Below are 70702 nucleotides of genomic sequence, written 5' to 3'. Positions count from 1 at the left end.
CTCCTCCTCTAGACCTCGCAGTTTCTTTTTTCTTTGCCGCCTGTGTCGGAATGTCACTGAAATTCACAACAGGGGCCTGTGTGGCCTTCTGCCTCAGCGATAGCAGAAAGTCCCGACTGTAGATCAGCATGAAGACAGCGCCACTCTAACACATGGAAGTGTGAAAGTCTGCCGTACAGGCACACACGCACAGAGTACACTGCTCAAAACACGATCATGGCAGATCTATCGCCGATTCAACTAGGTATTGGGATTGTAATAGATCTACCTGGTAGGGACGATACTCAGTCACTGAAGGGAGTGTTATCAGCCAGATAGTCCCGATTGGCCGCACCTGTAGTCCGTTTCAGTCCGTTTCTGACTATCTATAGATCTAACCAACGGTCACAAAATGGACGCGGTAGTGGTAAAAGAAATTTCTCCCGTACAGGGACACTCACACGCAGCAATACGGTGCTCCTCACAGTCAGACGTATTGAAGTAACACTTATAGCCATTCATGCACAAGCTTGAGTAAGCGAAATTCCCGTAGAATTCAAACACGTCAAAAAACGTAGAGAATGATTGTGAGCCGGGGTCAAGCCACAGAGTAGCGCCCCCTCATCTGCCATAGAGTATCCATACACCTAATCAACCCCCAACACCACTTTACTACTTACTCTAACACTTTCAAAACCTTCGATTTAAACCTTAATAGTAACCTCAATCCTAATTTTCTATCGTCTTAGTCCTTTGCCCGCACACCCACCACCACCACCACCACCACCACACAGTGAAACAATGATCCTCAACTTACTCGAAGGTGACACGGCTACTACCAGAGTCGCTGACATAAATGTAGACAGAAGCTGAGCTGCTGAGCGGTGCCCTCCCCCTGTCGGTGGCGATGACAGTGTAGGAGAAGTTGGTTGGCGTTGGGCGTCCAGTCCTGTTGACTCGCAGGACAAGGTTGCTCACAGTCAGCAGCCCCGCGCCGTTTGTACTCGGGTTGGTCAGTCTCAGGTCCACCTCACTGTTCTCCCCAGAGTCGCTAATAACCAAAAAACTTTTATGCGACATCGCTAGAAGTTTATAAATAGGTTCAAGCAATATTTGGTTCGTATGGATTGACGGATTTATTTTTCTGTACGTTAAGTAGTATGGAAGGCAAAAAGAAAAGATACACTATGTATTGCTATGGTTGCGCCATTTTTGTTACTGTATGCAATTAAAACTTTATGCTGTCATAAAACGTAATTGTAAAGTGATTAGACCTGCCTGTGTGTCTGTCTCTCCTTTATTATTGACATTGTACACGCGTACATACAAACACAAACGCGCTCACGCAAACACAGAGACTTACTTGTCTTGCACAGAAAACACGAAGATAGGGCTGTCCAAGGTATTAAACGTCTCCACACGCACGCTGATGTTGTAGGGAGAGTTGATGAAGACAGGGGGTTGTCGTTGACGTCTCGCACAGTTACCCGTATGACGGAGGTACTGGTTAGGGGCGGGGTGCCCTTGTCAGAGGCTCGCACCACAACGTCGAATGTACGTTGTGTTACGTTCTCGTAGTCTAAGCCTGCAGCTTTGCACGTCACCTGATAAACCAGGTGCACACACACACATAGAGAAAATACACAAACATATATATATATGTGCACACTGGCGTGAATACATAAACAGGCAAGGAGACAGATAATCATCATCATCATCGACAACAACAACAACAACAAAATCAATATCATTCTCATTTTAGCTGTTATTGTTATTTCTGACGACTCAGTGATCATTTACATCTGTTATAATGTCTTTATTTTATTTGTTTATATTGGCTGTAAAGTAGCATGCTTGTACACCATACTACATGTTAACATTAACAACTAGTCATATACGGGGATATTTTTTAATGGAAAATCTCTGGGCACAATAAACATCTTGAAACGATTTCAAACTACATCATGCGCAGCATCTATATTGTAATAAATATATTCATCCCAAAATTAAACTATGATAGTAAAAACTTTTGAACTGTCGTGTTTTCAAAATGGCATTTAGTAAGAATAACGCGTACAAAGAAGCTTCAGAAAAAAAATTTATTGGCTGATTTTGATGGTTCTAGTATCAATATTCTTGGGGTGTATTTAACTGTTTGTGAATCTACTTCAGCTGTTTAAGTGTAAATATCCTTTTGGATTATCCAGTTGTACTAAATTTGTCATACCTCGCCAGTGCTGGAGTTTATGACCAGCAGGTCACTCTCTATGGAATACACGATCTCACTGTTTAAACCAGAATCTTTGTCCTCTGCTGTCACAGTGACAAACGACTTGTTCCAGCAGCTGATCCCCTCGTCTATAGTGTTGGGTAGGTATACTGCTTTCTGCCAAACAGCAATCAATACGAATAATTTTACCCTTTGCCTTTCTCACTAGCCTGGTGCTTGATGTTGAGTTTACAACTGTACAAACAATTAATGCATCGATTTTATTCTTTACTTTGATGACTTTAATTCTAATCATATGCACTTGATGCATCATTGAATAAAAGGAGAAACCTTATTTACTATGGCATCTGAATATTCCAAATGAAGCACGAATGTATGAAATTGTAACAATGTGCAGGTAAGAGCTCCAGTCACCTCACCTGGAACTGTGGAATGTTGTCGTTGACATCCAGCACCTTGACCACAACGGTGGCTGAAGAACTACGAGGAGGACTTCCCAGGTCAGAAGCGATGACAGTGAAAGTGAATAATTCGTACTGTTCTCGGTCGAGTGCCATCCTGTTCCGCAGCTGGCCCGTCGTGTAGTCGATTGCGAATGATCCTATCCCTACTCCGTCACCAAGACTGTACCTGAAACATTGTGGCGGTAGATGCAGTGGGGAGACGATAAACAAGAATTCTAAGAATAATTTTACAGACTCAAGAATAACAAATATAATAAGGTGGTAATGCTAGTAATCGTAAAGATGAATGTACAATTTATGACTTGTAATCCTGGAGCTTAAAATGGCATCCTCTACGTTCTAAATATGAAACTACCGTTGCTATCAAACAGTAAGGGAAGCAGAAAGTTATGTACTGCTTTACATGTGAAAGTAGCTATCAAGTGAATTGATAATCTCCTCCTGATGCTCAAAATTAGCTTATCAGAAAAGGAAAATATGCTGATGCTTGGATTCCGTGCTTTAGGCATGGTGAACCACTCGCATTCACTGTCGCCACTGTCACTAACCCGACTCTCTACCTTTTCCTTCACTTTTTTTTTAGTATACTGCACTTATTGCCTGTTAACTTCTTCGTAACATTATTCTCTCTATTAATATCAAAACCTTTGGTTTTAATAGTAAACATTTGGAAGAAACCTTTACAAACTTACTTTAAACACCATTTCATTCAAATACTTTCCAAAATTCTGTTCTTACTAGTAGTATCTACATCTAGTAGTTGTGATAAAGACAAACATTCAGTCAAATGTTGACATGACTTAGCAAACCTGACTTGTCCGTTGAAGTTGATGTCCCTGTCTGTTGCTCGCACGACAGTCAAATTGGAGTTGACCGAGATGTTCTCGTAGACACTAACGGTGTAAACGCTTTGATTAAAGACAGGGTCATTGTCGTTCACATCCTCCAGGGTCACGGTCAAGTTGATGCTGGCTATAAAGACAAAAATAAATGCGCGAAACATTTAGGGTTTTGTCTTTGCGAAGATAATTAGACAGGAGTAGAAGGTTATACTAGTACTTTACCACTATTGGGCATATTAATGTATTAATGTATAAGCAATGAATATAAAACCTTAAATAAATAGCTTCAGTATGTGTTCTTTATGTATTTAGTAATTATATTCCACTTTTTCGCCAACTGTCATAACGTTTATGACGTCATTGGCACTTAAGTGTTTCCGCTTCTTCCTGTTTTCTATCTTAGATGAAGGAATAGAAAAAGAGCGTGTGTGTGTTTTGTGTGTGTGTCCACACCAGATTTCCTCAAATTTGGTGGAAGAGTAGTCCCTCCATCAACCACAGTGACGACCAAGCGAAGCGTGTCCAAGACTTCACGGTCCAGACGAGAAGAGTCAGCGACAGTGACATTACCAGTGGCACTGTCAATTCTGAAAGGACTGTTGCCGCTGGTTATGCTGTAGGTCAGGGTTGCGTTCTCCTTGTAATCTTTATCAGTCGCACTGAACTGCAAAAATAAATGATTTTGATTTAACACTTTTAACATTTTTATCTGATACACTTTAGCTTGCCGATTTCGACTCACCCTACTCCAAAAATAGCACAAAATGATATCTCTATCTTGCACGGATTAATTAACATTTTTATTTTTAACTTTCATTATTTTCATTTTTCTCAGTTCCTTTCTGTGGTTTGGTGACAAATTTGAACAATTTTATTCTGCTGTGGTCCGCGTTTCCAAGAAAAAAGAAAACGCACCTAAGAAGTGACAAGGTGAAAGCTGTAAATATGTATAAATATCTAGGAGTGAGGGTCTTTTTTCAACTGGTTTATATCATTCTTGAGAACTCGTCACTAGCCATACCTTAAAGACAAAGGTCCCATTTGGAGAATTTTCTGGAATCTTGACAGCATAAGTAAGTGATGTGTCAAAGACGGGTGGGTTGTCGTTCTCATCCAGGATTGTTAACGTGATATTGCTGACAGTCTGAGGAAATAAATGTGGTTAATGACTGCATTTTATTAATATATTTATATAATAGTGCTGCAAAGACATCCTTAAAAAGTTCTGAAATCCTGTACAATGGTAATGTCTTTGTCTCAGAGGTGACACTATCGCCAATGTCTACTATCATAATTCTGAAAGTGGTGTTGATACCATCTTATGAACAACTACCTCAGAGTCCCTCTGTGTGTGTGTGTGTTTGTTTGTTTGATTGTTTGTTTGTTTGTTTGTTTGTTTGTTTGCTTGCTTGTTTGCTTGTTTGTTTGTTTGTAAGAGAGAAAGAGTGTGTGTGTGTGTGTGTGTGCAGAAACCACCTTCAGCTTGCAGACGTCGTTTTGTTGGAAGGCCACGACGTTCATATTTTCTTGCGGCCCGGGCACCTCGCGGTCTATCTCGCTCCGCGTGCGAATGATGCCCTGAAGATGTAAACAACTTAATGTAAGCAGTGTAACCTTTAACAAGCGCCTGCTCCTGCTGTAAACTAAAAATATAAGACCACCATTATCATCGTCATCATCAATTTTATTACACTTGGGGCTTAACAACTTCCTCGGTGACGAATTCGGCAAACTAGAAATCAGTGCTGGTCATTCAATCAGGAACCATTTTAACATGCAAGTTTGTTAGACGACATTTCAAAAACTGTATAAAAATGTAGTTATATTTGACATTTTCAATACTTTGAGTCTAATTTATAATCAGTTCACTGAGTATAGACTTACCGTCGTTTGGTTAATGGTGAAATAGTACAAGACGCTGGCTGGAAGCAGCTGATACCCGGTGTAATTGGTCAGACTTGCGTTAAAGACTTCTGTTCCCACCGGTATATTCTCAACAATAGACAGACTGTAATTCCCTCCTACCAGCTCGAACTCCTGAACATATCTGGACACGTAGATGATTACTGTAGTGGGTGTCGGGCTTGTGTTGACGCCATCAGAGACAATCACGTTGATGACAATACCATTGGCACCCGCATCCTCCGGCAATTTCTTGGTGGCCTCCAGGATCCCTGCCGAGTCTCGAATCTGAAATCGCGTGAAAGCCCTTGTAAACTCGAGATTCTGCTTCGTTATGATTTTTATTAGGAAGTTTTTTAAGTAGTCTACTTCATAATCGTTCAGTATCCCAAAATGCCTTAGGTAAATCTTTTAATTCTCCTTATCATTCATTTTCTTGAGACTTGTTTTATTGCATTTTTAACTTAAAAGGGTTAACCCTCACGAAGTTTGAAACTTGCAGATATAATCTTTTATTTGACGATACTAAACATCTGCAAACATTTTTGCTAGTGAACACTTTTAAGAGAAATTACAGAGATTTAACGAATAGGATAGGATCTGTCATATTCTTACCCGGAACAAACTGCTATTTCGGCTAGGTACAATTTGGAAAGAAAACGTCTGAGTCAACGAGTCTTGATCCTCTACTGCCAGCTGTCCAAGGAGTGTGCCGTTCTCGGAGCAGTAGGGTGCAATGATGATATAAACACTTTGAAGAAACCTGGGGGGAGAGTCGTTAATGTCCGTGACATCCACTGTAATGGATACTGATGTCGACACCTGGGGGCTAGGTCGGAACTGCAGAGACACAGTAATCTGAAAGGACTTTGGATCTTTCTCGAAGTCCAGGCCCCGCGTCAGCTGAATGGCTGTGCGGTTTGGTGTCAGGATGAGAGGAAGATCAACAGGGCGGTGCTGTTCCGCGATGTCGAAACTTTCCCGTAAAGAAGAGAATGTCACAACGTTTTTATTCGGTAAATTGTTTTCTGGGATTGTGAGTCTGGTGCTCGCCACAATCACAGCCACCTTAACGACCAAGACCACCTGACCTGATGACGTCAGGGACAAAGTCACCACATGACCTATGGCGTCAGAGCTGATTCTGATGCTGTTAATGTCCACGTCTTTGACACACACAATCCTCCGGTTGGACTGTAGTTCAAACAGGGTGACAGCAGTATCTGTCTGTAATTTCAGGTCTGTGTTATCGATACTGCCGAGAGCGGAAGTTACGTCATATACAATGGTCCCTTTCCGGCTACCGTCCAGCAAGAAAACGCCCACCTCAGATGCTTTTAGAAAAGTATGTATGACCGTGATATTCAGTGTTGTCATGTCAGTAAGATGTAAGCTATAATTATAGGAATCAACATCGACACGAAGAACGAAAAAGTAGACAGCGTTAGCCTGTGGTAAACGTTTGTTTGTAATGACACTGAAGTTGAGACCATTCTTGGTGACAGAAAGCCAACTGTCTGAAGGATATAAACTGTACTTGAAATCTGCTAGGGTTATTTCCAAGTCGTTGAAGGTCAAGCTACCGCTGTAAACTGAGAAATACAATGAAATCATAATTTTGCATCCATTCAGTATAGAATTGTAAAAGTATTACTCTATAGATAAAGAAGAATAAGAAGAAGTAGAAGTAGCAGAGGTAGTAGAAGAAATAATAAATGTATATCCTTTTGCATAATGATCCAAAGCGGTAAATATTTAGTATTACGTTTTTGTCGAGTAAAATCTCACTTTGGCTTATGAAATAAGAAAATGATTACTACTAGCACATTCCACCCTACTAATTGTCTGAATTTTCATCGCCATCGTGGGCGTGGTTTTGCTGTGCAGGTGTTGGTGATCAACTTTATCACTGGAATACTAGCACGTCTCTGTAGCATAAAATTTTAAAGACTAGGCATGGACAGTAAACGTGCAATGATGCAAGCCAAATATAAATCCTTCAAGAAACAACATTTGTGTGCAAGGAAGAGCACTTATAGGAGGTAACACACCTTCCCTGTTGGGTTCAACGTCTGAAGCCAGTTGACGGCTGATGTTCTCACGGAACAGTTGATAAACTGTAAGAAAAAAAATCAGCACCAGTGGGTAAATACCTGAATGCTAAATGTGTCTTTATAAGGGTATTTGCATATGTGTGCACGAGTGCTTGTTGATATATGTTGTGTGATGTTTGATAGCTGATGGATTACTAGAATTATTCAATTTCAGCGCTGCAATGATCTTCCCGCCCGTTAATTTACTCCCTCATTCATTATAAACTGGTCTTCTCTCAAACTGCAAAACATTCAAATTTCTAAGAGACTTACTATCGACACAGGTGAAATTGCTGGCATCGTCCACAACCATGACGGTGCCATGAACGCACTGGCACGTCCGCTCGCCATAATCCCATCTTGTTTTCGGGTAGACACACGCGGTGTTTTCTTTGTAGCAGTACCCCCATGTTTTGCTATCATTTCCACACGACTCCTGCAGGTTCAGTCTCGGCATCTCACAGTTCTGAAGTGGCGTCGCAGTGGTAGTGGGACTCGTCATCTCTGGATATAAATAGAATACTCGACGTAAACAAATTATTGGGTACTATCATAAAATTAATTAACTTGCTACAAATGATTTTAGAGAAATGGAGTTTAAACAGCAGTGACCTTCACAACAGTTTGCTTACCTTCGAGACAAATTGAACAAATCAACATTGTCTTTACCTGGTTTTTACTCGGCACCTTTACATCGCTTTTAGCAACCACCATCGTCAGACGAGAAAACCACGAGATTTCAAGGCGCGTTTTTGCGTGTGACGTCACCGGCCGCGGATTTTGTGTGCGAGATTCTCGGATATGCGACAAGTCGGACTAAGTTTGTACGGTACGGATTCTCCTGTTTAGTAGACTAGACTACTTTAGCAAATTATGAACTTCAATTGATTCGTAAATTTTCGGTAACATTCAAGCGCTGAAAAAAAATCGACTTTCCTGTGCATTTCTATTTAATCAACTTTTTAATAATAAAAGTCCACTCTTTCCCTTTAATTAAACCAATCGATGGACTTACCTGTTGACAGGACTTTCTTCACGATACATACATGAACAGATGAAAGTTGACTATCATTCTCCATAATAAGACTGTCGATGAGGAGGATGCTGGCTTCATTGATGAGACTTGCTGAAAAGTTTCCGTCGCGACTGTCGAGGGAACTCTGCAAATACAGCCTACGGAAGGGAGGATGTCGTAGGGTAGAGAGATCTAACCTTTAACCCTAAACGGTTATTTTGAGTGTAAACAATAACACACCACTAATACTTACCCAACTTACCTCTACTTATCTCATACTTACAGCTCCCTTGTGTGATCCCGACAAGCGATCGTCTCATTATAAACTCACATTTCCAGAGGTTGGTGATGATGATCAAGGATGGTAAGGAAGAAGTGGATACTTTGGCGAAGATTTCACTGAAAGCAAATTACTTGCTGTGGTCACCAATACACTAATGTACCAAGCTGAACAATGAACGAGGTTTGAACCTAAAGAAAGTATTAATAACGGAAAACCAAGTGAGGCCAAGGTTTACCTTTCGCTCTCGTTTCAGAATAAAACAAATTGCTGTCCCATCTACTTGACATCCTATAGTGACATGGTAATTTTGCGTCGTCCCTGACTTTAGATATTTTCGTACTTACAGGAGCAAGATACTCTGTTGATATGACTTTCCTTTCTTCAGTCTCTTCATAGATACGCTTTTTTGCATAATATTTATATTCGTGGGATGCCGGTCGTGATGAATGAAATGATGAGATTTTACAATAGGACACCCGCGACATCGCACTCTACTCACCTGTTGTGTAACTACCGGCTGTAGTGTGTGGTTAGTAGTTGTAGAGTAGCAGTCTAGCAGCAGACATTCAAGACTAAAGAAGTCCTTTAGCAGCGTGGTATAAACTGTACATAACTGTATAAATTCCTCCATGTCGGACCAATAAAGAAAGCTGTATAGACACAAAAAGTGCGTTAGTCTAGAGTTTAGACGATAAATTACATACTTTATATTTTTCCTTTCGCAGTTTGTTCGCAGATACCTTTCACAGCAAAAGCATGGTCATAAATGTATGCACTTCTGTTAGAAAATCTTTGTAGACATCTTTTTGTCATTAAGATGTACTTGGGTAAAACAAAGAAAAATCAACTAACTCCATTGAGGTCTCTGAAACTCCGGAGTTGCATGGATAATAAAGGTTGTATAGTCGTCATGATACTAGGTCCTTCTCAGAGGAGCTATAAGTAATCAGTGGAGCGTTACCTATGTCTCGAATATTGAAAAGGAAAATGTGCTTTCACATTTTTACTTGACTGATCAAGAAAGCACACATACACAGTCCGAGCTCTCAATGAAATTTTGTGAGGGTAGACACAAAAGTAAAGCTGACATTAGCATTTTATCAGGAAAAGATAGAGTTCGCAAAGTTTAACGAAAGGGCCAGACATAAAAGGTCGGGATAATTTGGGGCGACTTCAAAGCAAAGTGGAGAAATTAAACTGGAAGATCATTACCACGTGAAAAGCCCATGGAATACATTATGTAAGGATTACTTTACTATGTGTAATCACTGAGATGGTAAGGAGATCCGACTCATAGGAAATGTAACTGCCAAAGCTTCAACATGAGAAAGTAATGGCTAGAGCTACTGATGTCTGTCATTGTTCATACCCTGAGAGATGAACCTCTTTACCTTCTGTCAACTCTGCTTTAAAATTGAAATCGCCGAATGTTTAAATGCGACCGGCTGTATACAGTTAGCTACACCTTAATGATGTATGATGTAGTCTCATGGTATCACACATTGATGGTCAATCTTCTACTTTTTTGGTGATTCACTTTTGCTAAACAGCGTTCACAGCTAAACAGTTAATGTTTAGTAAACACCTTTCATAAATATGAAAAAAACCTTTACTATAGCAAACCACTATTGTAATACTTTTTAAAGGCACATACAGAAATAATTATTCTTCAAGAAGAGAGAAGAAACACAAAACCGACGCAGATGACATTGTATTGTTTTCACAGACCACGGGTTCTTTCTCACTCGCAGCAGACGACACTCTCTCTCAATCTACTGCGCACTCAAACGTACAACGTACAACGTACAACGTACAACGTCCTCTCCACGTTTACGTCTCGAGTTACTGTTTACAGCCGGCCGCTGCTGGGCACCCTCCCTAGCCATGAAAAATCTTGGCACTCACAGTAGGAGCACTAAAAAACGAGGCCAGCAATCCCACCCGGGACACCAACAAACTATGCCGCAATTTTCTTCCTGTTGTATATCAACCAACCATGGGGTAGCAGACGACAGCCAAAGAGTTTTACACATGTTTTATGAGAACCTTAAAATCTTGAGTGTGTGCGTGTGTGTGTCCTTGCCGGGAGGTTGCGCGTTCGTTTATATAACAAATGTGCATATGCATGTAAGTGAATTCAACAAGCCAAATTCAATAAGCCATAAAATGCGAATACAAGCTCACAATAATTTTAATTTAATGAAATTCTACATCATTGCTGATGTCCTTCACTAAATCAATGCTTCATATTTTACACATCTCAAGGCAATTGTAATAATAACTGTTATTTAGTGTCAGTATCCTGTGGATGAATATATTTATCTGATCAAAGATAAATACCTACGTTGGTTTCTAGTCTAAGAAATCATCACTGGCGATGGACTGCATTACTTACCAGATCGAGGTGATGTTTAGTGTCCAATAGGAAACAGCAGCAAAACTGACTTCCGGGCCAGAAGACACCATGATGAAGACCTGATTATTGAACAATTTTCATCTGGTTGTGTGAGTCTTTTTTCAGCATGAACTCTCTTGAGACATTCTCTGGCTGGAAAGCCCTCGCATACAGGGTGACCGACTCGATTCATTCAACAAGGAAGTAAAACATAAGTACACGCTCCTCACGTGACCTTCTTTGTGACGCTTTTGGCAACAGCGTGAAACCCCAGTCACATTCACTGTGTCACTGTGTGCAAGAACCCAGCTCACCTTTTTGAAAACTGACTGGTGCCTGTATGTATGTAGCCGTAGACAATGGCGAGAGAAATCAAGAGGTTAAATTTGAATAAAGCCGCGTACACAGGGTCTGCTGCAGGAAGGGTCAATAGGGATGGCGGGAGGAGATGGGTGTATGTCGAGCCTGCAAATAAGGCTTTATCATGGCAAGGCAGCCCTGTAAACAGATGTCAAGGTGAACAGGACGAGATGACGGGGGATAAAGGGGTGGGAGAGGTGGGAAGGACAGGGATAGGCAAACAACTGACAGGGTGCAAGCCATAAGGGATTAGGCATAAAATGATATGGTATGCGAAAGGTGGTGAACAGGCTGGTTTTCCAGACTGTATTTTATAGTCTGTCCAACATACAATTGTACATTCTTTGTTGTAATAATAATAATGTTTATTTGTATAGTGCTTTCCCACCCGTTAAAGGTGGGCTTCACATCTACAGGTTGGAAAGCCAACGGAAAATCCGAAAGTCTCAGAAAAAACAAAAGTTAAGCAGACTGCACAGCAACGACGCAAAGGAAAAAAGCACCGGCCTACACAATGGGCACCAATCACAACAAATTCATAAAAATACAAAAAATTGCAGAGATCCGCCTCACTCAAGCCTGCTAGGAGAAGGGATACCACTCCAATCTAATGAAGGCAGCTTCCTACAGCTGTACCGAGGTATTCAGTGAGCCTAACCAAGTTTGCCATTAATGGAGTGCAAGAGTTTTTCAGACTCCACCTTCTCCCGTTAAAATCGTTGAGGATTATGTGAACGTTTTTGGCCAGAACAAAAGTTCGCCGCAGCTTTCATATTATTGTGACTTTGATCCCTGCTGTGTCGAATGTAAAAATATATCACTGACGTGTCATAACAAGTAATTGCAAAATGTCACCTTTTATTTATTCCATTCGTGTCTTCTCTTCCTTGTCAAACAAGTACACAACCACCTTATGGAGCTGAACAAAACACGAGTACCTTCTTATACGAAAACGTTTACGAAGGGGTTTCTAAGCGGAGAGAAAAGGTTGGACCACCGAGCTGCGATACAAAGCTTGCTTCTATGAAAATATCAAGTCACAGAGAAGCAATTAAAACATGCACCTAGAAGATTCTTCTTAGCGGTTCCAAGACCACCCCCTCAAAGAGTAACTAAAAAGAGAGATACTGCATACAAAGAAAACACTCGAATTAGAGAAGTAACAGAGATATCCTTCACCTTATGTTTATTTGACAAATAGGACAGCTAAGCACAGCAGGCATGTGTGAATTGGACATGTGATCTGTCATATTGTAATAAGGCTGTAGTGGTTAATTCTTTTTGTAATGAATTGTAACAGATCTTTCATTGTTTCTTGCATGAGTGGAGTCCTGCGTCCTCCGTCTTTGTGTGTGTCATTTGGACAGAATAGCAATATACAATCCATTAATAAAATGCTGGTAGCTTAAATTGTAGAAAATAAAAAACCAATGCTGGAAATTAACCATCAAATAAAAAAATTGCAGGAGTTTATCTGAGATAAACGGACATTTGAAATGTGTTTATATTCTATTGACAATGATATACATGGGAAAATCACTAATACAACGTAGAATGCAATGACCGCGACTGCTGTCCATTAAATGTTGATCGGGAGAAGATTTACTTTCCAGTCCTGTTGAATGAATTCGGTTTGGACCCTTTTTTCCAATTTCAGTTGAAGCTTGGGCTTGCTAATTTTCCCATTTCAAATTAAGTTCAAATCTGTATTCCAAAATCAGCTGCTTCGTGTTCTGAGCAAGAAATCGCTTCGCTTCTTGAATCTACGATCTCAGCGATCGATGTTTCTTCATCTAACTTAAATACATACATAAATTTGCTGAACTGAGCCACACTCGCTTTAAGAAATGCCGCTTACATGCAAACGGAGCTTTCCTGTGTGTACGGTTTTTTTCTTCTGCTTTCCTAGTGGCAGGTGAGAATGCCAAGAAAGTATAGGTACAGTATATAGAATGGTAGTATAAGATGGTATTTCAGTTTATTTGCAGAGGCAATTAAAGAACCTCGGTTTTGTCGTTATTTATATTCATTTTTTTACTGACATCCAGGCTTTCACAGAGTGACGGTGCAGACCTGCTGGAGATGGAAATTGAGGCCAGTTAGGTGTCGCCATCAAACATGTGATACTGCAGGGTCAAGTGGTGGAGAAGAGGCAAGGGGCTGGGCGTACACAGTGAATAAAATAAAAGATCGGGTAATGTGCATTGAGTGGAACTCAAAATATGTCAAGCTGTCGTTTAACACAATAACGTCGCGCATACACATATAGTTAAAATTATATTTGACGAAAGATACATAAAGACGCTTATATGCTGACTAATCCTTATACTGAAATGGCAATCTGAGAACAATAGTACAATACTGAGTACAATACAATATACTATATTGGGAAAAGTTCCCACACTGCATCACTGAATCAACTGTTGTAGGTGCATATACATAAATACAAACGCAAACATATGTAGTTAAACTATTAAACTGAATATATAAGTCAAGATTAAAATATAGAAAGAAATGTTTAGAAAATGAAAGTGTAGCTCATTGCAAAAATTATTTCTTCTTCTAATTATAACGGAACCAAAAAAAAAAAAAGAGATCAGGCATACAGCAGACTAGAGTCTTTCCTATGAAATACGGCCGCTGTCAAGAGAGAGACTATTTCCTTTGTTTGAATCCCGGTAAAGTCTCGGTTTAGTTGATAAACCCATAAAACAATTTTCCACTCGCAAAATAATGTGCCCTATGACCTTGTCACCCTTAACCATCAAGAAGCATGGAAGGGGATGCCTATTATGAGCCAGGGTCATCTGGAGCACTAGCTCACCAGGTTGCGGACGCTTGGTCATTATCGTTCTTATTGTCGTTATCCATTGCTGTTCTTAAGCATAAATTGCTATGCATGTATATGTCGCATGCAAACGTAGAGGCAGCTATTTGAAGTGCTATATATTTTGAGACAATTAAAAAGTCTGCAGGTTACGCCGCGTTTAAGTACTCTGAACTGTTTGACGTGAAGACCAACGTTACTTCTCCTCCTTTTTAATTCTTTTGAAGCAAGTAAGTGGCAGAGCTGGTTGTAATCACTCTGATGGTGATGGTGGAGTTTTTGTTGTTTTTTAAGTTATTATTTTGTTTCGATTTGTTTTTTGTTTTTGTTTTTTATTTGTAAAACATAACATAACTCTGAAATGTTCAAACTGCACACGACTATTGTATTATTCGTCGCCGTCAGATTCTGCTTCCTCCAACGTCTTCACTGCTGCGACCAAAAGGATCATGTGCATGCTGTGGCTCCACGTGCCCCGGGGAACGAACCACGAACCCTGGGCGACTTGAGCCGACAGGGTTGTTCCATGGCCTTCGAGGAAAACCAGAAGGTGTAGGGCGCCTGAAAGCTTCTGGTGGAATGTCGTCATTCCACTCCCCTCCTCTCCAAGAGAATTCAACGCCAGCCCTGTTGTTGTCCGGGTCAAAATCTGAAGGCGAGGAAGGAGGAAAGAAGGGAGAAGCCGTTGGGCGCTGACCTTCCTGTGACACTTGAACGGGGTTCAAGTAAGTGCCGCGAGACCTCTCATGAGATGTTGAGGGCTCCACGACGGCCTTTAGGTAGGTTCCGTGCTGCTGATTGTCCACTGATAGACCGGAGTCCATGCGAACGTTTCAGGGAGAATCAGCATCGTCGAATCGTGAAACAATTCAAGTCAAAATAAAAATAAATGAGTGAAGGCTAATGGAATGTTTGATACAAGAAGGATGCACTAAGGTATGTTTCTTAGAAGCTAAACCGAGCGAACATTATCTGAATGGATTAATTTTTTTATGAACTACTTTCCCTAGCATCTAAGAAAAATCCATTCCCCTCTTTCCTGGAAAGATGCCAAAACCTCAGTTTCCGCAACTTCCCAAAACTTGAATCAGTGACTGGGCAGAGCCTCAGTAACATTCCCTCGAAGCTCTGGTCTTCAGTAATGTCAGTTGTTAGTGTCCGGGTCACTTCAGAAATGCATATTAAAACTTAAACTCTACTCTTTACTCGGGTGAATTTTCACTGAAAGTACACATAAAAATACGCTTGTTTTGGTTTGCTGTTTGTTACTTTTTTTGACAGGAACCTGTTATTTACTTTTCCTACGCAGCCGACTTACCCTCACTACCCGAACTATGAAACGTATGGCGAGTAGGTTCGGGTATCGCAGAAAGGTAGCCTGCTCTCCTGTCTTGACCTTCGTCTTCCCAAGAATCGTACTGCCTATCGGAAGGAGTGAGGTAGCCAGCGCTGTCAAAGGACTGGCCAGAATCAAGCTGCTGGGTGGCGATGCCGGAATCCCCGCTGTCCATCTGGCCGGAACGTACTTCATTACTTCGTCTAGGAAGCTGTGGGGGAAACCTTCAAACAGCAAAATTGTTTAAAAGTTCACGTTATGCGTGCTCACGTTCATGTTGACAATACCACCCAGTTATCTATGCAACCACCAGGATCATTTAAAGTATTTATCTGTGATATGATATTTCAGTATATTTACTGGGGAGATGTATCTTGCTTTTGTCGTTATTCGACCATACCGGTAGCTAAACAAATATATCTTTTCTCACTTTTTGACAGTAGGAGTACTTCAGCCTATTTCACGTCTTAAAGACAACGTGAAATATCAAATAACGTTGTATTTGGTTTAAAATGTCGTCTATTTTTAATTAGGTCTGTTTAATTGGTCATTTCAAACAGGGTGGCACAAAGTTAGAACTAAGACAAAGTTGCTGATTGTAAATTTGGGAAAGTGGGGACAGTGTGGTGAGAATGGCTAAATCTTGTGGCTTAGGGATTAGAAACGAGGGGTTCAGTGGAAACTGGGCATCATGGTGACTTGCCTCCCATCACGCAGAGAACCAGAGAATTTGATGTGGAAAAACCATGAAAAACTTGCTTCCAAGTTGTAGACAAGCTTGCTTCAGAAATAAGGGATATTGGAAAATACTAAGGTAAGTAAACTTCCTAAAATATCTATTTATACATGCCTAGCACTGCGGTTTGATTACATATGCCACATGTTGATTCCTCGAAAAAGAGTGGTACCATCTGTAGGTTTCTCGGATGTATATACGGGCGGACCGATAGGCTAACAGACAGGAGGAAACTAGGAAGATAACCTAACAATACCTTGCAACGAACATTAATTTTTATTTTTATTTCCGACTTATATTTTTGTGACTAAAGCGCCTTCCCACGTTCAAATTGCCCAGTGGGATAAGTAAAATTGGTCATTGCCATTGTAAATACCATGTTTTGAAACAATAATTTGGTACCTAGAAAAAGCAGGGAGCTAAAAGTTATTACTTTCAGTACATTAGATACTTAAGTACCTTTCCTTGCTCTTACATGCAAAGCACACCTACACATATTTTATCTTTCTTTTTCTCTTTTCTATTTCTGTGTCATAAATTTATCTTTGTATTTTTTCATTCTGTTTCCCTTCTTCCTCTCTAACAAATTTTCTTACATTAATTTCACTATTGTTCACTATACTTACCCTGGGGTATTGACACTAGTCGTAGTCTTGCTCGTGTTCTGAAAGCATATCAGAAAGACAAGACCTTGAATGTAGAACTAGTGTAGAACTGACAGCTCTTCTAACAATACCGCAAGAAAAAAAAAAAAACGATGTTTGTGCAAGATGACTTCCAGATGACTCAAGGTATAGCACAAACAAATCCCTAAAGCTGCCTGTTCTTAGGTGGCCAGTCAGCTGCTTATTCAGCGCCTGCTCATAAGGAAGATTCAGCCAAAGGATGGCAAGTCTCAAAACATTACTGGCTTCTACCTGCGAGTAAGCTCTTGTTTGAGACCGGAGGCATGGACCTTTACTTCATCTCTCGACCCCACAAACTCTGCGCCGTTTATTGCCTTTGTACCTACACCTTTGCCTCCGATCCATGGCTACATCCCAAGTAATCTAGTCTTCGATAGGCTTCTACCTTCTATCCCTGACCACAAAAATGCATAGTGAATATACAATATTCAATACAACAGACATAAATATACAGTAAACCGACTCAAAGTAAACATACGGTAAGTTTAGGCTCCATGAGATAATGTGCAGATCGAGAGTTGCCTGGAGCTGTACGGGAAGCTGCCGCGGAGACTGCTGTCCTCCACCTGTTGACAGCATCAACAATCTATCAGCTATCAGGGATGCTCTTCCCATATTGTTACTGGGGAAGTTTGTATTTAACATAGGGTTTAGACTTTGACTGCAGGCTGCGCAGTTATTCAAATCAGACTAAAGTACACTCTTAACTGAACACCATTTATCTGTTATGTTTGGCCATCTTTCAACAGGAATGCTATGCAAAACTGTTTGTCAGACATGTGTTTACTTAATACAAAATGTGTTTAGTTAAGGTTATTAACAGCACGTGTCGTGTTTACATGGTTCTGTATAACCGTGTGTGTGTGCGCGCGCACGCATGCGTGTTTATTTGTCTGTATAAGAAAGAAAGATTGTGGGAAGAGTGTACAAAATAATAAGAGTTTCTCTTTGTAACAGATTGAAGTTTCATCTCTAGACGTGTGATAAAAGTCTGCTCAGAAACTTCGGACACTTACAATCTGTCATCTACTGGCAGTCTATAGGGGTCCTTTCAGGTGTGATCAATAACTTTCCAACCGAAGTAAATTTGCAGATGCCTTTAGCTATCCTACTCCATTGCATACAATTACCGACAAAAATGAAACCAAAACATCGCATTTTACTATAAAAAAAATAAAGAAATAATTCCTTACTTGTATATAAATATCACAGAGGTGATAATGGCGATAACAAGAAGAATGACGACTGCGATGAAGAGACTCTGGAACAGCTGGAACTTGTCTGCCTGGTTGCTCAGGGCCGAGACCTCTCCAGGTGTGTAGCATTGTTTACTTCTTTCGGTGATTTTTATTTGCACCTCTGCATACCTGATCGAACATTTAAGGTGCATTCACACAAAAAATTAACTCCGTTCCTCTACAGTAGCACCAGAGTAAACTTTTTCCGAAAGGCATGATCTAAAGGTAACAGAACAGCAAAGTTCTATTCACATAAAAAGGCTATGTGGTGAGTTTTGAAGAAAAAAGAAAAACATTTTAGGAGATTTATCGCCCATGGCCAGGAAAAGTGTGTCAAAGACATTGTCGAAGTACTTTATATGCAGATCTAGATATCTTTGTAATACTCATCCAGTACCATACTGATTGTACTGATTTCTTTCAACATAATTGTTGCTCTGCAGGAAATTATCACTTTTACAACTTCTGAAAAAAAAGTTTAGCCTTATTTTACAGTGTCAAACGGCGCTCGCATGTCGTGTCTGGTATATCGTAACCGCAGACATTTCAGCTTTAAATAATGAGTCGAGTTTTTTTCATCTCAAAGAGTAAGACTTCATTTCTGACTATATTGCGTTAGTCACTAGACAGTAATCCAAATATTCCAGCTCTCGCTGAATAGTAAACTTGGTTTTCATTAATATAATTCGTGTAATTCTTCGCAAGGTTTTGCAGCTGCTCTTGTGTTGTTAATACTGCTGTTCCTGGTGCTGTGTCCGACTGCTGACTACTATTGCTGCTGCTAAAAGCTCCAGCACTACAGCCCTCACGACCGTCAGATATGTCATTGAGAATGGCGTAGTCACTAGGAAAATGTAATTACCCAGTTTTGCTGTAGACAAGAGGGAAGTCTCCCGAGTCTGTAGCCTTAACAGTGATGTTCACAATGTTGGGCACAGTTACATCGATTGGATACTTGAGTCTGAACACACGTGTTTCGCTGTCGAACGTGAACAGTTCCTGCAACAGGTCAAAAACATGGCAGTCGCAGTTAATTCTGGATTCATTTATTGACTGTTCACTCCACGCAAGTAAGGTGCAACAAAATTTACGTCCTTTTTTAATGTTCTTTTTTCTTAAAGGCTAAGTGACTGAAGGTCGTGGGTTGGATAAATACAATCGACTCTCTCCTCTGACGTCCAAAATAAACAACAGAAAGTTACTAATAACCATCACGGGATTAAGGATGTAAACGCGAGGAAAATTTTATAAACCGATATATTGCCTGGGGTTCGACGTAACCTGAATGCTTTGATTTCTTATATATGTTCTCATACCTGTAGCATTTCATGTGTATCAATCCTATTATCGTTGCTGCCCTTTTTCAGTCTTACCCTAAAGTTTCCATTTACAATGGAGTAGGTGATGTTTTGAGATTCGTCTTTGTCTTTGGCTTCGAAGTCGATGATGGTGAGGGTGGAGTCCACGCTGGCGTCAAACGAAAGAACGCTCTGGTACTTGTCTGAGCGTTAAAAAGAAATGTCTTAAATATTTCGGAAGACATCTTTGCAGTTATAACCCGAGAGGAAGTGATACACATATGCACACAGATACCTAGATGGACATGGGCTCGCAAAGAGAAAGAAAACAACATAAACTGGAAACCAAAACAGTACACTCACATAAACACATTTTCTCTCTTTTTTCACACACACATAGGTCACCAATAATTAAAATGACCTAAGCATCTTTGATCATGAGGCACACACTCAGTACCTATACAAAATAATATATAGAATAAGCCAGAAAAAAAACACACGGTTTCTTACATTTTTAATAGGACACAACGTCATTTCGAAGAGGAGAAACAAATATATTGTGAGAAAACTAATACAATACATGTAGTAGATAAGGGATCACAAATTCTAGTCCATTAAAAATAAACATTTCATCAAAGATGACAAATGCGAAACAACGAAAATATATCGAAGTCATAATACGCTAATATTTTACTGACCTTTCAGGAAGGTTGGTGCGTTTGGGTTAGGATCTTTTCCATTGACCTTGATCCGAAGAGTTATGATGTTTTTCTTTTCCGGGTCCAGCATATCTGTTGCCTTCACTATTGCCTTGGCAACGGATGAAAAAAAATGCCAGCATAGGGTATCAATTGTTATATAAATCACATTGCACTTCATTTCGTCTTTCTTCTAGCGCTTCTGTGCACGCAGACATAAGTTAGGTCCTGGTTTATGCAGTCGGGACAACGTCTATGCTTAAGTGATGATAAGTAAAAAGCTGGTACAAGGATTGAACTTTACCAGCGGGCCACACTTTACCTTTCTTAAAATTGTTCTACAGGTAGAAACTTACCGTAATTGTTTCATTCTGGACACCGCACAGGGAAGCATTTAGGCTCAGCTGTCCACTCGAGTTATCAACCTTAAGCGGTGTGTCTGGAGACAACTGAAGGAGGCTGTACACGATAATGTTGTTGGGAGGTGCGTCAGCATCGTGTGCTGTGACATTGTACACGACTTGACCTGCGCTGCAAGAAGACTGCAAACAACACCATCCGATCAATCGCCTATTCTTTAACTTCTCTCATTTTTTTCACACTAGTTACTTTTCAGTTCATCTTTTTTATCTCTATGCCCTCTTTCTCTGCCAATCTCTATCCCCTTTTCTTTCACTTGTTCCGATACAGATGATGATGATGGATAGATGTAGGGAGAGAGAGACTCGTGGACGGATGTATCTCCTGAGGGATGGATCGTGGTAAGGATGGGGTGTCTGGTATTGGTGTTGGTGACAAAAGTAGCCCGCCTTTGTCGTTCTTTCTGGCCCAGTAATATAGGTTATTATGGAGTAATACAGCAGTATTATAAAAGAGAAGTCTACCTTTAAGTGGCCCACTCTATAGAGTACGAAGTAAATTAACACAGTAGTCGAAGATCATGACCACTATACAGTAAGCTCATGCGATGCCTACCTCATTTATATTCAGAGTTAGAGAGTCCGTGCTAAATTTGGGGCTGTTGTCGTTGACATCCAACACGTTGATAGTAAGAGTGGCAGTGCCAGTTTTGCGCGGGACTTCCCCAAAAGCAGCCAGTAGTGTGATGCGTATGAAGTTTCCAGTCACCTCTCGGTCGAGAAACGCCTTCAGGGTGATTTCCCCTGACACCGCGTTGATGTCGAAAATCTCCCTTAACGAGACATTTGGCTCTGTGCCACAATGTTAGATAGTAAAGATAAATCACTAGAGTTATTATAATTGTAATTTGTAATTATAAAAGGATATGACTATCTTCTAGAAAAACATAACTGTTCTGCGAAATAAAAAAATCTGTCTAAAGAGCAAGCTATGCCAGAATCATGAGTTTTGACAAAGCGGAAAGAAAACTGTAGTACAGCACTTATAAAAAAAATTCTGCTAAATTTTAGTTTCTTTTTTATCAAAACTCAAACATACATTTAACATGAAATTTGGGCGACATTTTTTATCGATATAAAAGTAACAGATTTTTGTAGTCGTTATGTTTTTACTTCAGCATAAACCAAGCAAAAGAACACTTTTGACCTGGAACAGTACATCACGTTTTTGTCAGTTCTTGACAAAAAACTTCATTTAGTCAAATCAAAAATTGTGTTGCAAACATCGTAGATACAAGAAGAATCCGATCAAAGATTGTTAAGTCAAAAGAAAACGCAATTATTACCTCAAGAATTAGGATTCAATAAATAAGTTATTAGCTCTATGGAAGCTGTTTATGTTAAATAACAGACAAATATACCTGAGGTAATGTTTTCAATGGTGTAGGAACAATTGCAAGGATCGATCTTGGCTTTGTTTTCGTAAACAAACGCACTGACTTGAGTAAGATCCAGTGGTAAAGTGAGAGGTCCTTCGGTGATGTTGACGTTGTAAATAGTATTGAACTGCGGCGTTGTGGTGTTATCCGATATGTTTACTTGGATCTACAGCCATTATGAAAAAAGGTATTATTTCACTGGCAGACAATTTTGCAGGAAAAGTAACATTTAAAATTGAAACCATACACCTGTGTTCGTGAGTGCGCGCAAACAAATACACATGCATACGTGTACGCTAAACCATTTATACACAAACCTGTTACATACCTAGTTGCTCATTATATCATAACGTACCTGTATTACATTCGACCAGAGGGTAGGTTGATTCGCAGGTCTATCTTCAGCAGCAATGCTCAGTGTGGCGACGTCTTGCGGAAAATCCTTGATCAAATTCTTTAAACTGATAGAACCAGTAGTAGGGTTTATGTTGAAGTATGAATAGGTTCCCGTATTTGTACCGGCCTGAGCAGTTGCTGTTGCACAAGCAAGTAAATCGAGATGACGAGGTTGGTGTAGATGAAGAGATGGCTCCAAGAATGCGAAGTAAACAATTACGTAGATACATAAAGAATTGCTGAATGCGTGGGTTTGGCAACATGCAAGTTGTCATGACGACTTATAAACATCTATAAGAAGTCTATCTCTCATAACTCTGTTTTTAAACCGGTTAAATATCGACTAATGTTTGACTAACTTTGGCAAACTCTTTGCATAACAATTGTATAAAACTTTGCACAATTTGATTAAACATTTCTCAACATCTGTTTGACTTAGAATGGTCTTTAGCAATCCTACTGATGCATATTTAAACTTTAAGTTACTCACGGTATGCAGGATCGACAAAATAGAAGGAGATCGCGCCCTTGGATACGGAGTCCGCGTCAGTGACGTTTATCGACTCCACAAGGACGTAGTCACGCCGATGTCGCGTGACACGCTGACGCTGCTGACAGCGCTGTGTATGACGGGGGCGTTGTCGTTGATGTCGGTGACGAGGATGGTGAAGCTGGCGGTGGAGGACAGCCTGATGTCACCTTGGTCTGAGGCCTCAATGATACATGTGTACTTGTTTACAGTCTCGTAGTCTAAATCTTCTATCAACAACAGGATCCCGACTTTCTCAGTTTGGGAAATCGCCACTGTTCCCACACACACAAGAAAAAAAGAATACTGTACAGATATCAGCAAAAGCACAAATTCGGATGGACTTTTCCCCATTTTACACTTTAGTAACGTCTTTTTTCTGAATATCATTTAGTGTTTGATTTTCGATAAATGTATGGATAATGATAAACTGGAGGAAGCGTGTAGACATGGGGATAACAATAACAGTAATAACATCGATTACAAAGGAGATGAAACACCATTGTGACTTACCTATTTGAATTTCGAATGGACAAGCAGTGCTGTTATCAATTAAATAGGTCACAGTACCATTTTTTCCTTTGTCGGGATCTGTAGCATTAACAATAGCCACCTAAACCACGAAACAAACAAACCTTTCAGTTCCGGTTTCAAACAATTGTTTGAAGAACTATTCCCCTTTTAATACCATGTAGTGTAAGAGTGTAAGAGCAAGTCGAGTAAAGAAAGTTTGGGAACAAGCAAAAAATATCTTATTAGTTACATTATAAAGAATATTTAAAATAAAGGGAATCAAATTGTAATTATAAGCAAAAGGAAAAGAGGAACGAGAAGGTAACGACAAGAACACATTCAAATGGGCTTTGACATTGACAAACATATAGAAGAACGATATGCAAGCACTTGAACTCATCTGTATTGTACAGCTTCGCATATAAAAAGATTCTGATTGTCTTTGACTTAACTATCCCTCAATGAAGGTTAAGTCTACATCTGTTACCTCCTCTCCCCTTTGTGTATTCTCTGGAACAATTACGGTAGCCACGTTGACAAAGGTGGGGGCATTGTCGTTGACGTCCTCGATCAGGATGGTGACTGAAGTGGACACACTCCTAGGTGCCATCGCATTATCCCGCACCTTACAAAATAAATTACCATCATTATCTTCATCTTCCTAGCCTTCATGTCTTTCGTCTTCTTAATTCTCATCATCGTCGTCGTTGTCATTGTAATCGTCATCCCTATTTGCCGGACACAATTTAAAGAGCGATGATATATATATATAAAGCTTACCAAGACCGTGAGAACATATTCTTCCTTTAGTTCTCTGTCCAACGAGCCGTTGACCAGGATTTTTCCTGTTGTGTTTTCGGTTTCAATCCTAAAAGCTGTCAAAGAGAAAAAAACGTCTAGTAACGAGTCAGGTTTTAAGCGTTAAGGAAAACAGTCATGAAAAGTCCCCTGTTCACTATGCCGATACAGGAACTATTCGACTGCTGGCCCAACACGAATGCACTAATGTGAAGATGGAGCCCACCATGGGATAGGTGTATCAATACTGTCATATCAGAAAAGCCTCCGCTGTAGATTAGGTCTGATAATGAAAAGGAAATTTTTTCCTGAAGTAAAATTAGCTTTAGTAAGGTTATAAATGTATTCTAAATGCCTTCATCTTATTCCACCCATTTCTAACCAAAGCAAAACAAAGCAACATGCACCAAAACTACTTGCGAAAAAACGGCATCACGATAGAACACCTGATCGAAAATAGTGAGTCATCCAAAATATCACATGACAGTGTACAAAACAATCTAAGCGATAATTATATCTACTGAGATTCAAGATTTTTATTCTGTCATCCTCTAGTCTAAGCAGTATTGAGATATTAAAATGTTCACACACATTCCTATCTTTACATACAGTATCTAACACAAAAAAAGAAAAAAATGATTATTATTTCGTCATCTCGACGGACAGTCCACAAAACAACCTTACGTGTTCCGCTCGTCAGCGAGAAGATGACGGTCCCGTTTCGTCCTTCGTCGGGGTCGGTAGCTTCTAAGGAAATGATGAACGTATCCTGTGCTGCATCTTCACCCACAGTGCCAAGCAGTGCCGAGGGATTAGTCAATATTGTGGGAGAGTTGTCGTTTATGTCCAGCAAGATGATTCTCACCTGTCACGTAACATTAAATAAACGGTAAATGGAAACATTGGATAACCCAACCGATCCAGTGTGTGTGTGTGCGCGCGCGCGCATGCGTGCGTGAGTGCGTGCGTGTAAATTGTATGAATATGTATGTGTACGCGTGCGTATGTACGATGCATATATTTGTCACACAAAGGCAAACATTTGTGTACAAACTTGGAAAATAAATTCTTATGTATCGTACAGTCCTGTTGAGTGGTCTTTGAATTTGTTTGTAGGTAAGTGAGAAGGTTGGGAGGACTGAGGTAGATATGATCAAATAGAAACAAAGAAAGCAGAAATACTAAAGACGCAAATAGGCGCACACGCATGCACCTCTGTAATCAAAATCGTGGTCAAGACAGGCGTACAGAGGTATCGAAAGATACGGTATGGTATGAAAGGTACGAACGTTTTAAGAAAGCTCACCAAGGCATAATCAACATGAAAAACAGCTGTCTTCAGCTGCTTGCATGAAACTGTAAACCCTGCGTAGCTGTGAGACCATATAGGTAAGATGCTTTTTTTCAAATTACTCTGATGCAAAAAATGCGTGTTATACACAGACAGACAGACAGACAGACAGACAGACAGACTACGTTGAGGGATGGACGAAGGGACTGGTAGGCAAATGAAAAAACGTTAACAAAAAGGTCTTTAACCTCACCAAGGCATAATCAACATCAGCCCCAACCGATGCCTTGGCCATGATGGTGAGTTCGGCGGAGTCTTTGTCTCGTTCTCTATCCCACACTTTGCTGCTAAACAGGTGACCGGTCGAACTGTTGACACTAAAACTGCTGGCACCGACTAGAGAGAAGACTGGGGGAAATGACTGTTTAGTAATTGTCAGCTGGTCGATGGGAGTACCACTGGACTCGTCATAAGACTTCTCTTCCACAATTTTAACTAAGAAGTCTTTCGGGCTGTTGTGAGACAAATATTAATAGTTAAAACTTGTAGCAAACGTCCGATTTTTATAAAGTTTACAATGTGTTTACAGCTGTAATCCTAATTTACTCACATGTACAGGCATGAACGCCGAAACTGTCCCTAAAACCCGAAAAATTCATTAAACTATTTCTGAAAAGTTCCTATTTTTGCAAACACCCTAAAGAGCAAATCAGTTTCATAGCTGATAGGATGTACATACCCATAGAGTTCAAAGAGTATTCCTTAGACTTGGAGTATTGAAACACCTAATCAACCTCCTACCCAACTCCTAATTTTCTTTCATCTTAGCCCTTTACATTAAATATATTAACTTGAATGCATGAATACGCATATGCACGCGCGCGCACACCCCCACCACCATCACACACACAGTGAAACAATGATCCGCAATTTACTCGAAGGTAACACGGCTAGTCCCATAGTCGCTGACATAAATGTAGACAGAAGCCGAGCTGCTGAGCGGCGGCCTCCCCCTGTCGGTGGCGATGACAGTGTAGGAGAAGGTCTTCAACGATGGGCGTCCAGTCCTGTTGACTCTCAGTACAAGGTTACTCACAGTCAGCAGCCCGGCGCCGTCTGGACTCGGGTTGGTCAGTCTAAAGTCCACCTCACGGTTCTCTCCGGAGTCCCTGATCAGCAACATACGTTTGTTTTGCAACATCGCTGAGGTTTATCACCAACATTTCAATCTGCTGCTAGGGGTATCATGAGATATCAGAGGCTGCATGATTTTATTTTCAGCTTTATTTAGTTATTTCCGTCTAGATTCCTTCTTTAAGCTTTAAGAAAGATACTTCTCGCTTATCCGCCAATCATGCTTCGTTACTTCTCACATCAAAGACCAACTACTTACTGACTACCGGCTACTTGAGCTTTCTACAGTTTCTGTTCTCTTGTTTTAATATTTTTACGGACACTAGTGTTTCAAAGTTAACGGTGTAGATATATATGCGGAAAAAGAAAATATTTACTACATTTGTCCTGTCATGTTAAAATGGTTCATGGCATGGATCATCCGCATTAGCCTTATTGTCTGCAATGACTCCCTCGCTCTCTTCTCTATCTCATTCTCTTACTTGTCTTGCACAGAAAACACGAAGATAGGGCTGTCCAAGGTATCAAACGTCTCCACACGCACGCTGATGTTGTAGGGAGCGTTGATGAAGACAGGGGCGTTGTCGTTGACGTCTCGCAGAGTTACCCGTATGACGGAGGTACTGTTTAGAGGAGGGGTGCCCTTGTCAGAAGCTCGTACCACCACTTCGAAGGTACGCTGTGTTTCGTTCTCGTAGTCTAAACCTGCAGCTTGGCAAGTTACCTGAAAGGCGGCACACACATTCACACGCGGGCGCGCGCGCACACACACGGGGATAGATACCGCTAAAGCTCTTTTCACATCATTATCATTATGATCGTTGTCGTAATCATTCACTTTATTGTGCTGTAGATCATAGGTGCGCAAAGTACATCCCGCGGACGTCTTTCAACCGGCCCGTCTCCCAAAATGTTAAAGGCACTTGTTTTTACTTTTTAGTTTCTTTTATTCATCCTAGGTCAGTTTGATTGAAAATTAATTGTTCGCATTTGCTGTCCATTCCATTATCTTTAGGTTTGTTTTGTAGTCACCTGACGTGGAATTCTTTTTTTTTTTTTTTAGGCATTTTAGCGGTCCGCCCATAGCTTAGAATTTTGAGATCGACCCGCAAAAAGAAAACTTTTCCCACCCCTGCTGTAGATACTAGTGAATTACAATAGGCAAAGTTTCATTTTTAGTATGGTACTCTCTTGCTTTTCACAACATACTTTGCTCATTCTAAGTGGCTAAATTATATTACAGCCAAACTGACCATAATCATCATCATTATCAATCATCAATAAAAATCATCATCGTGCTATAAAATGGGGCGTTTACGGGGAGATTAGGGCCAGTCATCACAAAAGCAGGTGACGTGGGTTCTGGTCTAGGCTCAAACATTTAATGCACCTTTGAACGGAGGTATTGTGTACGATTCCATTGAACATAGGGGAATGAAGATGACAGCACAAAAATCTTATTGGCGCTGTTTCTATTACTATTATTTTTTGCCTGATTTATTTAATTTTGTGTTTGTTTGACGTCTATTTCATTATCTTTGTATAAAAAACAACAATTTTAGTATTGTTTCAAAACGGAGAACCGCTTCAAATCTTCTCGTAATTGCACAACACCTGTCTGGGAACAAAAATCCTCTCAAAGTGTTATAATTATGGTAACTTTCAGATATTTTCAACGCTTTGAAAACTAAATTCTTCAGGTTCATTATTTCTGTTCAATTTCCCTGATATTAATTAATCAGAATAGTATAATGTTCTTATTTTTCAACACTTATATAGTTATACTAAGTTATGCCAGTGTGTAGCAGAAAAAATAGATTGTGTCGTCATACCTCGCCAGTACTGGAGTTTATGACCAGCAGGTCACTCTGTAAGTTATAGACGATCTCGCCGTTGGAACCAAAATCCTTGTCCTCTGCAGTCACTTTGACAAAAGATTTGTTCCAGCAGCTGATTCCTTCGTCTATAGTAGCTAGGTATATTGCCTGCTGCAAAACAAGAATTAGACCAGACAATTTTATCTTTTGCCTTTTAGTTCTTTCTATATCGTAGACTGATCAAATTTACAGTTATTTTTCATTTGAAGCACCTAGCGTAAAATTTAAGAGAAAGAAAGAGAGATGCATATATATTCAGTAATTCAGTCATTTAGTAAAAGCATGTACAGATCATTCACTACAGTTCCTAGATATCCAAAATGAACAATAGAAGGGGTGGGGAAAACTTTCGGTTCGTGGAGGTAAGCATTCCCATAAGCTCACTTTGAACTGTGGAATGTTGTCGTTGACATCCAGCACCTTGACCATAATGCTAGCCAGAGAGCTGCGAGGAGGACTTCCCAGGTCAGAAGCGATGACAGTGAAATTGAAGGATTCGTACTGTTCTCGGTCTAGTGCCACCCTGTTTCGCAGCTGGCCCGTTGTGATGTTGATGCTGAAGAATCCCATCCCTCCTCCGTCACCAAGACTGTACCTGAAAATAGAGCCGGTAGATGCAGTAGAAGTGAACTGAAAGCGAGAGAAGAGTTTTACAGACTCAAGATTGGCAAGAATAATTGGAGATGTCAAAACTTTTAGGGTGAATATAGGGAATGACGTCAGAGACTGATGACCCTTACAATATCAGTTATATCAATATCTTGAATTACATGAAAATTTTTTGGAAAATATCCTTCAAACCTGCTTACATTAAAGTCATTTCACGAAAATATTTTATTCAGATTTGTTCTCTCTAGCAGTGTCTACATATGTGTTCTGATAAAGAACATTTGACATGTCTTAGCAAACCTGATTTCCCCGTTCAAGTAAATGTCCCTGTCTGTTGCACGCACGACAATCAAATTCGAGTTGATCGAGATGTTCTCATAGACACTAATGGTGTAAACGCTTTGATTAAAGATAGGATCATTGTCGTTCTCATCCTCCAGGGTCACGGTCAAATCGATGCTGGCTGCATAGACAAATTAAAAGTGCAAAACAATATGTCATATTTGCACGCTCAACTTGCTGCAGTAATAAATCTCTGCTTAAAGTTTAAACGCAAGTGATCTTACTTGCTAGTTTGTATGCAATGAAGTACATCTGTATAAGAACTGCTTTAGGGTGTTTCTCTCTTACCTTCATTCTTCTTCCTTTGTGTCATAATGTCTGTGAAGTCACTTGCCAATTGTCAAGCGTCATAATGTCTATTAGTGACATTATATTAATTGTTTTCTCCTTAAAGTGAGAGAGCATAGAAGCAGGTGTGTGAGAGTGTCTGTGTGTGTGTAAGTGTGTGTGATTGTGTGAGTTGTGTGAGTGTCCACACCAGATTTCCTCAACTTCTGTGGAAGAATAGCCCCTCCATCAACCACGGTGACGTTCAAGCGAAGTGTGTCCAAAAATTCTCGATCCAGACGAGAAGAGTCAGCGACCGTGACATTGCCAGTGGCACTGTCAATTCTGAAGGGACTGTTGCCGCTGGTTATGCTGTAGGTCAGGGTTGCGTTCTCCTTGTAATCTTTATCGGTCGCACTGAACTGCAAAAGTAAAGGATTTCATGCTAACATTTTCCTCTGGTAGTCCTTCACTTTCCATCTAACCTCGAAAACTTTTAACAGCTACCCTAGTTTCTCTCACTCTCTCCCCCTGTTTCTGATTCTCTATTACCCTCTCCCTCGCTTTCTTCATCCGAGTCCCCTCAACCCTGGCCTTACCTTAAAGACAAAGGCCCCATTTGGAGAATTTTCTCGAATCTTGACAGCATAATTAACCGATGTGTCAAAGACGGGTGGGTTGTCGTTCTCGTCCAGGATTGTCAACGTGATATTGCTGACAGTCTGAGGAAGAAATTTAGCTAATGAGTTAATTCTTTCCTTTTAATGCATTTCATATATTTCAATATATTTATTATTACATGTCATTCTAATATTTGTTAATTAGTTTTTTTAATACAATTGTTTTATTATTGTTTTCCTCTTTTATTTATTTGAACACTAAAATGTTTCTTGGAAGCCATGATGACCATATGGTACAGTTTTGCCGTGCGTGTGTGCGTGCGTGCGTGCGTGTGAGAGAACCACGAGATTTTGAACACAGTATGAGGACACGAAAAAGGACATGTCTCCTTTGTTTTTCTCCTAAGCGTCTCATACAGGTTTTAGCGAACGAATCAGAATTCTCTCGAAACTATTGGTCTAGGGCCGAAATGTTCGAGCACTGTTCAGTTCGAGTGCTAAGCTACCATTGTATAACATTGCACAGCGTACGAGTGTCCAAAAAAATTTTATAATAAATCTGTCTCATAAGCGACAACACTGACAAATTCCCCATACTTCTAAAGCAGTGTTTCTTCATATAAAAAAGAGAAATAAATATTTATCTCTTCTGAAATAGACAAGACTATGCATAGTCTAAGTTAAGAGTCAAATTGGATTTCTCCCCCTCAGTCTTGTGTCGTCCGCATTCACGTATCTCATGATGAACAACGCTAAAGTAATTTTTGTATATGTGCAAGTGCGCTTGCGTGTACGTGCGTGTGTGAATCGGGAAAGAGACATAGGACTAACCTTCAACTTGCAGATTTCATTCCCTTGGAAGGCTACGACGTTCATATTTTCTTGAGGCACACGTCCCTCGCGGTCTATCTCCCTAAACGTGCGAATGATGCCCTGAAGACGTAAAGAACGTGACGGGACGTCAACAGAACAGCATTTTATAAATAGCGTCTCTGCCTGCTCTACAATTTGGTGGTCCTCTTTATAGATACAAAATCATGATTATTAGTAGCGTTATTAGTGTTGCTTTTTGTTGTTTTAGTTTCAAAGCAAAGCAAAAGCAGACGTACGGTGAAGAATCAAGCAAAGATTCTATACTTAAACTACTAGCTACCTTTCAATCAAGATTCCTTTTAACGTGTCTTCGTAAAAATGACGTTTCAAAAAGTATGCTGCAATGCCCTTATATTTGATATTTTCAATGACCTCTTATGCGTCGACAGAAAGAGGCTTACCGTCGTCTGGTTAATGGTGAAAAAGTACAAGACGCTGGCTGGAAGCAGTTGATACCCGGTGTAATTGGTCAGACTTGAGTTAAAGACTTCTGTTCCCACCGGTATATTCTCCACAATAGACAGACTGTAATTCCCTCCTACCAGCTCAAACTCCTGCGTATAACTGGACACGTAGATGATTACTTTAGTGGGTGTCGGGCTTGTGTTGACGCCATCAGAGACAGTCACGTTGATGACAATACCATTGGGACCCGCGTCCTCTGGCAATTTCTTCGTGGCCTCAATGATCCCTGCAGAGTCTCGAATCTGACATTGCATATCAACCAGCTTAAATTCAAGATTCTGATATGAAATACAATAGGAATACAGGAAGTCATTTTAATGTTTTCTATTTGATAATGTTTCACTACATGGATGTGACATGGGTAAAACGTTTACAGTTTCTTCCATTCATTGTGTTTCTCCAAACTATTACTTCAAAACATTTTTCAACTTAAACAATTTTTCAAAACAATTTTCAAAAATGCGTTTCCATTTCATAATATTTATGAATTTAAAAAGTGATTAATTTGATTGGATATTTAAGTTGTGAGAAGGGAGATTCGTGTCTTGTTCTCACCCGGAAAAGACTGCTGTTTCGGCTAGGTAGAATCCTAAAAGAGAATATCTGAATCAGAGAGTCTTGGTCTTCTACTGTCAGCTGTCCAACGAGTGTGCCGCTGTCGGAACCGTAAGGCGCTGTGAAGATAAACATCTCTTCATGAAACATTGGGGGGCGAATCGTTTTCATCGGTGACATTTACTGTAATGGATACTGACGTAGACAGCGAAGCATTAGAACGGAACCGCATAGACAAAGTAACCTGAAATGATTTTGGATCTTTCTCGAAGTCCAGGCCCCGCGTCAGTTGAATGGCTGTGCGGTTTGGTGTCAGGATGAGAGGAAGATCAACAGGGTGGTGCTGTTCTTCAATGTCGAAACTTTCCCGTAAAGAAGAGAACGTCACAACGTTTTTATTCGGTAAATTGTTTTCTGGGATTGTGAGTCTGGTGCTCGCCACAATCACAGCCACCTTAACGGCCAAGACCACCTGACCTGATGACGTCAGGGACAAAGTCACCACATGACCTATAGCGTCAGAGCTGATTCTGATGCTGTTAAGGTCGACGTCATTGACACACACAATCCTCCGGTTGGACTGTAGTTCAAACAGGGCGACAGCAGTATCTGTCTGTAGTTTTAGTTCAGTGTTATCGAGACTGCCGAGAGCGGAAGTTACGTCAACACAATGGTCCCCTTCCGGCTACCGTCCAGCAGGAAAACGCCTATCTCAGGCGAAGTTTTTGGAAAAGTACGAATGACAGTGATGTTCAGTGTAGTCGTATCAGTGGCTTGTAAGCCATTGGCATTAACCTCGACTTGAAGAACAAAGAGATACACGGCGTTAGCCTGCGGTAAAAGCTTGCTCGTCAGGACAGTGAAGTTGAGGCCATTCTTCATGACTAAAAGGAAAGTGTCGTCAGGGTACAGACTGTACTTGACATCTACGGAGGTCATTTCCACGTTGTTGAAGTTCAAGCCAGCCTCATACACTGTTAAACACAAAAAGTTATTATTCTGTGAGTGCAGTGATGTGGCAGCTGCCCTAAAGCGCTTGTCTAAAAGATGGGGAGATTATCCTTGTGTGTCTAATCGTAAAGTATCGCTGCATTTATTCTTCAACAATGATACTCCTCGCACTTGGTAAAATGGGCAAGTTTTACTAGGAAAGGCAGACCTGCTCGAATCAAGCGAGCGACCATGAATCTCTTACACCTTAACCGCGCACAAAACCTTACAAGGCGAAAGTAGTTTCTATTCCATACGAATGCTATTACTAGATACTGCTCTAGTGCTATACACTGTCACTGATCATTATGCTCTGTATAGAGTGAGACAGTGTGTGTGCGTGTGTGAAAAGAGAGAGACTGATGAAATCTGTTTCGCTGAATGACTAAAGCATTAGGAGTGAAAAATATTTAGTCTTTGTTCCTTTCCTCTACGAGGATTGTGGATGATCAGGTAAGAAAACGAGTATATCTTTACCCAGTTTTAAATAATTTAATAGATTTTTCCTGTTTATTGCTTGAATTTATTTTTCGAGAGACTTCGATGATAATCATCAGGAGAAGGAAGAAGGGGAAGTGTTGATGGTGATTGTCACCGTTGTGCCTGGGATGCTACTGCATGTCACACAAAAGAACTCTTACAATGCTCATTCGTCTACTCGTACTACAGAGAATGGACCGCCTTTAATGTGCAAGACGCCCACATTATAGATTAATCGCTGAGAAGACAGGTGTAGCCATGCCAACCAATTATAGAGCCATCATGAAGCGACATCAAGGTACAGATGGATAGCACTGCCAGCAGCTACGCACCTTCAGTGTTCGGATTGACGTCCGAGGGGAGCTCACGGGTAATGGTGTCAGGAAACAGTTTACTGGGAACTGTGAGAGAAATACAACACCTGGGTGAATGTGCTAAATGAGTACGTTTGTGTTGGTATGCGTGTTGCGCTGTTAGGTTACTGATGGATTATTAGCATAATTCGATTAATAGTCAGCCAGTCAACAATCCTTCCATTCATCAGTTTACTTCTCCATTCATTGATCAGCTGGTCTCTCACTCGACCACTGCCCTACCTATCATTCACTCAAGCAATCAGTCACCTCGAGGCATATCAGCATCTAAGTAAGCATTAAGTTTAAGAAGCTATAATATTGCAGATCCAAAATGTATAATTTATATAGATAAATGACGTAAACAAAACAGTGTACGAGATAAATTATAAAATAGTGTCCCAAAAAACCTCAGCTCAGTGCACAAGATAAAGCTTTCAAATATCGACATGTATTTCATAGACATCACAAAATTGACAAGACCGCATCCACTGTAAGACCTGAGAGCATATGTAAAAAATGGAGTGTAAATGTGCGATGGTTATCACGTTAAAAACTAGACAGGCTTTTTTTTCAAATTGCAAAGTGGTAAACTTTCCAATGGCTTACTTTCGGCACAGCTGAAATTGCTGGCATCGTCCTCAATCATGAAAGTGTTGTGAATGCACTGGCACGTTCGGTCTCCCTGACCCCAGCTTGTTTTGGGGTAGATACACGCGGTGTTCTTTTTGTAGCATTGCCCCCATGTTTTTATATCATTTCCACACGACTCTTCCAGATTCCGTCTCGGCAAAGCATAACCCGGAAGTGGCGTCGTGGTGGAATCGTGAGTTGTGCTATCTGGATATTAAAAACAAAATCGTCGACGTAAAGAAAAGAGTTGACACGTGTAGGATATATGGACTAGCCATAAATAAATTATAGAAGCTGGTAAAAGGAAAAGGTCCATCATTAATAGACCCTTTTAAGTCCACGCTTTGCCATTTAAAAAAAACAATCAAGGAACTTACCTGCTGACAGGACTGTCCATTTGATACATACGTCAGACGATGTGAGTTGACCATGATGAGACTCCGATGATGAGACTAGCTGAAAAGGTTCCATCGTTGCTTCCGAGGGACATCTGCAAATACAGCCTACGGAAGGGAGGATGTCCTATAGTAGGGAGGCCTAACCTTTAACCCTATACACTTTGCTGTTACCTAGACGGTTGATCTGAGTGTGCACAATAGTACATGACAAATACTTACCCTACTTACCTCTTTTTACCCTTACTTTTTTATACTTACACCTCTCTTCTTTGATCCTGACAAAAGATCTCCAAATTACAAACCTACATTTACAGAGGCTGCCATGATCGAGGAATATACGGATCCTTTGAAGAAGACCAACCTGCAAAAAAAAAAAAAAAGTTTTACTAATATTACTAATGGGTAGAATGTATGAAGTGGGACAATAGGCGAAGTCCGTAAGTAAACAAACAGTGTTTTAACAATAACTATAAATGTAAAATGGTGGCACCATATTTTCCCTTTTGTATACGTTCAACAGTGTAGAAAACGCTGTCTTGTCTGCTTTATACCTACCGTTTTTTGTCAGTGACATGACAATTTTTGCATCGCCACTAACCTTAGCCATTTTCCTGCTTCATACATGAAACCCTCTAACATACGACCTATTGACGAGGTTTCATTTATATTTAAAGATACATTTTACCAAATGGTTTATAATTATGGGATGCTATCATGGAACGGATATTGAGATGGGACACCCGCTCCGCTGTACGTTACGTGTTGCGTAACCAGCAGCTGTAATGTGTGCTTTGAGTTGTAGAGTAACAGCAGACATCCTGTAAGTAGTCAAGACGAGGTCCTTCAATAGCGATATAATATGTACACGTGTATCGGAAATTCCCGTGTTCTCCCAAGTGGGACCAATAGTGAAGGCTGTATAGACACAAAAAATGCGTTATTCGAGCTGACTGAATCTCGGTTATCTCCATCGAGATCATTGCTGTCCTTGTGGTGTGGCTGTTGTGGTGAGAGTCTTGTTATAAGCTGTCAGACTGAACTGACAAACTGTGCTTGCAAGCGTCACATGAATTACAGGGATCCAGTGTGACAAAAACTTCAAGACTTCTAAACCTATAGTATGCGATAGATGATAGCATGGTGTTTGGTCAGACATTTTGGGAGATTCTTAAGTATATACCCTGTTGTATGTGGTCATAATCTACGGAACTAAACCATTGGATGTAACAGTTTTATTCGTGTAGTCTTCCACATCTAGAGGGTTTCCTGAGAAAGGGTATCAAAATGTGCAGTAAAGCAAACACACGCAATCCTCCAAAACACACCCATCTACCTACCCCCTACCCCTGCTTTAAATTTGATCTGGAGGTCTGAAAACACTGCATTTTAACCTGGGTCTACATCAACCTTTACTTGTAAACTCAATCTATCCTATCTCGGCTAACTTAGGTTGCCTTAATTAAAACACATGTTTCTTAGTTATTCGACAGTTGAGAGGTGAGACACTCCTACTGTCAAATTTCATAAAATCAAATGATAATAAAAACATAACCCACGGTTAGCCAGAGCAGAGGAACACTGCCTCAAATGTGGATCCAGGTTTACTGCTAAATAACATTTTAAAATGTGTGCATTCAAATAGGCATCTCATCAGCTATTCGCACCTGTATTGTTAAGTGCATTGAGATTGGCTCAGATTTATCAGTCACAATATATTTACAAATATTCCTGGTGTTTAACAAAAAGGACACACTACAACCGATTTGGTGCGCGTATCAATGATGGCTTACTCCAAATTTGATACCTTTGTACAGATAATGGATAGATTCTTCTTAAAGATCTGTGTCATAATATGCCACATTCTTCCTCCTGTTCTCTGTCAAGCAGCCAGATAGTAGAACATTACTGCCAAAGATTTCTACAGCTTTGCTTGCAGGAGCAAGCAAATTAGCCTGCACTATATTTAAACTGACTGTAATTTTCTGCAATTCCATACGGACAAAAACGTTGTATAACTGAAAACTTAACCCCCAAAGCTGTTTTTTCTACATCAGAATTAAATAAGGCATATGTAATAACTGCGAATACAAGTTCACAGCGCTTTTAATGTCATAACTTTCTACGTCCCTACTAATACGTTTTTCTTCATTAAATCACTGTTTCATGTTTAGCATGTTGAAATTCAAAAGTCGTGAATATTATTGCTTACCAGTTTGAGGTGATCCTGGATGTCTAGAACAAAGTTCGGGAAGGAGAACATCAACAAGAGAGAGAGAGCTGGCTTGCAAGAAGCGGCATGCTATCTATTGAACAATTTCCATCTGGACAGCGTGCAATTCTTTTTAAGCGTGAAATCTTTGAAAAATCTTCAGTTCGGACCGAATGGTGTCTACAAATAGCCAGCAGTCCCGAAAAAATCCTGACTCAACTTGCCCAACAAGGAAGTAAAATAGAAATATTCGCACCTTCCATGACTAGGTTACTCTTTGTTGTCACTTTAGGAAAATCCAGGAACCACATCCGCAATCCTACTCAATGGTCCCCGTCTTTTGAAAACTGAGTGTATTCAGCTGAATAAAATGACAGAGGTGACAGGGGGTTATGGGAGAGTGGAAGTGGGAGGGACAGGCCTAGGCAAACATGGACTGCCATGCTGCAAGCCTTTCTGTTCACAGTACGAGGTTTGGTTTTATGTTTTTGGGTTTGTTTTTTGTTTGTTTTTTTTTTGTTTGTTTTTTGGGTTTTTTGTGGGTTTTGGGGGTGGGAGGGTTAGCATCGGTAAGGTTTCCCATCCATAAAATGAAAAGTGTTTACAGCCCAGCCGCTTCCTCCAGTGGAAATCCCAAAAGTTTTAAACCTCTATCCCACACCCAATTTGATACGTGATTTGACCAAAGTGCGTAAATACTTTGTTACCTTTATCCTTGATGTGATTTTTTTAAAGTATGTCACTAATGTTTGATTAAAAAGTAATGGAAAATATCACCTTTAATTTCTACAATGTCTTGTGCACTGAGACCTACATCTAAAATCTGTTCATACCTCTCCCCTTCCACCCCGTGTCGAAATATCACCGAAGCCAAATCGCTTATGTTTTAAGAGCATCAGATTTACGTGATTTGAGCACGTTTTTATGCATTGCTAAACACTGCTAGTGCTGTAAACAAGGAAGCAGCCCTAGCAGTTCAAACAAACCATCAAGGATAGAGAATGCGAACTGTGCTGTGACAAGTTATCAGAGCCCTGTGTGGCGAGTTTGCTCGTGTACAGACAGGTGGGGGGGAGGAATTGGTGTTTTACGCCGTGTCAGCAACTGAGGCTATATTACAGCAAGGCAGCCAGCCCTGTACAGACAGGTGAGCAAGAGATATGTTTTCTGGGTCGGAGATCTAAGCTAAGTTCCTTTAATCCTTTCTATAGCAATGGCAGCTGCATGACTGGCTGTCTTTCTTGCTTGTTTTGAAGTTAAAAGATAAAGCCATCAATCAGCGGTTCTGCATGGGGTTGAGGCCCAGCAAATTCTTGCGTTGGGTTTGATTTTTTGGCTCTGTTCAATACCCCCCCCCCCATCTCTCTCTCCCACAATCCTCTCTCTCTCTCACACAATTTTTTTTCTTTCGCTCCCTGGCTTTTGTGTGTGTGTGTGCTCGAGTGCGTAATTGACAGACAGACAAAGACATGTGCGTTGAGCAATTTTGGCACTTCGTCTATAGTTATTATTTCCTTGTCTTATTCTTTGTAATTTAAAAGTTTGTTAGTATTGCATGCTCGGCTTGTCTCCTCTAAGATGTTGCGATTGTCTGCAGACTTTATCAGGCTGTTTCTTTTATTTGTTTCCTTCGTGTCTTCATTTCCTTGTAAAACAAGTAGATTACTACCTCTCGGGAGCTGTAAGAAAACATAGCTACCTCTTTGTTCAAGCAGGTCGACAGGCAACTTGCAAGACCACAGGACTAAGGTACTGCTGTGAACGGCGTCAAAACAACACAGAAGAATGCGTAAAACGAGCATTTAGAAGATTCTTTTTAACAGCTCGAAGCAGAGAAAAGCAAGCATAAAGGGGGGTACTATATGCGAAGATAACATCCGAATTCAAAGCAAGGAAGAGAAAGAGATATCCCTTACCTTGATTTTTATTTAACAAAGAGGACAGCTAAAACAGCCAGTACCTGTGACCTGTGAGTTGCCACGTGATGATGATCGCAATGGGTAATAATACTCTTGCCGTGCTCTAGCTCTCCTGTGTTACCCAGAGACATATCATTTACACATATCTTTATATTACCCAGCAGCAGCACTTTGAAAAAAAATTCAAGAAGAGAGGAAGCATAATATAGCAACTCGGCTCACTGGGTGTTTTTCTAAAATTACTCTTTTTTCTTTCTTCTTTCTTTCTCTTGTGATTCCTTCGTTAGTTTCTTAATTGTTTTTCCCCCTTTCATTCATTCATTGTTTCACTGAAAAGCTTGGACTCGCATGGGCTCAACCTTTTCTCTTCTATTTTTTTTCTTTTTTTTTTTTTTCATATCTGTTCGGGCTCGCGAGGGCTCAAGCCTACAGTAGATCAAATGTGAAGTTCACCCTCTTACTATCTACCACCATCACTTTCACCACTACTTTCTAGTACTCTACTTGTTTTACGTCTTCTCAAATATTGAGTTCACCGTCCTTGTGTGCCACAGTTTCGTTTTGATTTTGCTACTCAGCAACAGAATGAGGTTGTAGTCAGCGCTAAACTTTTTTTCTTCCGCAAAGATAGTGAGCACACTTCGGTTGAATGCAACCTGAGTTTGCTTGAACAGTTGACGAGAAACGGATGACATTCACTACCCAACAAAGCAAACATACATTTACTAAACACTCCTCAACGTTTCAAACCGTTAAGATTTTTGTGTATAAAGACTTGATTTTCCTCCTCCGCCTAGGTTTCTCCTCTTGTTTCGTTGCCGGTATATACCACAGCATACTAGTGAGTTTTCCACGAAGTTTCCAGCGTCTAGTTTTAACAGGGCTTCTGCTTACGCAAAAAACTGCGTACAGTACGCATTAAAAGTTCGGACGACCCCTTCAATTTTCGTCAATGGGGTCCCCTTCAAAGTTGGGCGAAGAACAGGGACCCCTTAAAACTCTGAAGAAGGGGTCCCTGGGACCCCAAAGAATTTAGCCTTAGCAGAAGCCGTTTTAATCTTCTCTGTTTTAATAAAATGCTTGATTTTTTCCTATTTCTTCGTCTATGTTATCTTTGACATCAGTTGCCATATTTATTTTGTTCAAGCCCAGAAAATGTACGAGGTTCTATGCAAACTGACAAACAACCGTGAAACAAATAAACTTACCAGATAACGACTTACAGTGCGACAGTCCTTGCTGTTCCCAAGTGTCATGGATCACCAGTTCTGCAGCCACCTGAAAAAATGTAGATCCCTTACCCCTCGCACAGAAAACTCAGTTCGAACCGTGCTAGATAGCGTCGTTGAAATGCGGCTTTAGCGAACGGAGGTTAAGTTCTGAAACTTAGGCCAGCTTGTGCAAATAAAATCATTGTATGTTTCTCTACGGAGAGCTGATAAGTGCACAGAAACCCTCTTTCAGGTATAAGATAGGTCATAATATGTCAAAACGAATACATTATCCTCTAGGAGAATAGGGCCGCAACACAAAACGAATATAATATTATGTAAATGTATAGTGTCAAGGCATATCAGAAACACAAAGGTCTAAGAGGGGTTTTTCATCATAATTCCTGACGCTGCTAGGAATTATCAATGGTTTCAATGGTAGGTAAATCTATCATATGGTCAGTATGGAATCATAGCGTAAATTCTTATAAACCTGCAACAAAGTATTCTGTTCTTATGGGTATGAGGGTACAAAAGCAAGTTTAACGAACATGAGTATTAGCTTGAGCATTACTTGGTTTATCTTAAAATTATATTTTTCAATTTTGAATTAGTAAATTTAAATGTGTGAGATACCTTGCATGCCTTTTGGCTGTTTTATCATGCATATCGTCCAAGCAAGGTTGTCTTGAAGAGATTATTCATGTTTTATTCAGTGTATAGAGCTTCAAAGTTGGTCAATAAAAAAAAGATGGGTTATAATATTTAGCACATTAAGTGCTATGATTCTTTCATGAGGTTGTTCTCTAGTTTTATTTTCAAGTTCCTTGTAAGTCAATAGAGTTGTTTGAGTGTTTGTATACGAATGTTTAATTTGAATATTTGAATATTGAATCCTTGTGCAATATCATGTTACTCTCAGCTCTTGTTCTTGTTATTTCGTTCCTCATTGTGTTTTCTGTATTTGATTGTATTCTTCGTTACTACTGTTGTTTATTCTTTTATAGTTCACATGTTATTTGTTTTCCTGTCCCTAGTATGCTGTCGATGTTTCGTTCTTGTTCGCGCTAAGAGCATGCTCCTTAGGAGTGTGAGTATGCGCTTTACACATTTTGCCTTTATTATTATTGTCTTCGGCACTCTGTCTGCAAGCTCAACAACATTTTCCTATTTCCTCTCCCCAAAATGAAAGTTTCGAGAATAGCTATCAATCAAATTGCAGAAAGCGAGAGTAAGCGAAAATTTTAAAAAAAATTTTAAAAAGTAAAAAAAAAATTGCAGCAGATCAAAATTTACACTTACATTACATAATGGTAGTTGTGAGCGAATATGTCCAATGTGATGAATGCGTGGAACTTGGCGTTGCCCAGTTACTGTCGTATCGTACATAAGCAAATGTACCTTCCCAACGCCAGAGGTGGGTTTAGCAGACAGTCACGTGCGAAGCTACTGGCTGTGACGACAGAGACATTAAATGATTTACCTAACTTTTTATATATAGCTGTAATGTCACGACCTTGTCTCGCAATGAATAGTCCTTCACTGCTTAAGAACGTGGTCTTGCTCAGACTTCTCTGCAATATGTTATGCTGAATACATTCAGCAGACAGATCTTACGGACCTCGACTGGTTTTTATAGACGATCCGGGAACGTTAAAAGCTGTACCACATTAATGTCCATTTGCCACCACAAGATTTAGCACTGCAATTAAACAATCCCTTGATGGCTTGAGCAAGAAAGTTCAGTTAAATCTTGCACACTCATAAACAAATAATCCTTTATTCTTTCCTCTTAATTTTTGTAAGTTCACGTAGCAAAAGTCTCTATATTTGCTGAGATCTGAAGGGTTTATAATTCATCTTATCAAATTTAAAACTACTTTCATTTTTGGAAAGATCAACATGCACATCCATGACTTTGAGTCTATAAGTTTGTTTATGACAACTTTCATACAATAACCATTTATTATAACTCAACAAAAAACCAGTATTGATAATTTTACGAACATACCTAGCTCAGTGTTCGAGTTGTCTGCTGACGCTACAGTCTAACGTTAAAGCAGACGATAATTCCGAAGTCACGTTTTTTCACGGGAAAGTCACATGACGAAAGAAAAAGAAAGTATGGCGACCAGACATTGGCAGGAAGAGGGAAACAAACAGAAAATCGAGGATATTGAGGCTGGTACAGAAATCTGAATATGGGAAGGAGCTGTGATGTTGATTTTATTAGCTAGCGTCAAGCCGAAGCGATGAAACGAGTTGCAGCTCTCGGAAATGAGCCCAAAACTGACGCAGATCGCGCGAAACGCGCATATAGGTATGATGAATTCGGATTTATTATTATCTACACTTGACAATAGATATCTTCCGGTTATAATGCAATTATTTGTAGATTAAGATATGGTGAAGAAGAAATAAACTCAACCACAAAGCTAGATATTTCGTGGGAAGGTTGCCAAAAAATGTTGCTTTTGTAGAAAATAACCTCGATATTCTTATTTCAGGTTTAAGCGTACAACACGTGAGTTTCTGGCTGTTGTCGTAATTACTTCATTAAGCAGGTTATTTTAATGACATATTATTAGACTGTGATGTTTGATTGAAAAATGAAGCAGATTTTGGAAGCATTTTTTGTGAGCACTCAGGGAAATATGACGGGTATAGAAACATGACATAAAAAACATAAAACCTCATCTTCTGACAGCTGTTACCTCAGCTTTGTTTCAAGATTTTTAAAAAGTTAATGATAAATATGCTTGGTGAAAATTTGATCTGTTGTCTATACATGTATTGTAGATTTGTATTGTATACACTGGGATTACTTGACCCACAACTGCTCACAAAACAACGGCAAAAAAGAATCCTTTCTCAATTCTGGACATATTGGTACAGATTAGAGTGGTATATTTTCCACTAAAAAGGATTTCAATCAAATGTATTTCTTAACATATGTGACCCTCCTCAGTGAATTAAGTCATAAGTCGCGTAGAGCAGTTTTGTGCTAGAGGCCCAAAAGGTGATAGGGGTCAATTTTGTACAGTTTGACTTTTCAGTGGATTCCTTGGTCATTAAATTATCAGCAAAATACACTGCTATAATAAAATAAAAGTTAGAAATTAACTTAAAATATGTTTTATATTGAGGTACCCAACTGCGATCCGTACCGATTTCAGACGAAATTCAAACGCTGTTTCGATACTGTTTCCCAGTCATAACCCCATCGTGTTATACCTTGCCAGAAAGCCCAGAGTCTGTATGTTCAACTTCTTAAAAGAACATTTCAAATATTAACTGATCAAAAGATTTATCTGCAAAAGTTTAGGAGTAAACAAATCTGGTTGGCCATCTTGACCCTAATCTTTGAACCAGCTTTTCTCCAAAGGTCACCACCATACTGTCACACTTCAATTGTTTGTAACTCACTCGCTTTTAGGAATAGAAGAACAACTTTTGTATCAAAAGAAAGTTCAGAATCTGTACTTTTTAAAAATATGCAATTTGGCAAATTTCTGACTTAAGACTCAATTCTTTGTGGAGGGTCACATATGTAGTTACTATAGTTTTTTCTTTTTTTTTTCTATTGTTGCAGCTTCACTACATCAGATCAGTTTTATCTTTAACTTTGTTCAAACAAGACCTCTTAAGAGCACTGTTTAGTAATGACAGTCACCATTAAGATCTAGTAGATGGCATAGTGTCAAACTAAGAAGAGCAAATTTTCTGTTCTAAATTGTTGGTTAGCCAGATGGCTTTATTAAGTAATATCAACTAGTCTTTGTATATTTGTGCATTATGAACACTTTTATATTTGGTTAAAAAGTGAAAGCATAATTGTACAAGAGTTTTATCTTACTCCCCTGCCTCTTACTGATATTTTCAAAGTACTGGCATGTGTTTGATATTTGGTTTCTCAGCAATATAGTTTTCAATAAAATCACATTCTGAGAATATAGATTATAGACAAACCAAGATAACTGTTAAAAAAATAATGTTTAAGAATGTTACCAAATAACAATATTTTGCAGAGGAGCTGTTGAAGCAATACGCTGTTTGGATGACATCTACAAACAGAAAAAAATCCTCAGAGATGTTTTCCGGCAAGATGCAGTTGCGTTGAGAAATAGGTGGGTATGTCTGTTATTCCTTTTGTGTTGTCCATGAAAACTGTTTATTCTGGGTTACTGGATGGAATTGCCTTTGGGAATTAAAAAAAAAAATTGTGAGCAGGACTGAGATGAAGGGACATCTCAAACTTATCGTTCATTTAAGGGGCATTTAAACTTGAGTAAGAATTTAATTCGTTGGTAATGTGTTCTTAAGGAGTTTTCAAAACCACGGTTTCTTATTCTTTGGGTAAAACAAGATTTTCAGGGTTTCCTAGAAGGAGAAGATTGATGCATCCTTCCAGTAGAGTAACTTCTACAACCTAAGCCTATGTATCACTTTTACTTTAGGCTCAAAGAATACTGTGAGAGGCTGATGTTTCTCAATCCAGTGGAATATGGACGCAAAGCTGAAGAAGTTTTATGGCGCAAAGTGTTCTACCAGATCATTCAGATGTTCAAACATAACAAAAAACTCAAAGTAAGTTCACATGCAGTCACCAAATGTGTAGAGTGTATACATTTTATTTTATTGGTATTGTACATGGGTTGTGTACCACACATTCTATGGCTTCTTTCTCCCACCCGCCCACTCAGCTATTACCTATTTTCTGAATTTTCCTGACATTTGTGGAGTCATAATTAATCAGGGTGAATCTTTTTGTAAATATGCATTAATTATTAAAACAGCTCACGCCTAATCAAAAGCAACCATCATTATATTTTTACACTGACAGCAGGTCCGTCATCATGGCTCTTTAGAAACAGCCTACCGGACTCATCTGGCTGGAGCCATGGGCTACTATCAGCATCTTCTTTTCCGGCTTCAGCAGGATTTCCATCTCAGCCTGACTGGTGTTCTAGACTTCCAGATGGTCACAGACTCCCGCATCACAGGAATCAATAACAGTCGCAAGATGTGGTCATCGATGGCACAGGAATGGGCACAGCGAGCTTGTCATCGCTGTCTCATTTGTTTGGGTGATATAGGTAAGGGAATATAGCCATAAGGGGGACATAAATGAATATTTTACTGTGGAGGGCTGTGTTCTCTTGGGAGAAATGCGTGCAAATTTAAAGTCACCTTTTGCAAATATTATCAGATAACCACAGCTTTTGGAAGTGGAAGAAATATTGCACTAGATTTATATGGCTTAATGTCTAATGCTGAAAAACTGCATGTCCACTTGCAGGACAATACACAATACAACTTAATTGATCCCCAGGGGCAGTTGAAAATAGTGCTCGTACTAGCAATAATATATAGAGGGTTCGCAAGGTCCTTACCTATTCCTACAGGTCCTTACGTAGAGAATTTTCGCCTTATGGCCTTATGTCCTTATATTTGCCATGCAGTCTTTACAATTCCTCACACATGTCCGTACATTTTCTCTGTGACCCTTATATCCTTATATCGATAAAATATTACCACAGATTTATTTTTTGTACCTCTTCTAAGTCCAAATATTTATTTTCGGAGTCTACTTTTGTGCAAAATACAGACGATTCTTCGCCTCACCACTATTTTAATCACGCGACTGCCAAGTCTCGTTTGCCACGAGAACTGAGATTTTAGTCTTGACGGATGACCACATTTCTTTGTCTTCTTGACGATTCAAAAAATGCCTGGGAAGTGTTCTTTTCAGGAAAACTGGCTAAAGGAAAAAGGCTAAACTGCCTTCTTGAGGATTTGTTGATGACATAAGACTGCCAAATCCCTCTGCCTGGTCCCAGTGATCTTGGAACAGATAATAGCAAGGGAGACCAAACTGTTCCTGTTCCCTTGGGAAAGGCTGTGAAACCTAGAGATGAAAGAAAAAGTAATGAGACTTTTAATGAAGGACTGATAGAACAGAGTGAAGATGACAGGGCTGACAGAGAAACATCTGAGTTTCCGTAGGAGATACAGACGTTGTTGGCTCTTACAGAGGATCATGTCAGTGTTGATGTCCTATTTAAGCTCGTTATCAAAGATAGCACTAGATATTTGTAAATGTCGACTGCCTCGTTGCCATCATCATGGATAATACTGATGACTGCTTCAAGCGTGTTCTTCCGAAAGTCGAAAAAACATTTCCTTAGTCTTTGAGGCATTCAAGACAAGAAAGTGTTCATCACACCAGCGAACAAAGTCAGGAAAGGTGCCACTTTGATTATGTTCACTATTATACAAAAGAGAATGAAGGATGCGTCCACAGATCCCATCTGAACCCGGAGCGTTGTTAACATTTACTCACCTCGAGAGATCCTTGACAGAGGACTAGGCAATCACTAGCTCGTGCTCAGTGACCAGAGACTGTTTTAGTGTGGAAACCTTGTGAGAGAAGTCATGTTTCTCAAAGCATTCATAAAAAGAAATATGTTTGAGCAAATACAATAACGCTTCATATTCATAGGCTTATATACTCTTCTTTGGACCTGGTTTAAACATTCTCTAATGCTTCACAGTTTGATGTTTTTTGCTTATCCACCACATAGATATGTTATTTAACAGAGTTAAAATTGCTGCCTTACACCAGTTGTGATACTCTTGTTCCCACCATTAAACTCAAGCACCATAAATACCTATCATTTACAAACTTATAAAAGTGACAAACTTTCATTGCATTAGATTATTTTTAAATGTATGAAAGCTTATAAAAATACTGAATTCCAACATAGTGCATGAAGCATTGCATGTAGAGTTGTGTAATTATTGGGGGAAAAAAGTTTTGATGTTTTTCATTATTATTATTGAATGTTTCTGGTAAGTATTTGGCACTTTTGCTAAAATATTTGGGCAGTGTTTGATTGTTTCTTATTTTAAAAATGATGCAGTGTGCTCATAGAAGTTGTCTACACTATGATTACACATATTTTTTAAATGTACAATGAAAGAATAATTTCCCATTCTTGGGTGGAACTGCTTTAAAGCATGGCATAGATAAGTGTACAATAGAAGAATGATTTGCTAATTTGCCATACTTAGGTGTAGCTTCTGCAAAGCATAGCATAGATAAGTTTGATAAGCATAGATGGCAGTTTTTGCATCCTCGTTATTTATAAACTCCTTCACATTTTAAGCCTTTGTTTTTATATTAAAAAATTAATCGCTCACATTTTTACATTTTTCTTCGTGCAGCAAGATACCAGCGAGACATTGACCATACTCTTAGTGCAGCTTTATCTCAGAGATTCTACCATCAGGCATTTATGCTTTTTCCAGAAATAGGTTAGAGATTTCATACATGTGTATCACTTCTATGCTTTTTATACAAGTGAAAGAAGCATTTCTTTTTTAAAGAAAATTCAGGAGACCTTTTATTCTCATCCTAGCAGGAGTTACAGATAGTGCGCAGTTTACTAAGATATTGTTTATGTTACCTGTAAGTGAAAAATATATTATCACTGTTAATTTTAATCTTAATTAGTTTCTAAGTAGAATAAAAAAAATTGTTGACTTGAAAATTGTGGCCTACTGTCTGATTTGCTATAATGCATGATCCCTATTTCATCTTTTTGTGCTCATATGAGCATGGAGACAGTGACTGCCAAGACCTATTCCTGAATTTAAGAGCTATAGTTTTAAACTTGCTTGGTGTGGTAACTTTACACTCTGTTAAAGATCCAGGTAACTTTTGTGCAAAAGCTTAAACAGTATTGTTAAGACTTTTAAGCATTTCTGATTGAATGTTCCAACAGGATTCACATATTTTATCTTTCCTGGTTGATTTGCAGGAATGCCTCATAACCAGCTTGGAACATTAGCTGGAGGTAGATCCTTTTCCTGTGATGCAGCATACCACTATTTCCGATGGTAAATCTAACTGTTCTTGTTTTTTCTGAATTTTAAAACTATATAACTTGCAATTTGTTTCTTTTATCATAACTCATTTTATCAATTCACTAGTAAAGTGAAGCTTCACTGAGAAATCAAATTATAACTTTTTTTTTTAATTTATACCTTAAAGTTTAAATTTTGAAAGCTTTCTATTATGTCTGTGATTACAATATACGCTTTACTATTCTTTTTTTTTTTTTTGCAACAGTCTGGCCTGTGATAAGCCATTTGATGGTGCCCAGGGCAACTTGAAACGTCTCTTTGAAAAGAACCAGACTCGCATCCAGCATCAAAATCATGCTGCTCGGGATCTACCACCTGATATGCAGAGGTTTGTAATGTTATGGCTTGATGCTGTATGGTATTGTAAGATCAGAGTTAATAATATAAGACAAATAAAAGGCAAATTCAAATGTTAGAAGAAGAAAATGAAACCAGATAAATTAGCAGAAGATTATAAGAATCCTATGGGGAAAAGACTTCATAGCAAGATATTAATTTCTGATTATTTTTTTTATTATTATTTTTTTTTATTATTATTATTCCAGTTTTTTCAATTAATGATTTAGTCATGTTTTTCTGATTTTCAGGTTGCAGGATATTCAGGGCTTTTTAGTGGGCTATCTAAAATTAATGGAGATATTCTCTGGGTCTGAAGACAGGTGAGGTTTTAATTTAGAAAGGTTCATTTGCATGTATGAGTGTGTGAACACATGCATGCTCACCTTTGTGCTTGTTTCTCTAGTATTATTATAAAAGCTTTGTGTTATATATTTGTCATAATTTTGAAGTTCATGTATTGGTTCTAAGTAAGGTATGAAACTTTGTGAGAAGACACTTGACAACAATTATAGTCTCTTTTAACCACAAGTGAGGACAGCATCTGGGATGGTTATGATTGCAGTATGCCTGTCACTGAACTTCAGTGCATGTGCCAGCAGACCCTGCAGGATTTCAACCTCTGTATGTTTTACGAGCCTGGAGCTGCAACAACCATTGATATGATTCAAGACCTCTCATATTCTTTGGATCATCCTCAGTACCTGGACGACGACCTTGTCTTTAAAATAATTACCAGTCTCATCTGCAACATCCACTTGCTTCAAAAAATAGGTCAGGAGTTTTTTATTTTTGGTATTGCTTTTTCATTTCTTCTTCTTTTTTTTTATATAAAAAGGGAAATCCTACATGATTCTTAGTGCTGTATTTTTTTTTTTTTTTTTTGAAATTTAAAAATATATTATGAGTTGCTCTTTCTTGACATCTATGTAACTGTTTCTTCTCCCTGTTTTGGAGACCAATATTATCTTTGATGCTTATAACTGAAAGCGATTTCCTGCATGCTAGCTATAGGATTGAACTGAAAATAAAAGAAACTCTTTAAGAAAACAAACTGGCAGTGTCATATAACTGTTCGTTGTTTTTTGTCTTATATGGTATTGTACTGATGATCAAGGAATGTTTAATAACCTTAGACAGCAACACAAACAGTGAATCTTGTCACATCCCTCACTCAGGGATGCACTGTATAAAGAAAAGTAGTATTGACCTTATCTAAAGTTTTACCTCTCTCATCTCTTGGAGATTAAGCTGAAATAATGTTAATGTCATTTCATTTATTGCGATATTATCTTTCTTTTTATCAGTTAAGATTTTATAAAGCTCACAATAAGTTACTTACACACATTTTAGATAAATGAGACTCTTAATATTTATCAAAGAAAACTGTTTTCACATTACACAGATTTTCAGTTTATGGTTTATCTTCCTGAATGCATCCTTCACAGAAATCATAAGTCACCTGCAATCGTTTTTTTTTTCCCCTAGCAGTAATCCCAATAAAGAGATTTGCATGTGACAATCATTAATAAAGTGCATCATGATGATGTTGATTTAATATATATACTTCCAGGGTCCAGACATGTCACTGTTGCAACTGCATTTTTGCTAGCCCTGTTCTCACACACGCTGAATCATGTCATCATTCGACTGCAGGGTGCATTATATGACAAAGAAAACCCCAACAAGTTGCTAGATTCTGGTCTATTAGCAGAAGGTATGGATGTATCTATTACATGAGAAGAAATGCATGTTATTTTTCGACAAAAGCCAATTGATAAAAGATAAATATCCTTGATTTGTAGAAGGTTAGTCATTATAAAACTATATGTCAGAGTTTAAATAGGTACAAAGTTGCTGTATGCTTAAGAATGCTGCTGGCACCTGTTTAATGATGTCATGGATGTCTTAGAAACTTGCATAATGGGAGAGGCTCTAATACTTGATAGATGATGCTTCTCTAAATGGGAATCTTACACGTAATGATGGTATGTATGGATAGAGAATTGTACATTTTTATTGTAATGCAGATCACCCAGATGAAGCCTCCTCAGACTGTATGGATGAAGTGTCTCCAAGCCCTCCTGTCAAACCTAAGGAAGAAGTCAGCTCAGATCGGCGAGAGAGCAATAGTTCTGGTCCACCTGTCACAGATGGGAACATGGAAGAAGGAAAAAATCTGGCAAAAGATCCAGCAAAAGTAAGAGTTTTCCCAGGAGGAAAATTTGAGCATTAAGTCTGTCAAAAGTGATAAAATCAGTGCAGCAGAGTCTGTAGCAAAGCATGAGGCAAGCTGTGTACAGTTCTATTTCATATCTGCACCTTGTTCACCCCTTTTCAGCCCATTGCTGTATATGGAAAGGGTAGGATGTAGACAGTTGTTTCCTTTAACTGGCTGTATTTCTTAGAGGTTGTCACTTAACATTCCATGAAGCATTTCATTTTTTAGGAGCTGCAAAGCTAGTTATGATTACCCATTTTACTCCTGCGCAAAATTTGTCATACAATTTAACCATCCTAATGCTTGCATATTACTACATTATTGTAAAGGGGAGTAAATGCATTTTTGTGTGTGGAAAGTATTTTTTACTGCCTGGACTTATTTCCCTTTGACCAAGGATAGGTAGGTTTATGCACATTATAGTCTGTGGAAGAAATTCTTTGTGCAACTTGTTTTTAAAAAAATCATGAGCCCTTTTAAGGCACAGGGCAGCAATGCAACTCAAACTGACAAAGTCCAGATGTGACAGATGTTGTCATTGATTCCACTGATGACTGTCTTGTATGCTTGATGGATATAGTCAGTGATGATTAACAGATAAACAGAAATTAAACTGTGGCATCAATGAAGAATGAAGAACAGAAACTAGAAAGCGACAGGATCTGGTAGACAGTCATTATGCAGTGTGTGTTTGTGTTTGTAATGCAGATGTAGGCAAAGATAAGCCTCCCCTACAAGACAATAACTTTCTGTCAGCTGCAAGGCCACAAGTAGACAGCAACACAAACAATGACTCTTGTCGCATTCCTTGCTTAAAGATATACTGTATAAAACTTTAGAAATGAGTTGTTTTAAAATCATGCATCCTGCTACACTTTTTCTCTAACTAGAATCACTATTTATCCACGTATGCTGTTTTAACTTAAAGTAACTTTTCCTTGACTCACAACAGTTACCTAACTATTAACCATCTGAGTCCCAAAACAATACAGTATCATGCATGTAATCTTGGTCATAGAGCTAATTTAAGGACAACCAAAGAACTTGTTCTTAAAACAAAGAAGTTAAGCGCTTTAGACAAAATCAATTTTCTGTGCAAATAATGCCATTATCCTTTATCATAGCGATTGAAATCATCTCGTATCCGAAACCTACGTCGTCGCAGGCGGCGACATCCAAGTGACAGCAGCAGTGACTTGACAGACATGTCAGAAGAATCTGATCTGAGTGAAGGTATTTCTGATTTTTATTGTTTGGGAATTTTTTTTTTTTTTTTTTGGGGGGGGGGGGGGGGAATGTAAAGTGTGTGTTTACATTTTTGTGAGGGGGGTAGGGGAGGAGTAGCATGGATTAGGTGTTTTGTGTTTTTTTAAAAAAGAAGAGAGTTTTTCTTCCTTCACTTTTTTTTTTTGGGTGAGGGTATTTTTATGGGTGTAAAGTAGTTATAACAAGAAGGTGTGGAGCAGTATTTCTGCTGTATAGTATGCTGAGAGTGTGAGAGCATCTGCATGTGATGTCCAAAAGAATAAAAGGTTATATCACTTAGTATTATAACTCTTAATAACATTGTAAAGATTAGCATAATCTAAGAGAATATTAATTTTATACCAGGGATACCAAAACTGTTTACATAGCAACATAGCACCAATTTGTAGTAATTTTACATCCATGTATAATAGCAAGATAATATATGTTTAGTGTACTTGCATTCATTTAGTACAAATGTTAACTTGTGACAGGAGGAGATGACGTGGAGGAGGACGACGAAAATCTGTCTGAGGATTCTGAAGATGATCTTGTCAATTTTTTTGACAATGACTCTGATTCAGAGTTGTCTGACTCCATCATGGACTCTGAAGACAGACCCTCCCAAAATGACTCAAAAGTCTTGAACAAGGAAGATGCTACTAAATCTTCTGTCAATGGAGAAATTTCACCCCAAACAGGTGGTTACTGACTGGCAGATATTCTTGCTTTGGTGTGTGGAACACTTGTTCTAGGCTTCATTACATCATTTCAAGCTGATTTATATTTCTTTTTAGACTTTTCTCTCTTGATTTCTCTAGCCTGATCTGTAGAGGCAAAAAAACGTTTTTTACTCTCTATTTCACATTAACCTTTTGTTCCACCCTGTGCAAAAGGTTCTAAAGGTTCCAAAGGTTCTCGTCCAGCAAGAACCCAAGGTGGCAGTGGAGACTGGTCTAACCTGGCAGAACGCAACACCCTGGCCAACATGTCTTCAGAACTGTTCTCTTCTTCTGGACTCTTTCTTGGACAAAACTTGAGTCTTGACCTGGGACACTATGCCAATGGCATCTCAGCTGCACATTGTAATGAAGTCATGCAAGGGAAGACTCATGTGCCTGTTCCTCCAGGTAAGGCAAAATGGGTAAACAAGTTTTGGTTGGCTTTTGGTTGGTGGTTTTCGGTCTTTTTTTTTATTCTAGAGTTTTAGGTCACTAGAAAATATGTCTTAGGACATGACAGGTGTCACTTCTTTTGTCCACCCAGTCCTTCTGTGTTAGATTTTAACAGTGGAATCACATCTCATTTCAGAAAACATCACTTTATATTGTCCTGTTGTCCAGTCAATCAGTCTGTTACATTTAATCTTGAAATCACTTTTTATATTATCCCAGTATCATAGTTATATTTATTTTTTTCAAGAGGATGAATAGAGAAAAATTTGCTTTAAGGTTATGTGAATTCATGTAATTTAGCAGGGGCTTTCCACCTCATTTCTTTTCAACATCTCTCTCTTTCTAACTGTGCTTAAAATCATACAGGTTTCCTTTCATCAGAAGAGGCAATGCACGTAGCTGATATCACAGAAAAACTGGCCAACTTTGTCATCGAGACTGATACTGAAGCTAGCATTGCTCCTACTGATACTGGTTGGTTGATGGTTTTATTTCTTCACATCAGATGTTTTCCTTTTTTAAATAAATAAGCTAGATACCCAGAAAATAAAACAATATCATTGGTTCTTCAGATCCATTCATTTTTGGCCTGTGGAAATCAGTTATTTAACATATTGCAATACTCTAAATCTGTGTCTAAAAAAAGGAAAAATCGACATGCACAGACAGGAGACATGAGAAATATCATTGAGAATGTTTTTTTCAGCTAAAAGATGATTACAAGTTTGGAGTGTTTAATTCTTACCTAAACTTAATGATACACAGTTTATGCACATTTGTGTGTGTTTGTGATTCATTTATTTTTCAGAACAATCAGGCATGACAGACACAGATGAAGCTGATAATGAACAGAGTTCTTCCAGTGCAGCTGAAAAGTCAGTCTTAATCTCCTCTCTTTCTTTTTCTTCCTCTCTCCCTCTTTCCCTCCTGAAATACTGGAAATAAATCTGTTAGTAATATTCAAAGTAAATGGAATATAAAATATAAGTAAATGGAAAAGTGCAGTGTCATATTAAGTGCCTGAGCGAAGACATACCTTTGCATAAATAATTTGGTTTCCATTTGTCCCATGTTAATGGAGAAGCTCACAAAATAATGTATCAGTGTATGTATGAGCGTTACTACATTTACTATGTAAATAACAAGGATGAAAAGTTAAGTGAAGAAAAAAACACTTTGATAACATCTGAACCATCACAGCCACTGTTTGCTGTCATTTTTGTAGTTTAAAACTTTCATTTATATACATTGCTACTTTAAAACACAGTTTGGCATAAAGATTACAATATCAAAGTGGGACTTTAAAAGTAGATGTGTAGCAATATGTTGTGTTAAATCTTTCTTGTAAATATGAACACTTTGACTACTTTTTTTTTTTTTTTTTTATATATATATATTTTAATGGACTCAATCTGCAACGTGATTTGTTTGGCATCGGTGAGACTTCAAGTTTTGTTTTCCTTGGTAATTCTTGTGAGTTGTTCCGATCTCAAGCAACAGAACAGACATGTAATTGGTTCCCTTCTCATTGGCTGTTTAGATCTTAAGTAAAAGCAGTTACAGTACAGGGTCACTTGTCTATTCCTGTGATTCCAGGCATGAACTTGAACAGCGCCATCTTCAGCAAGTGTTGCAGGTCATTCAGGGTGAAGGTCTTCTGACAGTGGTGAAGATTATGTGTGACTGGATGATCTGTCAGGCTCCCATTATTACAGCTTGTGCACAAGTATGTCTAGGATACGTGTAATCAAGAAACTCGTTTCTCTTGTTTTTACTTAAGTTTTGGCATGTCGGCCTATACTTACACTCTCTGCACTGTAGTGAAACTGCAGTTCCATGAGTATTAGATGTCAGTACCATAAGTTGAAGAAACCCAACATTTCAGAACATTTCCATTGTGTTAGCCTGATATAGAAAACAGCAATCAATCCTTCACGGTGAACTGTATATGACAGTATGGAGTCCTAGTGGGAAGTTCACTCATAATTTTCTGTTTTGTATTTGTGTTTTTTACTTTTGTAACTGATACTGTTTTAGTATACTCATTACTGTCATAATAGTTTGAGAGGAACAGTGTAACTTGATAACAGTAAAATGTACATTTCTTTTTTTACATATACTTATTCTGTCTAAATATATTTGCTCTGTTGTTAAAATATTTGCACTCCTGTTTGTGAATGGGCATGACTTAGCCAAATAAGCAGGTATATTGTTTCCCCTTTGTTTTGGGGTTGTTTTTTTTTTTTTTTGGGGGGTGGGGGGGTTGTTGTTCCATGCACTTATTTTGTCTCATTATTTTCATTACAATATTACCTTTCCTCATACTTAATCTTTTTTTTCCCCTACCCCTTTTAATCCTTTGAGTCCATGCTTTTCTATTGGCTATAAGTATTTTAAAACATGACTTTCACAGCTTGTGAGCTGTCGATAACAACATTACTATCATGGTTTGAAAATTATGTTGGTAACAAATTAATTGCAAGCTTTGTTGTTTTATTTTTTGTTAGTGCAAGGTGGTCAAGAAATTACAAGTAAGCCACTTTTTCTAATGTTTCAGAGTTCCCAGTCACTATGGAATCGACTGTCTGTTCTTCTTAACTTTCTGCCTCATGAAAATGACTTAGTACAGCATGGTGAGGTTATATATAATATGATTTTTTTTCGATAGGCTTTTTTTTGAACAGGTTACATATTTTTGCTCAGTGAATACCCAAAAGTGATTGTATTTGATGTGTGGACTGAAAGGAATGTAGTAATGCTAATAAGTATAAATTGTATTTTAAAAAGTAATTAAGAGAAGAACACCTGTCAATTTAAAAACAGCCTTGTAAATGTCAGAGAGTTCTGCCTTTCCTACCCCAAAACCATTTCCCCAACCACATTTCACTCAGACCATTTCAATAATTTCAGTCCTACTGATTGCTCCCAGTCTGAGTAGTTGAAGGCACCACATCTTCACCTGCACTTTTGAAATACAGGTGCCTCATGGCTCAGTTCTTGCTCTTTTTATTCATCATATATATAGCAAGCCATACAAACAGCAAGCAGTAGCCTGGATATCCATGAACAAATCAAAATTGAATAACAACAATACTGTTAGTCTGAAAATGTGTGCCATCTTCTATTAATTTTACTTTCTCTGGGGGTAAACATCCTTACCCAGAATATCAGGAATCTTGGCATTGCCATTAACACACGATTGTGTCATGAATCTCACATCATGGCAGTGTTCAAGTCCATCCTCGTTAAGCTGTACGGGATCAGCCACATTCAACCCATCCATTCAGTTTCTGCCAACAAGTAGGTCATACCTCCATTTGTGTATCCTGGCTGGATTGTTGCACGTTTCATTCTCATTGACCTTCCAACCACCTACTGGGCAATCTTCAAAGATCTTAAAATAATGTTGCTTTTATTTCTTAAAAGCCAACCATTCTACACCCCTCTTTCATGAACAGTCATGGCTGCCAGTTCAAGCTTGCATTGATTACAAATACAAGATTGCTGCTATATGTACCAAGGTCTTCACAGCCCACAGCATACCTGAGATGCTGACACCCTACCACCCAAGTTGGTTTCTTCGATCTGCTAGTACTAAACTCCTCTCTGTGCCACACATCAAATGAGCAATTCAGCGGATATATCTTTTCCCACAAATGCATGGAGTTTACTCCTACATGGGGAAAATGTGCTCTACAAATTCAGCTTTATTATCATTTATTAAATAACCATTGGGTAGAATAGTACAGAAGTAGGAAGCGTAAATTGTTCACCAGGCTCGTGGATATAGATTTTATTACAGAATAAAAGGAGTGGGTAAGCAACAAGTGAAAATAAGCACTGCCTGCAGTGGAAATGGAGAAGATAAAAACTCGAGAAAAATTTTAAAGCCTTACACATTTGGAATCCTGCCTGCCACTGTTTCAGATGAGTGTTGGCAGGAAGAGCTCAAAGGGGTGATCGCCAGCACACGGTGGCAACAATGGATGCAGGTCTTTCCAATTACAGAAGATATCGAGTTATGTCAGTTACCACCTCTGGCAGAAATTCACGCTCATTTGGATTTCACAACATCACATAGAGGCCAGCTGACTGACATGCAAGAGGTGAGCTATCTTTTCAGGAAGAATGGGGTTGATGTTTTGTTCATTTTGGGTGTTCTGGTTTTTTGTTTTTGGAGGAAACAGATTTGCCAAAGAAAGAATGTGTGTATGTTTTTCATCACTTTGCATGCAGTGAACATTATGTATTAAATCATACTTTCAAGTATAATGGTGACATTTCCATAATTGTTTTTCTTAGATACTACCCATATATGAAGTTCAAAATATTTTGTTTCAAGCTACTAGTATGCTCTGTAATCCAGACTAATATACTGGAATACATAAAATTCAACTCGAAAATGAGGACAGTTCGTTGATGTAGCAATACACCAATTCTATGTGACAGATCACATTTCTATGTACCTATGATAACATGCCTTTTTTTTTTTAATCCAGACTTTTGTGCGTATATGTGCATTACGACACTTTGGCTACTTCCTGTCGAAAATGGAGGGCTTTGATTTCACGTATCAAGATGACCAGGCTATGTTCTTTGGGCCTAAAAGCCCAGAGGATGTGAATGACGGGAATGAGAAGTTAGCACAAGAGCGTATGGTAAGCCCATAACATTTGGTGGTGATGATGGCAGGATTTTCATTTGTTTTGCTTCTCTCTCATTACAGAAAATAGAAGCGATAAAAATGGATGTTTTTGCAAGATATCATCACTTTTTATTTGTGCTTAAATATGCAGATAAATCAAAGTACTAAATTTACATATATAATTGAAAAAGAGTCACTGTAACTAGGGGATGACCTAAATTTTTATCCTCAAAGCTGTGCATTGCTGTAGTAACTGTCCTCTTTGACATGATATCCTATACCAAACCTAATGTCTTATTATCGTTTCCCAGTATTGCCATAAAGTAAAATTCTGGTCAGCTTGGTTGTTTGAAACGCACTTCTCCCTCACAATAGAAGTGCTCTAAGCACAGCATCAACTGCAGCAAGTCATGGAGATCATGATTGAAAATAATAATTTTAAATTCTGAACTTGACAATAATATAAGTGTGCAGAACAAAAAAAGAAAAGGAAGAGATTTAAAACTGTAAGAGAGATTACTCCATTTGAAATCATGATTGCTAAAAAAAAAAATCACATAAATGCCAGTACTGTTGAAACATTACAAAGGGGCTGGAAAAAGTACACTCTGCAGAGAATGAAAGTAATGCATCCCTGCCTGCAGGGTGTGTGAGATGTTTCCTGTATTTCCCTAATTATTTTCATTAGGCACAGCCACCGCAGTGTTCTTGTCTTAAAGCCAATTGGAAGCTAGGTTCTTGACACCACTGTAGTTGTTGGCAACAGCCAAGATTGGTTTTCACACCTTCCCAGATGGCAAGCACCTTTCCAATCCAGATGTGATGTGCAATAGGTCACCACAAACTTGTGGGATTGCATAGTAAAGATTAACACTTCAGAAACTGCTTTTTTTTCCAAAATAATGTGGATGAATAGTAAATTTTTGCTGATGTGAGCTGCAGAAATCTTATTCTGTAAACTTCATTTTTATTTAATATGCAAATATCTATTAAGCCAGAAATGCTGTTTGCGGGCATATTGATATTTCACTGGTGGCTCAGTCGGTGGGGGTTACCATCACTTTAATTTCTGTACCAGTGTATATTTTCATGAACAGAGGACAACAGAAACATATATTTGTTTTGATTTGCAATAGCACTGAAGGCAGATTTTGGGGTGTTTTTGTATTTTGCGAGAGCACTCAGAAATTCCTTCCGGTGCCAGACGGAGAGTTACAACAGTTGGAACCAGGCACCCTCTGTTGCCGATTCAGATCAGACGTAATTAACGTGCTCGGGCCTCCGTCGCGGCCACGTAAGCTGGCCGTGATTTACGTCCTGATAAATCCGTTCGGCCGATATTTTTATCAACACTTCTCGTCACGAGCTCTGGCTCGTGGTCGCGAGTGATTGCGGAAGGAAAGAAAAGCCATCTGTTGAGTTCCCAACATCCCCTCCCGTGCCCACCTCACCCCCGCCTGTCGGAACACTCTTCCCCTCAACCCGCCACCTCCACTCTGCACCCGATTAGAGGGTTTCGTATGTCGTCGAAGCCTCGATGGAGTGGGTTGGTCTGTAAATGACATTACCTCAAGAACGGCCGGCAGGGCACTCGACAAAGGAGGGTAGATGAAATGAGAGTGGAGAAAGGGGGGCTGTTGGGAGATAGGAAGGGCGTGCCCAGGAGAGATGATGGTTTGGGTCGCGGCTGACCCTTTCGAACAATTGGTCCACTGTCTGGTATTTCAGTTCTAGTCAGTTGATGAGGGATCCCCCATGAGAAGGCGAGGTTTGGGGGCAGGGGGAGTGTTGGGACGATATGATGGGATGGGCTGGGAACAGGAGGTATAGAGCAGGAAAGGTTTATAGAGGGTCGTTCGACGGTCGTTGGTCGGGGCCGTCAGTCAGAACAGGTGCTTTGGGACGTGCTGAGATGAAGAAACGAGTACGGAAACAAAGAGGAAGAAAGCCGTGTGCCGAGCGTATGTGCGCACGCGCGTGCGAGAGGGAAAAAGCGCGAAGCATGGCGCTAGTGTCGCTCGCAAGGCGGGAAAGATGGGGTGGGTTGAGAAATAAGTGGCTGTTCATTCTTTAGGATGTAAGCGACACTTCCCTGCTGTGTACATTCGCACCTCCAGCATTCCATAGAGGTTACACAATCCGCCACCGCGGAGTCCCTAGGGAGCTCACTTCCAGCCACTGCGAGGAAGTGCTGTTGCGGGGGCGAGCTTTTGACGGGTGGTATTCGCCTTCCTCCCTCCCCGCCCCTCTCCGCCAAGAGGTGGAGGTGAGATCCAGCTTGAAATGCGATTAGTTTTTTATTACTACTATTATTTTTAACTTTTAATCAGCTGCGGAGGAGGAGATGGCTGGCTGGTTACCAGAGGTGGGGGTGGAGATGGGTGTGTCGAGATTGTGCACTGTGCCAGCAAGGACCTCGTCCAATTTCGCTGGCTGATGACCGCGTCGATAGAGATTGATACACCTGATGGTCCTGCCCTCGGCTCGCCCAACCTCGGGGGGAAACCAACCCGTACCGTGCCTAATGAGGCGCGAGTATACGATGCGACCCTTTGCACCCGTTGGGGTGAGCGGAGCAGGGAGGAGGGAAGCCCTAGCAAGAGAGCTGGGGTGGGGGAGTGGTGAACTCCGTGGTACGAAGCATGGGCAAGAGTGCTTTCGCGTGATAACGAGCAACGGGCTGGATGGTATCGGGGGAGGAGTGGATCAAGCCAGGATGGAGGTTAAGACGATCTGGCCGCACAGGTTGCCAGATGATAGGGAATAAGGGGTAAAGCCTGGTTCTGGGTCAGTGTGGGTCTCTGAACATCATAGGCCTGGCGGTTACGATAATCGTCCTAGTATCATATTAGCGAAATCTGCCAACTGACTTTCAATGGAGGTGTGGTGGTTGGGGAGACAAGCCAGTGGGAGAGGCTTCCACACCACCACCCCTCCAAAGGGGACAAGGGAACTTGTTGATAACAGAAGCGCAAGTATGGGTTTTTTTTCTATGCTATGTTAAAACTTTTCTTTCCTCTTGTTAAAACATACACTGCTATGCTGTTCTTTTAAATTTTTTTCTGGTCCGTATAAATAATGAGATATCTTTTGTGTGAGCTGCTCGTAGTAATCTGAAGCCGGATGTATAATGAGCCCTGTCGGGTCGTTTCAGAGAGACGCGGACACCAGGCGCAATCAACTCATGAGGGACATGGCTCAGCTGCGCTTGCAGGTAAGTTACTTCCCTTTGCACACTCCTAGTGTGTGCTGGTGAAGAAAATTATTTTCTGCTTTGTGGTGGTGGTTGTAAAATTAAAAAAATAAGACAAGTAGACTGTTTGTCGCCACTAAAGTTTGTCTTTTAATTTTTCTATCAAACTAAATCATCCCTGATGTAAGGTTAGCTGCACATTGTGATAATAAAGCTTATTATTTAGCTACCAAGGATAAAGTCTCTTGGGCTTAGTAACAGTTGCTTATATTGGGCTGGGCTTGCTCATTAGCTTCGACCTTAATTGTTGGCTCTCTCTCGGCACCAGCAGAAGACCAGCAACTTGCTGCTATGTCGCTACGCACATTTTTCTACATTTGATACAGCCACTTTTTAAGCCGTTACAGTACGGCGATGACTTCAACAGTCAGAATACAACATTGACTGCAGTATTTCCTCTTCCCTCGCAGTAAGAACTCTATCTAAAGATTTTAATGAGCCATCTCACAAGAAGCCTGCCACTACCATGCATGCCTCCAAGACAATCTGTATAACAAGCTGTTAGTATTCAGACCTCACAGAAAATCAATACAAAGAAGCCTGCAACCGTTCTTGTTATTAGACTCTGCCATTCTGCGGCTGTCTCGGGATGCCCTTCAAGAGATCGCATTCTTCTCATAGCACTGGAATCACTTGGCTCAATTATCAAGAGGCACGGTCAGCAAAGTGATCGAACCATGATGCTTCAAGTGCGGAACGGAAGGGTGCTTGGAGTACAGATAAATAGTCATCGTCACCATGTGTTTTTAATCTTAAAGAGTTTATGGTATTTCTCTGGCATAAAGCATAGTAGTATTTGACAGCAGGCTACCGGCAGCTGCAGTAAAAGTAAATATAAACATCACTTACACACACACAACACACACAACGCCTACGAGAAAATAATACTTTCTAGAAACAGTATTTGATAATCTTGCTGAAGTGTTTGACCTCCCAACTTGCAACGTCTCACACCCAGCAAAAGCTGAAACTCATTTGGAGAGGATTGTGCGAGTGTCATGCCTCATGTGTGGCGACTTCCACAAGATGGCGCTGAAAGCCAGATGAGAACTTGAGTGTGTCTCGCGATTTCCCAACCTAATCACGTCGTCAGGGTCTTGGGGTTTTGTTGGGTTTTTGTTTTGGTTTTGGTTTTTTTTTTCCCCATTTTTGTCTTTCCTCTTCACTGCCTATGTGTGATGCCGCCCGTATGGTTGTCTTCAGGCCGAGGTGAGTCAGCTAGAAGGATGCTTGGAGTCGGCGCAGCAGCCGCACTTCCCACCATACGTCATCGTGGACGCCGCATCGCTGTGCACGGCCCTCGGCTTGGTGCGGGAGCTGGCCCAGAGTTCCCGCTGCATCGTCATCATCCCACTAGCAGGTGAGTGTGGTCTTGCCTTTGTGCTGGACGGACTGTGACTGCTTTGCTGCTGACATTTTTATTTAACGGCCTGTAAGCGTTCAAAGTGAGCTTTGATATCATTTACTGTCGGGGTAGCGTAAGAAATGAGCGTAATGAATAAGGGTAGGGAGAAATAATAAGGACAATAGAAAGGAGAAAGCGTAAACGGGTGCGCGTGATTGTTTGTTAATATAACACCATCGCAGCATATAGTCTTTAGCCTGAGGTGTGTCGTGTGTGGGCGGTTTTTCATGATACTGTAGGCGCTGGGCTATGCTAGCTGCAAACAAGACGTAAAACTCCGGAGGGCCCCTACCATTCCCACCAACGATGCGACATTTTCCCAGTTAGATAATGATAGAAGTCGAATTTTCCCCGAGCGTCGATCTGAATAAAAGATGTGTACGTGCACAGACACGGGGAATAGAAAGTCTGCAGCACATACTGAAATGGTGTCCAACCCCATTTCTACGTCCACCCCGCTTTGGTCAAAGCACACACACACACCCCGAAATAATTCATTGATTCATGGATTGACAATACTCACACAGCTCGAGAGGGTCTCCAGATTACTCACCTCACTGTGCAGTGAGGGATTCTTCCAGTTTCCTCACCCCTCATCGTTCATCGTTTGGAGGGGAAAGGGACGCATGCTAATCCAGAATGTACAGCTTTTTTTATTGGCTAAAATGGCGCGCTCTCTCTCTCTCACGCGCACACCCATCCCACGCAAACGAAAGATACTCAATGCGTGCAATTATTCTCCTCCTAACCCTCCCTCCCCCATCCCTACCTAACCTCATTTTGTCATCCTTCTGTCGCGTGTTGTCATGCGCGCTTGTCTGTCGTTTCCTTTCGGTCTTTGACCTTCGTAAACCCTCATCGGGTTCACTTCAGCAGTTGGGGAGATAACTTACAAACCTCTCGACGCCTCTTGCCGTCGACACTTAAGACCACGTTGGGTTTGTTCTTTCAGCCGCTTGTGTTTTTCCGCGGCCACTCCTCCGGCTTCCTCTCTGTCCTTGTCCCGTGAGTTCCGCCACTGTGCATGTCACACAATGCTCGATAGTGTTTTCAGCCGGACGTCTCCATCATCATCACTTCCTACTAACTTCTCTCCCGCCCTTGCGAGTATTGCGTTAAACTGTCTATTGTCTCTTGATCCTGATTCATAACTCGATCTTTGTCGTCCTGCACGCCATTGGACACATGGATTGTTACCCTTGCTTTCTTTTTTTTTTTTTAAGTATTGTAACTCAACGGCTGAGCCATGTTCTATGGATGACACACAATATCACGAGATTCGGTGGTCATAGAATGTTAAAAATACTACGTGGGTGTTGACTGATTTTTGTCCAGGCTCCGGCCTAAGGTCGTCTTACAGACAATCACATCAAGATGCTGACGAACTTGGTGACTCTCCCTCCTCCCCACTCCATAACCCCTACTTTTGTATGTGATTTTGTAGGCGAATGATGTTTTGTTATAAGTCTAGCGCAGCAAAATATAGGTTTGTTGACAACCTTTAGGTTGGTTTAGGCTTTGTGGAAAGACTGTGTGTGTTGTACACCACCACACTAGTGTTCGTGACAGCCAGTTGTCGAATACACGTGGCCTTACCCAGCCAGCTCAGATGGTGAACTCCGTGGGACGGAGCCACGGAGGTGTCCCCCTTGACCCCTCTCAGCTTCCATTGCTTTCAGATTCTTATACAGTGGAGTTCCTGATGTTTATCCGAGAGTGGCATTGGTGAGAACTGGAGAAGAAAGCAGAAGAATGTGTGTAATAACAACTTCAGGAAGAAGGGCAGTGTCAAGCGCCCTTGTCTATTTTTATCCCTTTGGCGGTGGCAAGACAGGTGTTGGAAGTGTTTTGCTGTCAGGCAGCAAGTGACAGAGATGGAAAGGAGACTTAGCTGAGGTGTAAACTCTTGTCCCTTGTAAGCCAGGTTCCGTGTGAGGCGCGTGCCAAGACAAAAGTCGGGCTGTGTACAGATCCACGTAAACAATTCTGGACTAGTAGAGACAGGGCATTAGTACTTTTCACGTTTTTTCCACGGTCCAGAGTGCATCCTCCGTGCGCTGACTAGGGTAAGGTGATGGAAGGTTAATAACGAGCAGAGAAGGACGTCACAGTTGTAGGCGGATACGTCGGCCTTCCTGTCAGAAGAAGGAATAAGAATTAGGTTGTCGCTTCATTTCCTCATAACTAATCTCTCTCTTGTCTAAAATTATGTAGTGTTGTTCCATAGGTGTCATAAACATTTCCTATATCATGCTTTTAACACAAAGCCCGCTGACGCTGTCGTTGATGGCCACGTTGGCAACTTCTAACTTTTGTTACAACCAACGCCAACCAGTGTGCGATCAACATGTTGCCAATATACTGCTGCCAACATACAGCTAGAGTGTTCCTAGTGTTTCCCAGATGCTGCCAACCTGTCAAGTGTCGACAGCCCGACCTTACAGTACTGTGTGCGCCTCCCTTCAGTTCTGGTAGTCTCTCCTTTGCTGGACGCCAAACCCATACGTCGGTGTAGGAAATGACGGAAGTGAACATTTCGCCACCTGTGCTGCCCCCCGGCATGACGGATCGCCCCGAACTACGAGGGTGCCCAGTAGCCGGGTGGTCGTCTGTCACTGGAGGCTGGGCAGCTGTGGTTCGTGATAAATGCCGACGATGTTTTCGCTTGACGGAAAACGCGTGGTAGAATGTTGCGAGTGTACATGCGCACACACACATACACTTTCACTCACACACCGCGATATATCTTCACCTTCACTACCTCTCAACCCAGTACCCATGTGCGTCAGTTGCTGAACTGTTTCCTCTGAAATTAAAATATTTCCTGATGAATATTTCAGCATGTCGTTTTTTGTCGCGCAGGAGACTGGCACCTTGCAAAAGCACCTCTCTAGCAACTCGGAATAAAATAAAACTAATTCACAAAGATGACAGAGGATTTCTTCGTTTCCGCATTATTTTTCCTGTTCCCCTGTGCCCATCTGTGGGCGTGTGGGTGACGAGGGGCAGTGATGTTTTCTTTGAAGGAAACCGGTATGACAGACATTGTGAGGTTTTCTTCCAGTTAACAAATCTAAACTCAAAAAAACACATCGTACTTGCATGTTCCTTTTATTGACCAAAACTTGAAAAACCAGGTTTATATTCCCCACCACACACCTACTTTCAAGTTGTGTGTGCTACAGATACAAACGTCCTCTCCATACAGAAAAACAGCGTTTTCTTTTAGGTCTGATGTTCTTGGAATAACCAAGTTAGTGCAGCAATTAAGTGAGCTAAGTTCATCAACTCAAGTATTGTGCAGCTATTGCTTTTGCCATGATTCCACCTGTCAGCAAAGTACAAGGTGCTAGAATGGTGAAAAGTGTGTGAACCCCTTTTGTGTACCCACCTCTTTCCATCATGAAGAGTATTAACATTTGGCACACATTAAACACAAGTTTTTGATCGCTTTTCTTCAACAAATAGAAGAAGCTGCTTATCTCATCATCAAGTTTTTATTAATGAATATCAGTTTATATTTGTTGACTCCAGTCGTGGTGCGTTAACCTTAGTCACCCTGTATTTGTTATCCTCCATCATGTTGTGTTTGTTGACCCTTATCTCCCTGAACTCACAAGCCTAAATCACCCTGTCTTTGATTGGTTTTAAAATAAGTGATGTGGTTCAACTCATATGTTTGTTCTTGTTTTTTATTTAATTGGTCACAGTGATTGATCAGCTGGATGTCCAGAAGAAGGAGAGTAGTGGGGCAAGGGAGGCTATTCGTTGGCTGGAGGCAGAATTCCGGCGTGGAAACAGGTACCAAGCAACATCCTCCTCATATATTTTATGTTTGTAGTACCAGCTGCAATGGCAGTGTTTATTTGAGAGTATTGCCCTTAATATGGACGCCCACACTTTCTAAAAGCAAAGCATGGTATAGAGGTATCATGTCACCATTTCTCTGTCTCTTGCTTTCTCTCAGTTGTGTTGTGGCTAAGAAGGAGCATCTAGTGAAAATTAACGCCTCACCAAGTACTGAGATTAAGCAGGAAAATGCTTTTCATTGCTCAGATTCCCAATTTACAGGACATGACCGTGGAGGCTTCTATGTTTAGAGAAGAATATTTTGAGTACTAAAGAAAACGACATATTATTTTCTCGCTTTAAGTAAGTTAAATAAATATTTATATGTGAGTTGTTACTGGTGAATCACTTGGTTATATTGCATGCACTAGTTTGTGTGAGATGTGAACAATTTTTTTTTAGTATGCGGCAGTTATGATTCGGTGATATCACCTGTGGATATCTTCTGTCAGTGTCTTCATACTGGTAATCATGATTCGGGTTAATTTTACAGGTACATTCGCGCCCAGAAAAGCAATGAGACTGTTAGTGCCAACAACCAACGCATCAGCAAAAAAAGACATCGGAATCTGTGGTAAGTCTGTTCCCGTGATCGACATTCACTAAGATATGTTTAGCAAAAGATAGGAGAGTGGAGTAATGACAAATATTAGAAAATAACACGTCATTAATACTCACGATGCTTTGTTAATAACATGAATCTTCGTCCACTTGAAAGCATAATCCATGTAAATGTGAAACTTTTCATCATAAATTAGGAGTCTTACATGCAGTCGTATCAGCAGTGGCATTTTTACCTACTTGATATATGAAAAGATGTCATTTAAGGAGTTGCAAATGTTAGATGTGTGTCCTTTTCTAAAACAAAAGTCGCATTTTCTTCTGTAAGTGTTTTTTTGAGGGGGATCCATAAATTGTCTGAATTTGTGTCCTGATGCCAGACATTTCCTCATTTTCTTCTCAAAATATGAGGTGGTCACTTTAAGACTTTTTATATTATTCAAGTTAATGAGTCTTGTGCAAACTGCAAAAACTGTAGAACTCGTCAGAAAATCTAGGATACAAACGTTTCTTTTTTTTCTTTGGGAAAACGTGGTTGACGAGAGGAGTTGGTTGAGTTGGTATCCTCTTTTCCTCTTTCAGTGAGTGGTTTGTTTAGCAAAGGGATGCATACTTGTTTTCCGTGCAGGTACATGATGGAGGTGTTAGGCTGCGGGCGTTACCTGGCTAGACAGAGCAGTCATTTTACCTCCGGGTCTGTGGTGGCCATCCTGACGGCGCACTCCCTGTTCGCTGACAACCCGCCAGCACCAGTTCAACATGTGCAGACTGCCAGCCAGGAGGAAGGTAAGACTGAAGAAAGATAAAGGTCGTCCCCAAACACTTTTTAGGTTGTTGGAGAGTGAGCTGTTAGAAGCCTCACTTTTCTCGCAGCCAGCTTTAGGGTGGTGCCTATCTCTTCTCCATCGTTTCCTTACCTTCCCCAACCCTATGTGGAGTCAGGTACCCATTTCTGACAGCTGGATCGACTGGGTGTAGGAGGGGGTGCTACGCCAGTGTTCTAACGATAATGTCAGAAAAAACACCCGTCCCTCCAAGAGTATAAAGGTGAGGGAAAAATGTTGAATTGAGATGAGAATAACAATACAACATTTTCATGAGAGAGGAAATGAGGTGTCTGTATGACCTGCCCATGGAGGAAACGAATGTTGACTTGCTGCTGTGATACATATAACTGTTAAGCAATATTCTCAACGTGTGTGTAACCCGCTCCCTCGCTCTGTGTGTGTGTGTGAGTGAGAGAGGGGAGGGAGGAGTGTGGGTGCGTGCAAGGGACTTAGAACGAGAGCAAGGTATTCCAGACTTGTAAATACATACCCGACAAACCTCATTCCCCTACACCACACATACAATTTTCTTTCTCTCATTTCCAGGGGTGTCCATTGAGAATATCAAGGAGTTTGTCAGCAAGTGGCGTCCTGTGTGGCAGAGCAATGGCTGAGCTCCTGGCCAAGCTAAGGGACTGTCGTCCTTGAATTACACAACAAGCCTTCGTGACCGTGTCTCGGGAGTGAGTGCCCTCGGTAACCACTCGACAACAGGCGGAAATCAGCGGTCATGCGCGGCAGCAGTGCAGAGGGGTACTTCTGGCCTTCTGCCTTAGCCACCGCCAGTGTCCACCCCAACTCGCCTGTTGCTCGCGTACCCACCCACACACCTACCCCACTTCTTGGTTCTACAGGGTGTGTGTTTGCAGGTGGATCGTTTGTTGGCTGCATCTTTGTCTTTGGAGACTTTAACATCAGTCTTTGGTTTAACGGGGATGAGGGAATCAGTGATTTAAGATGATCGTGATAATGATGGCAACGATTACGGTGATAAATATGATGAGAATAATGATGATGATGATGATGATGACTAAACTGATGATAATAAGGATATAAGAAGTAGTCCAGATAATAATGATGCTGATTGCAATGACAGTGCTTATGATCAGATGCTATGCTCTTGCTGTAGGAGTTTTTCCGTTGAAACAAAATCTACCTTGAGAAGTAGGCTGTCGCGTCCCTTTGAACTCAAAAGGGACTTGCTTAATTACCTTCTGTTAGTTTCACTTATTAAAGCATGATGGATGAGAGGAAAAGACGCTGAAGTAGGTTCTCTGTCTTTGCAAACATCAGCCGTGAATATCAAGTTATTTGAGATGATGCCTTTTCAGAGCTTGCAGCAGTAGATGATAGTACCGTCTGTAACCCTACTGGCACAGTTTCTGGTATAACAGTAAACAGGGTTGGGGTTTGTTTTGGTTTTGTTTGGTTTGTTTATTATTTTTTTTAATTCATCTATATTTGTACCCGATAACCTTTTAATGCTTTTTATTTTCCGTTTGTTTTAAGTAACAGCGTGCATATTTTATGAGCCAATCAAGCTGTGCACAGCCAAACCACGGTTTTATGTAAGGCGTGTGCCTGTGCGTGCACGTGAGGACGCTGTATGTATGTGCGTGAAAGAACTGGAAGCAGCAGACTTCTTTCAGGAAGGGAACTAAACAGCTGATGATCGGACGTGTCATGCGAGAAAATGTTGGGAGGGAAAATCACAAAAGGACGTGGAGTATGGTGATGTTCACCATCTGGGTAGATGCTTAACTCCACCCCAAATCCCTTCTGTCTCCCATCCCCACGTCTCCAGCTTCTCTTCCTCCTCCTTTTACGCTCACTTCTGTTACAGTTTTATTTAAAATCCAATAAAGAATACAAATCAGTTTTTTTAAGCAATTTTTTTGTAATCTGTGTAAGAATGTTGTGTTGGAGGGGACAGCAGTAGTGACAATAGCAACATGGGGCACGTTAGTAAACTAAGAACATTAGGTTGGTGAGTAATTGTTTGCCTTTCTTCAAAAGCCTGGATTAATTAATTCCTCTCCAGTCAAAAGACCCAAGCAGATCAAGTCCTGACGCCGAGCCCAGAGGCATCTCTGCACGCGCAGTGGGGTGAATCTTACATAGAATATTGGATTAAATATAACCAAAAAAAAATCTACAGGGTTGCACCCTAGTGAGACACAAGGCATCTCTTTCTCAAGAGGCGCAAGATGGTCTGGATCGGTCATGTGACCCTCTGTCCGTTTTTCGAGCTACCATCGATGGAGTTGACACCGAGGTAGACAATAACAAACTGACTTACAAACTTAGTGGAGCAGACTGGTCATTCCGGTCAGGTACCAGTCAGGGGGTAAATGAATGAGACCAGAAAAAACTCCAGTCTAAAATGATTTCCTTTGCAGAAGCCAAATTGACAATGGCGTACCAAGTAGAAATGTACTTCCAAAGCGGGTTCTGAAGCAATTACATTTGACTTGTCCTGGCTTCGAAATTATTTTCCATAAAATTGCAATTTTGAACCGTCACTTCAAGTTACATATTTTGTGTCGACTTTTACACGTGGTGTCCCTTGCGGTTATTAATGATGTCGCTCGACGCAATGATTTATGTCCCTTGG

At 40.1% G+C, this 70702-nt stretch overlaps 4 protein-coding genes across 5 annotated transcripts in view; 1 reads left to right on the top strand and 3 right to left on the bottom strand.

The window, feature by feature from the left end:
• Window positions 1–11458, bottom strand: part of LOC112554375 (protocadherin Fat 3-like) — a 24899-nt gene extending 13441 nt beyond the window's left edge. Inside the window, exons 1-14 of the mRNA XM_025222132.1 lie at window positions 11204–11458; window positions 9308–9458; window positions 7784–8924; window positions 7469–7534; window positions 6033–7009; window positions 5400–5705; window positions 4992–5093; window positions 4537–4659; window positions 3969–4179; window positions 3483–3645; window positions 2629–2839; window positions 2207–2365; window positions 1343–1583; window positions 797–1061 (exon numbers count right to left, since the gene is read on the bottom strand). Of these exons, the coding sequence (XP_025077917.1) occupies window positions 797–1061; window positions 1343–1583; window positions 2207–2365; window positions 2629–2839; window positions 3483–3645; window positions 3969–4179; window positions 4537–4659; window positions 4992–5093; window positions 5400–5705; window positions 6033–7009; window positions 7469–7534; window positions 7784–8012 (3053 nt within the window). The 5' untranslated portion in view covers window positions 8013–8924; window positions 9308–9458; window positions 11204–11458. The remainder of the gene's footprint in view (window positions 1–796; window positions 1062–1342; window positions 1584–2206; window positions 2366–2628; window positions 2840–3482; window positions 3646–3968; window positions 4180–4536; window positions 4660–4991; window positions 5094–5399; window positions 5706–6032; window positions 7010–7468; window positions 7535–7783; window positions 8925–9307; window positions 9459–11203) is intronic.
• A 3333-nt stretch (window positions 11459–14791) lies between these two features.
• Window positions 14792–22356, bottom strand: LOC112554374 (protocadherin alpha-4-like). Its single transcript, XM_025222131.1, has 12 exons — window positions 22341–22356; window positions 21358–21593; window positions 20739–20924; window positions 20383–20494; window positions 19760–19887; window positions 19249–19385; window positions 18342–18515; window positions 17627–17714; window positions 17089–17126; window positions 16430–16507; window positions 15709–15950; window positions 14792–15195 (listed from the first exon to the last, which is right to left on the bottom strand). The coding sequence occupies exons 1-12, from the start codon at window positions 22354–22356 to the stop codon at window positions 14792–14794; spliced, it is 1839 nt and encodes a 612-aa protein (XP_025077916.1).
• Window positions 22224–42344, bottom strand: LOC112553546 (protocadherin Fat 4-like). Its single transcript, XM_025220831.1, has 22 exons — window positions 41945–42344; window positions 40640–40709; window positions 34882–35664; window positions 34252–34320; window positions 32450–33423; window positions 31831–32136; window positions 31388–31489; window positions 30536–30658; window positions 30148–30358; window positions 29628–29790; window positions 29103–29313; window positions 28674–28829; window positions 27324–27565; window positions 26643–26876; window positions 25961–26219; window positions 25101–25281; window positions 24399–24493; window positions 24106–24243; window positions 23619–23718; window positions 23067–23380; window positions 22536–22714; window positions 22224–22346 (listed from the first exon to the last, which is right to left on the bottom strand). Exons 5-20 carry the CDS (start codon window positions 32627–32629, stop codon window positions 23133–23135), a joined length of 2949 nt encoding a protein of 982 aa, XP_025076616.1. The 5' UTR covers window positions 32630–33423; window positions 34252–34320; window positions 34882–35664; window positions 40640–40709; window positions 41945–42344; the 3' UTR covers window positions 22224–22346; window positions 22536–22714; window positions 23067–23132.
• Window positions 42345–42733: 389 nt separating this feature from the next.
• On the top strand, window positions 42734–69965 carry LOC112553545 (protein SMG5-like). Of its 2 annotated transcripts, none has more exons than XM_025220830.1 (26): window positions 42734–42962; window positions 44671–44769; window positions 45100–45229; window positions 45489–45738; window positions 47870–47959; window positions 48466–48544; window positions 48777–48899; window positions 49159–49230; window positions 49473–49681; window positions 50481–50624; window positions 50938–51107; window positions 52253–52361; window positions 52868–53074; window positions 53270–53503; window positions 53915–54022; window positions 54357–54423; window positions 55145–55274; window positions 56106–56181; window positions 57476–57654; window positions 58048–58206; window positions 61348–61407; window positions 62650–62806; window positions 66562–66652; window positions 67194–67274; window positions 67890–68047; window positions 68635–69965. In XM_025220830.1, exons 1-26 carry the CDS (start codon window positions 42895–42897, stop codon window positions 68700–68702), a joined length of 3318 nt encoding a protein of 1105 aa, XP_025076615.1. In that variant the 5' UTR covers window positions 42734–42894; the 3' UTR covers window positions 68703–69965. The 2 variants fall into 2 exon arrangements, with proteins under 2 accessions (XP_025076615.1, XP_025076614.1); XM_025220829.1 differs by having other exon boundaries at window positions 45486–45738.
• Window positions 69966–70702: the final 737 nt, after the last annotated feature.

Source organism: Pomacea canaliculata, linkage group LG13, assembly GCF_003073045.1.
Source record: "Pomacea canaliculata isolate SZHN2017 linkage group LG13, ASM307304v1, whole genome shotgun sequence".
Lineage (NCBI taxonomy): Eukaryota > Metazoa > Mollusca > Gastropoda > Architaenioglossa > Ampullariidae > Pomacea > Pomacea canaliculata.
This window is presented reverse-complemented; position numbering and strand designations above follow the sequence as displayed.

What these genes read in the sequence shown, in the direction of transcription:
- LOC112554374 (XM_025222131.1), bottom strand. An exon ending in TAACTCTGAATATAAATGAG is followed by an intron (nt 20,925 to 21,357) that starts GTAGGCATCGCA and finishes TGTTGTTTGCAG; the next exon opens with TCTTCTTGCAGCGCAGGTCA. An exon ending in CGCACCAACCTTCCTGAAAG is followed by an intron (nt 19,888 to 20,382) that starts GTCAGTAAAATA and finishes TTTAACGCTCAG; the next exon opens with ACAAGTACCAGAGCGTTCTT.
- LOC112553546 (XM_025220831.1), bottom strand. Translation starts at nt 32,629, where the DNA reads ATGTCACCGATGAAAACGATTCGCCCCCCAATGTTTCATGAAGAGATG. An exon ending in GAAACAGCAGTCTTTTCCGG is followed by an intron (nt 32,137 to 32,449) that starts GTGAGAACAAGA and finishes ATGCAATGTCAG; the next exon opens with ATTCGAGACTCTGCAGGGAT. An exon ending in CTGATGTTGATTATGCCTTG is followed by an intron (nt 25,282 to 25,960) that starts GTGAGGTTAAAG and finishes GTTACGTGACAG; the next exon opens with GTGAGAATCATCTTGCTGGA.
- LOC112553545 (XM_025220829.1), top strand. Translation starts at nt 42,895, where the DNA reads ATGAAACGAGTTGCAGCTCTCGGAAATGAGCCCAAAACTGACGCAGAT. An exon ending in TCATGTGCCTGTTCCTCCAG is followed by an intron (nt 53,504 to 53,914) that starts GTAAGGCAAAAT and finishes AAAATCATACAG; the next exon opens with GTTTCCTTTCATCAGAAGAG. An exon ending in GACTGCCAGCCAGGAGGAAG is followed by an intron (nt 68,048 to 68,634) that starts GTAAGACTGAAG and finishes TCTCATTTCCAG; the next exon opens with GGGTGTCCATTGAGAATATC.